The following is a 72,089-nucleotide window of genomic DNA, read 5'->3' on the forward strand; positions in this document are numbered from 1 at the left end:
GTCCCACTCCCCACAAGTGTGTCTGTCCACTCTTTGGTGATGGACAGGTTGTGTATAGTAAGATTTATCATAGTTGTTTTATCTGAAAACTGCTCCCTGCTGCTGTTGGAAAAAGAATTATGGTTGATGAGCCCAGAGATTGAAGTGTAAGATTAGTCAGTAGTCTGTGTTGTGCTGAAGTAGACAGCAAGTTGATTAGTTGACTGACAAACAAGTCATTTTAAGAATTTGTCTTTGGTTTGTTTTGTTTTATGATATGTAAGGTATGACTGACACCTTTAACATTACAGATGGTCATTTTGATTTGTTAATGCATTTATTTGTTATTTATCAGGCTTCAAAATAGCTTATGTTGTATGCTTTTCTTTTAAAGAATATTTGCCTGTATGTTCCTGTTAAAGAAAAAGAGGAGTATGCGAATATTGATGAGCAGAGCAACTTAAAATGATTTATCTGCTTCTACCACTGGCATTCCATATTAACAAAGAATGACTACATAGATGAGCAGTGTAGCACATAATCTTTATGCATCCCAAAGACCTGTGAGGTTATGATACTACAAAACTGATTAGGTAAGAGGTGATAAAGAGGAGGCTGTTCAATTTTCACTATTAGAGAGAAACTGTTTGTCAGCTAATTCACTGCCGCCTAATGACATCACACACAGACTAGTGGCAACAACGCACAGCTAGAATAAAATAAACTGGAGAGATAAAGAGCCCATAGATTTCTGTCCCTTCCTGTCCTGTCCTCTCTCAGCCTTGGGCCTGAGCGATGGCTCTCAGTAACTTATGTGACGGTGAAGTTAGCGCCGTGATTGATGGAGCCCCAAAGGAATCAATAGCATGCATGCCTTAGATGGGGGAAAATGCCTACATATTTCAGAGCCATTAACTGACCACAGTTACCATACTCAGGGCAATGTTTCTCAATTTGACCTGCCTCTTCATATCAGGAGGTAGGCTAGATATGAAAAATTAAAGAGTAAGATACAGAATGGAAAGGTGTGTGTATATACAGATTCTACTCTGCTGAAAGCAGCGGGCTGAGAGGGGGGCTGCTGGTCTGTTTCTCAGGTCAAAGGAGATTTGTTAACAGCATCTGCTAGATCTCTACTATGCCTTTTAAGTGATAGTGTTTACAGGCAGGCTAGATGATTTATGACCTTGCCTCCCACAATCGTATATCGCTCTCCATTTCTGAGATACCACATGTAAAGCAAAGTCAATTAAATGATTGGGTGACATGGTGCTTTATCAGAGGGGGCAACGTCACAAATGGAAGCACTACCTTGGTCAGTCATTCGACCTTTAATTATCTTCCTCTAAACTGGATTAGATAAAGCTTTGCACCCAATGGAAACGTGTTGTTATCTATCCTTTCAATTACCTCGGTCCCTTGATGAAGGGGAGGGGGGATTACGTATGAAAGGGGGGAAAAGCTTGTAATTTTAAGGATGAAGTCTGTTATTTTAAATGCAGCAATTATCTCAAAGGCTGCATTCATGTTTTGTCTCTAACTGATGTTTTCTGTATCCTAAAATGGTTTTTTATATATGTTGTATTGTTGAATCTGCTCATTTTCCAGATACTTACATCAGCATCCAGAGTCTGCAAGTAACACTGAGCACTAAATGCATACTATGTCATTTCTACAGCATCAGGTCTCACCATAAAAATATTAATAATTTAATGACCTTGTGTAACATGGGGTTATGGGAGTTTTCATTGCCACCATTGCAGTCAACTTCTCCTAGCTAGGATTCCTTCAATGTCAGTCATTCAGGGGCTTTTCTACTCCTCTCCAAAACAAATGTACCAGGTGATTTAAAAACCTGTAGAAATACTGAATAAAGCAGTTTCACATTTAAAATCATCCCGGAGGAGCAGTGAGCCAAGCTGCCGCTAATGTTTGCTCAGCTCGCTTTGATAACTTAAGATCCAGACATCTGATGACTAAAATCCAGATAAAAGTTGACTAAGACCAAAAAAGTGTCTTATTTTGATATTGTCACTTGCACAATGTTGAGATATTTCACAGGATGATGATACAGAATCACAGATCTAAATAAAGGTATCACAACAAAAAAACCCAAACCTATTGTTGTTATCTTGTTTATTTACAACTGGAACATTAAGATAACTTTAGAAACTACATTAAATGATCTGACAAACAGCAGAGAATAAATGCAAAAACTTAACTAACAAGTGTGACATTTCCTGTTAAAAGGACTAATTCGATTTCATCTGATTAAAATTCTTGATGAATTAGTGTGTTGAATGAAAACTATCCATTTGTGTGGAAGCACCAACTTCCTTTCATATCTGACAGCACACGGAAGCCCCAAGAGCTATGATAGCGAAATTAATCAAAACCTTTTTTTAAGAAAGCAATGGCACTGTAAACAAAATTAACAAAGCAGGTGAGAGGGCCAATAAGGGCATGTCCCATTGACACCAAAATGATATTGTCACAACAGACACGTACAGAGCAGGATATTTCCTCCTTGGCATTGTATGTCTTTCTGAGGCCCAAGCAGCTGGGGTTCTATTAATTAACTTGGCATTAGCCACGTTTGGTTTTTGTTCAGCACTGAGTGCACAAGGGTGTTTTAGGACTGTTAAATTAGGGCTTGGGAACAGGGGAATGCTTGCACCAGATTTAGGGAAAATTACAGCCAGTCAAACCACAGGGGAAGAAGCCTCTTCTGGAAGCTCTCTGTAATTTAACATGGCTGTCAATCACTGTTTCTAAAGGGCTCCTAAATCCCTTGTCTGTAGTAGGGATAAAACAACAACGCCAGAGATTGGCGACAGCTCTGTTTCTCAGTAAATATTCTCCAAAACTCTGAAAGCAGATGTCCAGCATTCAAATTCTAAATTAATGTTAATGGGTAAAAGTTTTTTTTCTTTAATGAAAAGCCAATGCACCATTGTTCAGTGTCCCAATAAAGCACATATCTGTGTGTGGAGTAGAAACATCACACTTGTATGGTACCTGCTCCAGCACCAGCAGACAGACGTGGTTAGAAACAAGCTGTTGTGGAGCATTTAGCAGCTAAAGAGCCAGATAGATATTTCCCTCAGGAGCTGGTAGACACCAAAAACAAAACAGAGCTAAATGAGAATTATTAGTAAACTTACAGGTGGCCAGACACACAACTCCAAATTAGAGATAATGTTGCTCTGTAACTGCTGGATGTGTAAATAAGCAGCACTTTTCTAAAAAGCGTGCCATATCATCTTAAAAGGTGATATGTCAATGCTGTTTCTGACTTACTCCTTGCATGACAGAGAGAGTAAGTAACAATCACTGATGAGAACTGTTACTTAACACTTGAGCAACATTTATTTTAAATACAAATACATTAATGAAGTACAAATCAATGAAGGCATTTAAGAGCATAAGAGACTAAAAACAAGCCTCAAAGTACAGCAGACCTTAATGGTTGATATGGTTGATTCCCACCTTACTGTGAGAGGAGATGTGTTGTCTTCCATATAATATCCAGTAACTGCATGCTAGTCAAAATAGAAGTGACTGGCTTTTACTCCCAGGCCAAAAAAATGAAAATCCATTCTTCTAAGCTGCACAGTAATTGACATAATTAATTTGGGCAGACAGATATAAGGGTATTATGGTAATGTGAAAAAGAAAAATCAATTTCCCTGCATATGTAATGTTGGAAGTGCTGGTTTGAGTAATATTTCAATGGAAAAAGCAAGGTTTTAGTTATACTCTTAATTCATGTGATCAGGGGTCAAGGTCCGCAGGAGAAATTCATTAGTTCATCAGCATACACTGAGATGACACATCCTCATATAATCCCTCTGGGTCACATTGGTTTTGGATACTTAAAAATTCCCTTTTCAGGAATACTCTTTATTGCAAAGTGCCATAACTCATTAACTATTAAATTCATACACACACCTATTGTCCAGCAGAGATCCAGTCTTGTTTTGACTTTTCAAAAAAAAAAAACAAAAAAACAACAACAAAAAAATCATCTACACAGGAAGTGATGCACCTGCCACACTTTTTTGATAAAAACCCTTTGTTTAACCCGTAATTGTTAATCTTATTATGACTACACACAAACAATAAGTATCAAAGTAGCAGCGGTACTTTATGATATCAGTTATTCAAATCAGTACATATATAAATGTCTACTGTAAAATGCTTTAGCAAGCACATTCATTGGATTTCCTCTTTTTTTTAGCTTTAAGGATAAAATGAAAGCAGGATATTTTTGACATCTTTAATGACAGAGGAGGATTCAACAGCGGTCTGGGCAGACAGTGCACCAGCCAGCTCACCCCTGATGAATTAACTGTGGACAACACAGTGCCAAACCCATCACTGCTTAGACAGCTTAAGTAGTGGTAGGTGTAATAAATGATTCAGTAGTCCTGAGAACTAGGGTGTCAATTTGTAATGTCCTCCAAATGCCCAACCACCTCTGCCTACAGCCACAGAGCCTACAGATTTGTCTGAAACCAGCTGTAAATTTAATTTTAATGGTGCGACACCTTTTGCTGAGTCATGCACTTTCCCCCCTTCTCTGCTTTTCCTCGCTCCTCTCTGCTTTACCCAATGCTGTCACAAAACAGTCTTTCTCTCTGCCTTGTATTATCTCTGTCAGCAGAGGGCCCATGGATCTATCAGGCCAAGCTGGGAAATACAGATAGTGACAGGGGTAATGTGGACCGGGTCACTTCACATGCCTTTACTTGTCCCTCCTTCCAGTGCTCAATCCTCTGCAAACCACAGGTTGAGAATTTATCTCTACGACTTCCACTCAGCTTTGTGTCATTTGTTTACTCTCTCTAGCTGAAGCAAAAGGTTGGATAAGAGGAACACACAGAAAAAAGACAAGAGAGACCACTCAATTTTCCAACACCGCAGCCTAAATCATAAAGTAGTGCTGCGATAAGATGCCATAGATTTATTATATTTGCCCAGAAAAAATTCTGATGTCAGTCATGGTCACAGGGAGCAGAAATCTTTGCCCTCAGAAACCAACAAATCAAAACCCTTCTCATTTCCAAAGCTGGCTCAAGGCTTATGTGTGGATCTCAATCCCTACACCGCATTGTTAGTCATCTCATTAGATCTGATTATATATCTTAAAGCATACAAACAGTACAAAACATACAAGCATTGATGACTAAGCAGCTAATGGTAATGAACAGCTCTAATCCCGGGAATATAAGGCTCAGTCACAAGTTCCTGCAACAACCGTTAGCATTCTTTGATGGTGGGAAGCCAGTGAGGGATCCTGTCCATGCTGCTGAATAAACTCCTTATGGTTGGAGAGGGCAATTAATTGCATTATTTTGTATTAATAACACAAGTTGAATTACCTTATATGAGTGCTGTGAATGAGAAGCAGGTATTCAAAGAAGTTTGTCCATTATTGCAATGGGGAAAAAATGGTTGGTTGGTTGCTACACAGAGCCAATGGTGGACTTGGCAGTGACCAGAGTCATAATGCTGAGTGAATAATAATAATAGGGTTAAGGTTTGGCTAAATATGTGTTATACTGCATTTCTGCTGACATTTGTGGGAAAATCTAAAGGCTGTCCAAATCTAAAACAATAGATCCTGACTAATACCTCTCTCTATCATCCACATTTTACAACAAACCATTTCAGCTTTATTTCCTTAATTCAGGGGCACTAACAAAATATTTAAACATATATAAACTGACTCATTCATTTTTGATGCGGGCACTGTGCAATCCCTGCACTGTGCAGCTGTGCTACAGTATGAAAGTAAGTGTAAATATTGGATTGACCTCTCTCAGCAGACACTCAGCATTAAAGAACTGAAATCAGGACTGTGGGCTAAAAACTTAATTGGGACATCCCTACTTAAGAGGCAACTGTTATTGCCAGAATGTTAATGCTATTGCTGAGGGTCATATTTTTCAGTGTTTTTTTTTGAAGATGAATCATCACTTTGGGTAAGCTGTGTGTATAAACTGACTTTGGTTGATAATGTATCACTTCACTGATGGCAGTGAAGTACTCAAGAAAGTACAATATGTCTTGTGCTGCTGTTTGGTGCCACAAAAAACAGTTGGAAAAGATTTTTAAAAGACTTAATGGTGATCTATGTTATATTCATGCTGTCTGTTTGGAATTGGAATATGCAAGGTAAAGGATACTGAAGATGCACATCAGCCACACAGTGTGAGAATAGTCTTTTGACTTCACCTTTAAGCCTGATGTCAAGATGAGGGGCTTGGCATCCCATGTCTGGAGACAAATTGTGTGTTTGTTCTTTTCTGTCAGTTCACACACACCACCCCCAACAAGTAATACTGTTGATATGAGATTCCTTGCACAGAGACAAGCCCTGACTGTTGTATTGAAAAGAGGGGGTTGTGTACTCTGGGATGGCCATGGGGGAGTTTTCGCTTTCATCAACGAGGTCAGCCTCTCAGCAAGAGCTTGTTGCTGCCTAGTAGTTTATCTGTAATACATCATCGGTGATGGATGGGTAATGGAGAAGCCATAGCCTTCTCATTCACAGCACTATATCATTTCTGATAAATCTCCAAGCCATCTGTTCATTGGGTTTCAATGATAGGCTTCCTCCATGGCAGCATACTCTAGGTATAAAGGCACACTGGTCTCTCCATATCTCACCTCTCAATTCTCCACTTTTTTTTTCCCCCTCTGGAAGAGAACTGACTGACTAATGTCTACACTGTTGAGATGTATTACTACAAAGATGGATACCAACTGTGCTGCAGATCATAATTATCATTTTTACATTTTTATTTATTTTGTTCTTTTAATGTTTTAAACTTTTTTTGTTGAATATGAATATATTACAGGAACAACAAGAGAGTGGTTGCAGTGGGAATTCATTGTCAAATGTTTATTACAGCTCGGTTTTGTTGGCCAATGAACAGCTTAACAGGGGTAGTTGTAAGTTCAGTGCCTAACCTAAGGGCACTTTGACAGCAGTTGGTGTTCTCTTTTTTTGAGCCCGTCCAGGGATTTAAACGAATAACTTTTTTTTTACTTTTGCTAACTGCAGACAGAACAATTTGCATTTCTAGTTATGACCTAAAACTTTATTAAAGCACTCTAAGCCTGCACTGCTCATGGTATCATATGAACAGATCAGTGGTTTTCAAAAGAACAGCACACTATCTGTAAGAGATTGCAAATGTGATCTGGATTTACTGAAGGGCAGACAAAGCAGCTTACCTTCCCCATCCACCTCAACAGTTGTTTTATCAATCCCACTGAATTAGCAGCCACACTGTTAAGCACTGAAGCTGCTATACGATGATAAATATCTTGAATGAAACCACTGATGACAATCGCAGTATTACTGTTGTTGTTTCCATCTGAAAACAAGGTTATCTCACCGTTTATAACGCTGCCTCTGGTATCAACTTAATTCCTCCTCATCATTAAGCCTCGGTTTGGCCATTATACAAAGCGTTATGTATAGTGTGCATTTGGGAACTGGTTATGATATTATGGAAAGTTCACATTGATTAAAACATTAACCCTGAAGAGTCTCATTAAGCCTTTTTTCTGTGCCTAGCAAGGAGAAGTGTTAATGGGGTTGTTCTTGAAATTTAGTTTCGTTCAATAAAGGATAAATAATAGTTACTGCTCAACTTCTTTAAAAAGTAAAGAAGGAAAGCAGCAGATTTTGCTTGGGACAAAGAGCTGAACATTCTCTCTGAGCAGTTTAAAAGTTCCTTTTTGTTTCGTGAACCTTTTGTCCTGGGTTTGCAGTGATAAGCATATACCGTAATAAACAGGGTATGATACTGCTGGCTCTGGCTTATATTCTAATACTGAATCTGTAGTGCAGCAATAGATAGAAGGTAGCACCAGATAGCTTGAGGTAATCTGTATGAAGTATGAGGTATATTCATCCCCTGCACCAAATAATCCTAGCTGTTTTAAATATAGAAGAGATAACTGCTGGTCTGATGGTATTCTGGGGGAAATGATAGACAGTGAAATGGAGCCAAAATGAATGGCCCTTAGTTGAACAGTCCTAAATTCATTTCACAGGCCCAGTGGAATGGAGTTATCTGAATCAACTGTCCTCCATGGCTGCCTGCGGGATATTGGAGACGGCTAAGGTCAAATTACAGGGGGTTTCAGCTTGTGTGTGTGACTGTGGAGGAACTGCCTTAAGAGTTCGCAGCAGCCTGACAGTCAGCCAATCTGCTACAGTAAGATCTACTAAGATGGAGCGCAGAATGGGGAGGGAAACACAAATCCCACTGCATATTAAAGTTGCTATTGTCAAAAATGTAAAATCAAACAAGCATGCAAGCGAAACCAAACAGGCCCTCAAAAAAGGTTATATCTCTGATTCAGGAATGAGTCACCGCTGACATGGACGTGAACTCCCTTTTCGAACAGAACGCTGGCATTAGGAAATGAAGAATGACAGTGAAAAAGGCCAAATATTACACGTGACACCTCTCCTCTTATTGGAGAGACATTTTCTGCAGACAGTCCAGACAGTCACAGAGCTAAAATGAATGTGATGCTCTCCAGACACTCCCAGGTCCTCTAATGAGACTGTGCTTAAGGTGTAAATTAGTTACACAGCCTTGCTCATCACAGACATTGGAGCAGCAAATCCACTGGGCTGCTCCAGTTCCACCAGACATGATGGAGATCCATTTCATGAACATCACTCATTAATATGCTAATGGAAGTCATTAATGGTTGATAGCAAAATTAATGGAATTACAGTACTTAGCAGGTCATGGCCAAGAAGAAAGCGGCACTGCAGCTGACAAAGAGTCATTTTCAGAAAAAAATGTATTTCTGGTGAAATGGAAAGTGTTTTTGTGAATCAAAATACAATCAAATAAAGTGGGTAGTAATTATTATGTTTTGTGTGCTGTTAAGTAAAGGGGGCACTCTTGTTAAGGCTGTTATAAATACTCTGAATCACTTACCCAATCATGCATTTGAGCAGTTCTTAATCTAAAAGTTAAACTTTGGTGGCTCCAAACAGTGCTGTAGTTATTCAGCACCATGGACAGCACCCATCCATAAGCGTATCAACAACAACCACAGAGCTGGAAGGGTTTAATATGAATGATAAATGGATTGGGATGGGAACAACACTGCAGTTTTTCTAATGTAGCATACAGATGGATGAGTACACTTAAGGAAATAGTTAAATTAATGACATTTTTCTAACAAGTTGTCACTTTTTGCGGCACTGTCCTGATCAGAATTGACAGTTATAGAATATAAAACAAAGTCTGTGTCACACCGAATCTGGCACAAATCTCAGCTTGGACGCGACATAAATCAACTTCAGAACCACGGACAGCTCCAGCACAGCACAGCATACTAAATGGACACTAAAATACGTGGGGAACTGGGTTAATTAGCACCACACTGAGGCTGCGGTGCCTGTAGAATTCCAAGACCTGATTGCTTCCACGGATTAATTTCTGCTGTTTCTAGGTAGATTTAGTTTCTTTTCAAGCAGAATCATCAGTTAACAAATGACCCACGGACACCATCCACATTGTTTTGTGTAAGGCTACAGCATGCCAACCCTTGACATTAGTTACATGTCTCAGTGTTTTATCAGCATTAATAACATGCCTCTGTTGCATGAAATGAATAATTGCAATAAATATTGCATTTTGCATTTAAATATTTCATATCTACTATTTGTACTATTTAAGAATTCACTTTGAGCCATCGTGGGCTTTAATACCTCCTTAACCAGGAGAGTGCCCACATCACTGAGAGATTCAAATTGTATTTCAGATGTAATTCAGACAAAAGACCCTCTTTTTCTCACTGCATATTAATTATCCCTGCAGAGAACTAAGAGCCAATAAAAGACAGAGCGGAATCTGCCCTCCAGACCGATTCAAATCCTCCACTCTCCGGTGCTGGTTTTGATCAATGTAATCTGAAATGAAATCAGGTGCCTGGGCATACAGTTTACCAGCGTTGATCCCTGTTGCTATAATGTGTGCTGTCATAGTCATTATGAAAATGCCAGCATCTATTCATTCACTCAGTGGCCATGGTCTCTGCTGCATGGTGATTTTAGCTGAGCTGCCCTTGCGGTGCCACTTAATGACTCATGGTTCATGCATAGGCATGCTCCACAAGACAAAACCAAAGAGGATTAGGCATTATGCTGAACAACTTCGCTCTTCTCTAACTAATGTGACACCTCAGACAGATAAGACTTGAATGTTGACGTCCTCTCTGGAGGCGCTTTTTGTGGACCAGCCAAGCAGTTTTAGGTGATAATCAATTACTTCCATTGCCCATGTCTTTATAAATAACTGCGACGTTAAAAGAACTATATTGGGACATAAAGTTAATGACGAGAGTGTCATTTCGCTTAGTGCACACCAGCGCTTTTCATTTAAAGTGAGAAGGAGACTTAACAAAACGCTTGTTATCATTCTCGCCACGTCGCCTACCTTAGTCTACCCTCCTTTGGCAGCTATTACAGAGGGCTACTTGTGTCTTAAACATGTGACTAAGTGAGAGAGGGGCACAGGGGAGAGCTGAGGCGCCCATGCCTGTTATCTGCTACTGGGGCGCCTACCTACAGTTTCTACAGGATCTGGCTCCTCCGTTCCTGCGCCCCTCCACACAGCGACGCGGAGTAGGCGGGTCAAGTAGAGAAAAACGGCGCTAGGCTGGAATTCGTAACGGGATATTTAACCATCTTCGTGGGGCGGCTGTCCGCGTCCCGGTAGCCGCATTCCGTCGCATCTGTCCGATGCTGGACCGCTCCGGTTTCTGGCTGAAACAAATGCGCAAACGCGTCTTTTTAATCTTCTAATCGACAGCCCCTTTGCGCTCCTTGAGTTTCTCTCCTCCTCTCTCTCTCTCTCTCTCTCTCTCTCTCTCTCCTCCACTCGTCCTCTTGACTACATCTCCTGCTGGATGATTTCATTTTGTAAAGTCATTATCCCAGAAAGGTCAAAGCCTCTGCTTCGAGGAACGCCGAATTACACTAGGATAACTGGGATTTCACCCCCAGCGCACCCCGGCTGCTCTCTCAAAGTTTCTCACTGGTGTAGAACCGTGCGACGGATTTGTCCGGAGCAGCCTTCCTGACCGAACACTTTCACCTCTTTTCGGATCCCTGAGTGTGTACGGGTGCTCTTGGAGTGTTGTTTTTTTCTTCTTCGCGGAGCTACCATCGAACCTTGACAAACTGTGAAATGAGTTTCTCTACAATTTCGGCAGTTGAGAATCACCGAGATTCAGCAAGAGAATGGAAAATACTGAGTTAAACTTTATCTGCAGTTCCAAACCGCGGTGAGTTCATATTTTTTTTTGTCGAAGTGGGATGTATGAATATAAAGTAGACTTCCCAACATCCAAACAACCTACCTGTAGATGTTTTCTGTTTATATTTTTGGCAAGTAACGACACACCAGCAGTGTACTTGACCTGGATAGCACTCTAAAATCTGCTGTGCTGTGACATTTGTTAAATGTTTTCTGAGGCTTGATCGAATGCAAGCAGAAACTCCCACAGAAACACAATTACACACACACCTGCACATGTATACAAACACACACAAAAACTATCTCCTGCTGCTTTCAGGAAAGCATACAGAATATTGCTTTCATGCCTTGTCAGTAAATACATGAGCACAATCAGACTCATCTCCCCCCTTTCTCACTGCTTGCCTGCTTCCTGCGCCCCAACCCCCCCACCCCTTACCCACACAACCACCCTTTATCTGCCTTTCCAACAAACATCTCTAATCTATATTCCTTAGGGTATATTGGCATTCTCGCCTGTAGAGGATCAGATCTCTAACACTGATGTGTGCAGTACACGGTTTGCCAAGCACCAGTGAGGCAGAAAACCCAGCTCGCTCGCAGCCTGGGATTTTTTAAAAAATGGCAAGAAAGGAAAAAGTCCCACTGATTTCATAATTATACATTTCACCCTCAAGCGTCACCCTCAAAGAAGGCACATGAGTCAGGGCAGCCTTATGGGATCGTCAGTGGAGGCTCTGATATTGAGCCAAATGCCCTCGAACAAAACAAATAACATTTTAAATGCAATCACATTGGCCCAAGGGCAGGCTGGCATAGGTGTAATTTGTAGTATTTTAACTTTAACTTAATATTAAACCAGTATCTTAGAGTAAAAAATCCCACCCCAGTGGCAGGAAGGTAGTTTTGTGTAGCCAAGCTTTATGGTGGAGAAAACAGTGAATCACTGCTGTAATTCTCATTGCCACTTGCCAGTGTTAGGCAGAAGTGCCACAGCCTCAGACTGTTTATAGGGCCACAACAGGGCCACTGTTCAGCAGTGTCCTCATCTATCCTGGGAGACTGGTGAACCCGACCGTGTCCAGGCCTGAAAGGCACACTGTCTCCTCATATGAAAAGAGAGATTTCTCTCCTTGTATCGGTCACCTGCCCCACGAAAAGATAGAAGGTACCAGCTCATCACATTTCCACAGATTCTACATTTACTCACTGCTAAGATATCCAGCCAGGCAACATGTTTACATCTTCTATGTGTTTGTCTCAGTGCACTTGTTAGTTGGGGCGTTGCTGACCAGACCAGCTGCCTGTGATGCACATACTTGAGAGGAGACAAATTGAGCTTGAAAAACATTTTTACATGACAACTGTGACTGAGCAGGGAGCCATAGGCTTCTAGACTAATGCCAACAGGAAGAATTAGATGCCTGAGAGGGCTCCATGTTCTTACAGTTTAGTGTTGGGTGGCTGATGGGACTGGATGAGGCATCATTCGTAGGTGTGATTGCTGAGAAGAGAATGGGAGAGGAGGGAGGAAACTGAAGGATCCCTGCAACCCTCCTCCCACAGCCACTGTAAACACACCACAAGGGGATAAAAAGACTCTGTGGAGTAAATACAGTTTCAATGCAATGCAAAATGGTTCTCCATCACAAGTTTTGAGTAGATGGGTAGGAAATTTGGGGGTGGGGGGGTGAATGCTAACAAGTGTTCGACTTAATGAATAAGGGCCCTTGCTGTGTGAAATGCCACTGCAGTATATTAGATCATGACTGCTATTTGCTGGGAAGTGGGAGGTGGGAGAGAGAAAAATAAAATAAAGTCTGAAATAAGACGAGATGGAGAGGAAAGAAAGAGACAGAAAAAAGGATGAAAAGAAGAAAAAGATTGACTGTGCAGGTTTTGGTGGTATTTCAGGGTCAGGATTTGCCAAGATCTGCTTAATATCCACAGCCCATTATTTTATGATAATGAGCAAACCAGCAAGTTTGACTTCAATCTAAAATGACGGAGAAGAGTGGCTGAAGGGAGAGAGGGGAAAAAGTAGGGGAGATGAGAAGATGAGAATGAAAGCAAAAGAGAAGAAAAAACTGTCTCATTGAGGGATTTGTGACTGACTGGGGCGTTAAAATAGAATCTCTCAGATTAAGACCGACTGGGGCATTAAACGGAAATCTCTCTCTGAGGCAAATGGTAATTGAATGTTGAGTCTGAACATATTCTGTAAAAGCACACACAATAACGGACAGACAAGAGGCTGCTCTTACTGCAAATTTGCAGTCTGTCACAAAAAAGTAATGTACTCATTTTCACATTACATTTTACAGATCAAGCGCAGACTTCTCATTAAAACAGGCAGTCACCAGACCATTGTTCAGCACATCAAAAATGAAAAATCATGCAAATTTTACCTCAATTAACTTATTCCTAATATTAACCAAATTATTGTTATTACAAATCATAGTTAAAGCAACCTTCAAATGGAACTTGTAAGGTTGTATTTTTCGACATGGGAAGTCAGGGATCAAGTGGTTCAAGTCCCAAAAACACTACTGCTATATAAGTTATAATACAGCCAGAGCTTGTTTCTTTGCAGAACATTATTCATTATTTTGTGGTTTCTATATTTAAGGGACATGCTGAGAACAAGAGAAGGATGGAAAACAAAAATAATTAATGAAAAAAAGTCCATGGCTTTCTTTAAAAAAAAAACAAAAACTAAACACCAGCATCCCTCACAACTCTTGAATGCTAATTTTTCAGAAGATTTTCACTTCTGAAGTTGTGAATACCACATCAAATCAGGTTCAAATGGTTTCATCTCATGAATAAGGCTTACACAACTGAACTTAAAGGCATTGTAATTTACAGATAGGTCAATATGTGCACATGACCACTGTATTATATCCTACAGAAAGGTACAAAAAGTTGTGCTTCAAATAAGCTGACATGAAAACTACCTTTTGAATATGCTGCATATTTTATATATCTCCTGTTCTATCAAAGTTTATCTAAGTGCAAGATCTAAATCTTTACATCTGGGGGAATTCAGGAAGCCAGTGCAGCAACTGAAGACACAAACAAAATAAATAAAAGAAAAAGGCAGAGTAAGGAGTGAGGAAGGAAACCGTCTCTTTAATTTAAGAGCAACCTTTGTCCCTGTTTGTACAAGGCCACCAGCAGAGGAGGTCTATTTGTGTTTTACAGTGATTTATAGAAGCTTCACTCTGTATGTTCTCAGGCCACTTGGTGATATGCAGCCATATAAAAATGCGCGAGTGAGAAGTTTACAGTTTACAGTCAGGGAAGCAATCATTAGGGGGACTTTTCCCCGTTTGCTTTCAACTTGTTTTTTTTTTTTTTTTTAATGTAGCTTAAAATGATTTACAACACCCTCGCAGATTAAAAATTTCACGCTCAGTTTTAAGTTGCTTAAACCTACAGGTGTACACACATAATGATAGAGACCACCAGCAGAGTAATTGATTGAATTTGTCTAAATAATTAATGTCCTGTTGCTGCCACAGCCACAAAGGACAACATACACACACTGTATACAGTCTGACACCTACACACTCACTTTCTGCCTAGACTAACATAGTTATATTGATAGTCAACACTCAAAACCAAGGTTTGCTGCTGGAACAAATGAGGGGCAACCCTTTTGGCTGATTTTTTTTTTTTTTTTGATTTGATGATGTGAGTTTTTGATGGCAGTATGTGAGGTGACTGGGCTTATTGTTTTCCATCTTCCAGAATGAATTGTCACTGTAATAAAGTAGTGGGGTTTGCTGTGTTTGTTATCAGTTTATTGCTTCCTTCAGCCAAATTTCCATCTTGCCTTTGTGAGAGGAAGGATTTGTCTGCCTGATCTGTTTCCATGCTGGCCTAAAAGATGTCTGCTTTGGGGTTCCTCTGCCTTAATAAGCTACTGTCTTATTTTGTAACAGTGGTGAAAAGATTAAATCAGATTTTACAAAGGCACAGAGTATGATGTGACGTATGCTTATGCTCCGTAAATAGAACTACACACAGTAAAGTCCCACAGTGCATTTGCAGCAATAACACTGGCCGGTTTATTGGTTTATCTGCTGTCTGGCTCCCTTGTTGATCAGCTGCTCTCACCTCATATGGAGAGCACAGAAACTTTGAACTTGTTGGAATTCTGTCTAACAGTAGCAACCACACAAACAGCACATGCCCTAGAACCACCGCTGATATGTAACCCTAATGTTTGGAGATCTCCAAAACAGCTGAAAAACATACTTAACATAGTTTTATCAGGTTCATACTCAATGACCCTCACCTAATTTTATGAGAACCATTTATAAATATCATATTGATGACAAAATGACATGTTTCAGTAATCTCCTGCAGAAAATGATGTAGGACTTCTGGTTGGGGTCTCAGAGACACACATACAGCTGTAAAACATGGTTAAATACAACAGATTTTAATGTGTTCTATATCTGCGATTGAACACTTTGCGTGTATGAGTTCAAACATAGTTATGCGTCTCTGGGGTCTAACTGACCTAAAACATAAGACATGCCATTATGTATAATCATGCACATTTCTTTGTCAACAGTTTGGCACACAAAGGGAATATACACTTGCTCCTCAATGGCTATAGCATGTAAACATGACACATTTTGTTATTTGCTGCAATAACATTATGGTTATATCTGTATTTTCTTTGTTAAATGTGCAAACCCAGCCTGTGGCAAAGAGAAGGGTTCATCACACATACAGCAGTGGGGTCTGTGGGGCCCCAAACAATGAGGAAGTAAAGCCAAATTTACTGAAGTACAAGGACTAAGAAAGCTGCAGTTTGTGTTCTTTTCCTCTTAAAATGGGTCTAAATATACCTCCATATAGTTTGAATGATTGTAGCAGCAGGCCATGTAAGTAACAAATGTAAATAAGTTTCTTTGTTGTGTGACTTCACTAAAACTCATTTACATACAAAGAGGATTATAAGAGATAAAGAATATTGCGGTTAAAATGCAAAGCATCACAGTTTAAGTCAAACTTTACAGTGATAAAAGCAGGAGTTATTAAAAAACTGAGTTAATGTGCATGAAATTATGGTTCGTAGTGTCCACTTCCTTAATCTAAATTTGGACTTGAAGACTGCAGTGCTGGATTTTTCAGAAATACGTCTTGAGTGATGGAGGGAAAGTTTTTGTTTGAGGACCTTTCATCACTAAATTGCATCCACAACATCTCCAGGAGGTTCAAAAGTAAATTTAGGAATCCACTGAACACCTACACAACAGTTTGTGCAGAAAAACACACCCTCACACACCCATACCGTATACACACTTTCATTTGACCTTCCTCACAGTAACCTAGTGCCGCTCTGAGTCTTCATGTCTGACGTTATACAGGTTCAGAGTTCTGTACATGCCTGTTTTCATGACTGTGGGTGTAATCGCTTACATACTGACATTTTTAGTCTCTGATGTTGTCTTCCCAGGACACCGTGGGAGCTCATCCTTTGTCTTTGTTTGTAAGACAGCCGGATGCGTGCAACTGGCAGTCATATTAGAATTTCACAAAGGCTGTGTTTTACCCCTGGCGCTGGTATGAGAGGTATTGTTGACAGTTGTAGGAGGGAAGATAACTGGGTTAATTAGGGCCAAAAACCTCATTAGTCAGCACGGAGGGGAAGATGTAAAGTTTATCAGTTCCTGTTTCCCTACTCTGAGGATGGTTTTAGGGTTGGCTCGCAGACAAGTTACAAAGTGGATCCTGTTGGAGAAATTCTAATGAAATGTTTTAATCAAATCCCCCCTGCAAAGCGTGTGCCTCCCCTCCGTCTCTTTTTCTACCATTGCTTTCCTTCAAATGTGTTCAAAGTGTGGGATATCACAAAAAAGAGACTCATTTCAATTTGCATACATGCAGTGCCAACAAAGAGGATCTGCTGTGGTGAGTGTTCCAATCATGGATATGGACACACACCGCAAGAAACCACACACAAACATACATCTGTGCACACACACAAAGCCCAGGTAGGTGACCGTTACAGCTCTGGCATTCTACAATAAGCGAGCAGATGTTTAGGGGCTGAATGCACCTGTTTTGTCCTCGCCTCCAATGAAAACGGCTGCTGAAATTCCTAAGAAAGATTAGGCTTGGGAGTTCCCACATCTCATCAAGCTTACTGTATCCTCCAAAAGACAGGGTGAGAGTCGAGATCCAACACTGCTGTCAGAAGCTGGGCTTAAACCACTGGAGGAAGTGTGTAATTCTGGCTGTTACACAAAGTTACAGGAAATGCTGCAGTATAGTCTGAAAGACATGCTCCAAAATTTTGTAAAGACAGATGAGCCCATTCATCACAAATGTAGCTGCTGGGAAAGGCCAATGAATGAGTTTGTTTTTGATGTTCTTTTTAGCAAAATCATTTGATATATTAACTCAAAGTGGCAACACTAGCAATTTTGTTAATTTAACTCAAGAAGTCTGTCAATCAATTGCATAATGTCAAAACAAGTGCTGAATAATGTCAAGAATATCGGCAATCACAGCTCCTATGAAATTATCTCTTTTTCTGAATGCAAAATTACAAACATTTTTTCCAGCGGCTGCTAATTTGCAAGATTTCAACCGTAGTATCTGCTGAGGATCCAACATTAAAAAAACATATTTATTTTGGTTTAAATGCTCCCTTCTTGATCATTCAGAGAGGCAGAAAAACAAAGAGAGTTGTAATTTCAGACAAAGGTTCCAAATAGCCAGAGGACATGCCAGGCCCACACTGTGCATGTCATACCTTAATGTAACTACCAGTAGTGCTTGTAATGAAAAATGCCTTTGACTCACTGTCTCATCATTTCATTGACTTTTTAGCATAATGCCTCAGGGAAGAACATTTCAAGATATGAGTAAATTCTGATCATCTTTTCCTTTTTGCTTGGCTGGTGGTCCTCTACACGGATTGCTTTTTCTTCAACCAGAGGTTATGTTTTAAGAACTGTTTCAATTTCCTGAAAGGACATATTGTGTGGAGTGCTGAGTGTTAAGCTTGTCTTGTTTCTAATTGAGATGAGGTGCTAAAACTCAGTGCCAGCTTACATACTGTAAGTCAGAAATTACAGTACAGAAATTTATTCAAAATTCATTCAAATGATTAAACTGACTAATGCAGTGCCCTTTCAAAATGTGCATGTCAGTAGGGGCTGATTGCTTGGACTGTGTGCGTTGTACATAAATTGTCAGGTGCTGCCCTGATAGTGCAGTTACTTTAGGTATGGTAGGGAATAATCAAATATTTGGGGCTTAAAGTCAAAATTTGCATTCAGAGACTGAAAACTAAAACCTTTGTGAAAAGTTCAAAACCACTTTGACAACTTCCATTTTAACATTACTTGGTGAATAAGTTCAGTTAAAAAGTGAATAGCGTGGGGAAAAACAGCAGGCATACACAGCGATCTCTGCTCAGCCATTGATCTGCTGGGCCTTTTGGTCAAGTAATAACAAGATATTAAACCTTGCATACAGTGGCAGTCATCACAGGCGACTGCAGCTCAAGTATTTGGTATTCAGTGGTGCTCAGTGAATATAGCTTGTCATTATGACGGGCAGTGGGCGTAAAAATGTTGTAGATTTTGATCCACTGTTGGCTGTACTTCATTCGAATGGCCATTTGTTTAACACTCCCCCCTTTTTCTATCGAACTGGCAGGACAAAAAAAATAAGACTCTTCAGCGGACATTTCTTCCCTGCAGAAATAAACAGGACCCTGTCATGGGCATCATTTCAAAGATAAATTGCAATCACTATGATTTCTCCCTACATTATATGTTTCTAGTGCAAATGTTTTCTCAACATATGAAAGAAAAATTATGTGTCATGTGACAAGGCTGAAGTGATTGTGCATGGAGGCACATGCTGACTGTCAATTCCAGAGAGCTCTTTCTGATCCTTGAGAGCCCCAGGTACCAGATTTTTTCAAAAGCAGGAAACATGCTTATGGAGGCTCATACCTTTTTTAATTTAACTTCAAATTATGATTACCTTAGTGCTCTGAGAATATGTCTGGCAGTGTTTTCATAATCTGGAATGAGATTCCAGAGACCAACAGTCACTCGATGAATAAAGTCAACATGAATAATTGGTAAAGGGCTGTAGTTTCTATATGATGCCTCATCTGTCCTTTCAATGATATTGTTCTTGGAATTTGCCTATTCAGAGAGTCCTCATTACACTCATGAGCGAGAAAATCTATTCCCCCATCATTTGCACTCTCCTCACAATTCCATTGAGAGGACCTCACAGGAACAAACAGAGCTTTCATTTTATACAGAGGTTCCAAACAGCCTCGGGTTATTGCTGGCCCACGTTGTGCAACATCATATTTGAGTGGATCCACTGGAGGCCTGGTGCTTGCCTACTCCTTGAATTGAAAATTCCTTCCTGTTGTATCACCCAACATTTGATTTGTTGTTTCTAGATTATGTGAGAGCTTCCTGTCTCAGGGAGGAGCATTTTTAACATTGTTTTATGAAAAGCAGTGTTTGCATAAGACTGGAAATGTGACATAATGCCCTTGTTAAGTGAAAATGGCATGTATCTGATATCATTCAGGCAGCTGATAACAAAGGCTTAGTGGGTGGCTTTGTTTGGTTGATAATGTGATTATAAGGCTAGCACGGACATGTCTGAAAACAATGAATGTTTACAGACAGGACTGTCACAGCAAGTGTGTGAAAAAATGTGGAGGCTGTGAGTCAAAAATGGGTTTTTTGAGGTATTTGAGAATGCAGAGGAGGAAGAGAATGGGTTTTGGAGAGACAAAGGAAAAAGTCAGCGGAGTGTGAGAGGAAGGAAAAGGGAGCAAGTGAGCAACAGGGAAGCGAGAGAGAGGCCAGTGTTCTCCTGCATCAGCTTTTTGGATAGCTGCCTTTTGGATGATAGGATTAAAGAGTCTTTTAATTTGACCTCTGTGCTCTATTTTGATATTAACACGCCACACACTCCCCTCTGAGCAAGGTCACGCTATACACAACATGCACCGTGTAAAGCAAGGCAGTGTTTCACCTGTAATATTTAGTCAAAGTGTTGGTAATGCAGCAACAAAACATGCACTTGTAGATGTTTTGGAGCCAGTTTTACTGCAGTATAGACACACTGTCATGCATTATCATACAGAAACTTATTGTTGACCCTGCTACTATGTGATAGTAAGCCACAACTCTGGTGTCAGACTTTGTTGAAACACACAGTATGACTCTGTGTGGCCCTCCCCTGCTGAAAGAATAGAGAGTAAGAAGGAAAAGTGCAGTGCTCGAGCTCGAACAGAGAGCATGGCAGAAGATAACAGCAAAGCTGGGAAGACAGAGGTCTCTCTGTCTCAGTGCGAATAAACTATTCAACACTGCTGAAATGAGAGCAGAAATTGCTACAGGACTCGTTCACAGTTTAACTGCATCAACAACAAAAGACGTTAAGAGGTTGGGGGGAATTTGCTCAGTTTCATTGTTGGGCAACTTTATTCTTATCCCTGTTTCAGTATTTGTTGCAGTGCTGTGCAGAATTGTATTACATTTATGCCTACATCCCATTTCATGCTATACATGAGATCAAGTGTAATGTATAAATATCAAAAGTGGAGACTGGAGCTGAGTCAGAATCAAGTCAGGGACACACATTGTGATTATAGTGCTGATTATGGTTTGGCATCATGACTGATTGGACCAAGTTGGACTGAGTCCATCACAGTCTGGGCAAAATGGTGCTGACAGTTGGGAACTACAATGATATTTTGTGTGATTTTTTTTAAGGACTATAATAACTGGCCTTCTGATCAAGGCTCTGCCTGTGGATGTGATTTTTACAAGTAGAATCAACACAAAGCAAATAAAAAGCAAGCTGAGCAAATGGTAAAGCAGTCTGGTGGTGTTATGAGCGAAAATAATTTTTTAATCCATTTCATCAGGTTTCATTGCAGAGCCACAGCTCAGCAAAGTTCAACTCATTCTCATAAAGCGCTCTCTCTTCCAGCTGTCTCTAAAAGCTGCCTATTTTCCACATTTACACATTCTCACCATCTCATCCAAATCTAGCCTTTTCCTTTGTTTCTGTGCTGTTTCATCACAAAAATGTAGCATAAATTAACAAGACAAACTGTTTTTGATGTGTGTACATTTCTTTCTTGGTACAGGAATAAGGGATCATAGGGTTTTCACAATGATCAGAGTCTAATCTTTGTATACCTGTGGTCCAAAGTGTTGTCCACTGTAACAAATTTATTAACTACATGCTCCTTTCTGCAAATGTGTGGGAATAGTTATGTTCTTTGAAGGTTTTAGTAATCTTAAGGTATGTTCCTAGTCAGAAAATTTGTATTCATTTGTACTTGATTGCTCTCAACCTTGACTTGAGACTTGAATGCATAAAGGAAGAAGCTCAAATCAAAGTAGAGAGTTAATTCACATAAAAAAGAATTATGTAAACCTTAAATGGCTTTTAAAAAAAATCTTAACTTTGTCTTAACTTGGAGTGCCAAAAGGACCTAAAAACAGCACTTGTGTACATGCATGTTTTCTCAAAAAATTAGATGCCACACAGAAATATGATTTCAGAAAGGAGTAGTTTTAAAAGACAATAAAAACTGCATGTATAAGCACTAGAATCCAGTCATCTTTCAATTAATAGCACACTTACATATAAAAATTGTATATACACATAAAAATGCACACACACTTCCACACGTACTGGGGTTAGACAGGCCGAGGCTGGGGAGTGATGACAGCGATGTCAGACTGAAATCAATTTCCAAATTGCCTACTCATCTCATCTTATTAAAATGACTAAATTAGAGTCCGCCTTCATGCTTAACTTTCATTAATTAACCCTTACGCCTGTCTCTTTCTGTGGATGAATGAATAACATTATTTAACATTAACATTTTACTGTATATCTGTTTTAGCTCTCTATTCACCTCCAGCTGTTGTGTGTTCTTCCCATGCTGTTGGCTGTGTTGGCTGAGAGTAACGATTTTTGAAATCCCACACAGATGCGCGCACACACCCACACACACAGTCATATGGCTCAGTTAACTTGACAGATTGTCATCAGAATACTGTAATGGGACTCAAACTCCCTATACCCCAACACACACAGCAAAGGAGTGTGTCACTGCAGGGGAAATGATTGACAGGGTTTGCAATGTTGATGGAGACTAATGTGAGCCCTGGACAACAGTCTGAACAGCAGGTAGTCTGATAAAACACAGCAACAGAGACTTTAGCAACAAATGTGTCTGTGGGTATGTGTGTGTTTGAGAACAATCTTCCTTGATTTGCATGTGAGTATAAATCTTAATAGATCTGCTGCAGTGTTACAGTAAAGCCACTGTTGAAGTATAATGAGTACAATTTTGAAAACAGCAGCAGTAATTATTTGCTGAGTTAAAGGGATGAATTCACAATTAGAATCATAACTTCTACCACTTTAGAAGCACTTGTCCTGTGCAAGAGTTTTATATCAGAATATCTCTTTAAATCACAATGTGAGGCTGCAAGAGAAATGGATAACATTACTAACCAAGCCTCCAAAAACTTCTAACTTTTTATCCAAATTAAGTCCTTTTGTTGAATATGAAAATTCCAACTCACAAGGGGGCAATGAATAATAACAAAAGTGAAATACTGTCTTAAAAAAGTCAGCTAAACTGTTCTCTCTCTCCAAAGGAAGATGCCTTTTTACTGCGCGAGTGGCAGCCTGTTACAGCAGCTCTCGCTCACAGTTGAGCTTTCTCCTCTAGTTTCATAGCACATCACAGTGCATTTAACTTTAAAGTGCTATGAATTTCTTTTATTTGATGACTTTTTTTCTCTACAAGCCCCTGAAAAAAAACGTTATAGTGGAAAGTGTAGTAGTAGTGTAGTTGTATACAGTGAGTGTAGGTCTTTAACTAATTTTTAGATTATTACTAATTTAAGATTATTATTTAGAATTTGTCTTTTATTTATCTTTATAAATGTTCATTAATATATCATCAAGTTTATAAAATGTTTAAAATTTGTGAAACCTGTCCATTCTCAGAGCTCATTCAGTAATAACTCTATAACACCGATGGTACTTTCCCCTTTTGCTGAAGATCTATAATTTCAGAATTTGACCAAGGGGTTACTGTTGTTTGGATTACATGAAGTTGATGGTGGAAAACAGATATAAAAAAATTATTGTTAGAGTCAGCTTAATAGTAGTTTTTCTTAAATTATTTGTGCAGCATCACAGGTATGTAGGGAAGCTTCCCTGGGGCATCAAACTCATTAACACATGCTCTTGCCTTGTTACTGGTGTTATTCTCATCATATTCTACAATGTTCCCCCTCTTCCACTTTTACCATATGATTGGTCTCATTTTGTGGTGATAAATGGAAATGATGTTGTACATAAGTGATTATGTTCTTCCCAATTACAGCACTTTTCCTGTCCACATAATGACGTTTTTAAGCTAACCCTAACCCAGTACCAAAAAATATTTATTAACAATGTAATACAACAGAAAAGCAGCAAATCCTCACATTTGATAAGCTGCAGCACGTGAATGTTTGGCATTTTTCCCTAATAAATGATCAATTCATTATCACAGTTTCCTGTTGATAGAGGATTAATGAATGGATGAATAATTCCAACACAAAAGTGTGTTGCTTACTGATCATGTCACATCATTCCTGTGCAATGAAATCCCTATAAACAACTGACAATATAATCATCTATATCATTCTGCTACATGGAGCTGTTAAAGTTTGCAATATTGTAAGGTTTTTATTTATTGAACGTTTTTCTTTAGGTTTGTATTCATGGTTGCTTATTGTCCACACTGGATGTGGATGTTTGTTTGTATCCTTAGCTGTGCATTTGTGTTTTTCTGTAGGTGTTCGGGGGGCATTCAGGTGATGCAGGTCCCCCGGTCAGCCCAGTGGAGGAGCCAGCTAATGACTAGTGGCTTTGGCCGCTGAACGCCCCCCCACCAACACCACCCGCATCCCTCCTTCGCTCCCTCCATCTCTGATGGCTCTATGGGGCGTCGTCAGCCTCAGCCTTCACTGCTGGGTGTGTTTACGGTCCACAGTAACTGCAGCAGCAGCAGCAACATCCAGCCTCCCCAATGAAAAGCCTGGAGGCCCCCTGGACTGGCTCCTGTCTGATAAGGGGCCTTTCCACCACTCCCCAGAGTACATTGACTTTGTGGAGAAGAACCGGCAAGGCTTCTCCACCAGATACAAGATATATAGGTAAGTCATGACTGCAGGATGAAGAGGCACTTTACACTGAATTTACTACTGCTATATGATTACTTTCATTATATGCATAACAAATCTCCCAGCAGCCACATCAAACACTCTCCATAGTCGTCCTGAAAAAGATCAGCTGTGTGTAAATAAAGACCACATACTTAATACGATTATGTTCATGTGTTTACATATTATTAGATTAGATTAGTATAACTCACTAAGTCTGTGTTTTGTCCTTAAACACAGTCACGCTCAAAAGCACTGAGAACAGTCCTGTAAGATTCAGCTTATTTAACATGAACAGTTATTATTATTATTACTGTTGACTTTAAGCATTAGGAAAGACTCAAGTGGTCGTGTGAAGATGCCACTATAGCCACTGCTAACATTGACCTCTCCACTTTAAGTACATGAGCTGGGATGGTACTCAGATGTGTTCGAAGCCATGCTATTTCTTGCTAACACTGATACTACAAACACGACCTGATGAGATGTAACAATAGTTAAATAATGAATTCTACAGAAATGCACAGAAGTGACCCATGTCATCTTGGGAAATGTGCTAATTAATTTTCTTGCCAAGCATGAGATGAGTTGATTGATTTGTTAGCTTAGTTTGGCATAAGGACTGGAAACCACAAAACAGATGGCCTGGTTTTGTCCAAAGCTAATGCAATCCACCTATCCACCCACTCTAAAGCACACTAAAGTTATATCTTGTTTCTTTCATCCATAAAAGAAATAGTCCAGCACACAACCCCCACCCTCATAAAACCTAAATTTACTATTTTACATGTAAAGAGCTTCACAGCCATGATATTGTTAACTTTTTACAATCACAGCTCACTGAAATATCTCAATATCTACTACATTTTAATAAGCATTATTTTCACTGTGTGAGCCATATGTTGGTTTAGGGGAAAATTATATATATGAAGAAATTTTTGAGGATGAATTTGAAGAGTCAGCATGATTCTGCGATGTGTTAGGAGCCCTGCATGTTTTCATTAATACTGCACATACTACATATATAATGGATATATTTTGGGATGTGTGGTCAGAGAAGGATATAGATTTAGAGTATTCTTCATATTTAATATGATCCATGTATTTCAGCAACCTCAAGGCCCCCCAAAATTTGTACAAATCCTTACCCGACCCTTATTAAAGCACTCTAGTGAAAATTATATGACTTGCAATGAAATGTATTGCAGTTAAATCAGGTGAAGTTGAATTAAATGATAAAGATGAGGAACGAAGGGCAGTGAACTTTCATCTGCTATGGCTGAGTTAACTTGCAAGTGTACATCTGTTTTGATTTGTTGGTTGAAGAACAAATTATAGTTTAGGATAAGGTCATTCTAAGGACATTCTCTCCTAATTACATATGTGAGAAGGTTATGTGTGCACTACTGTTATGACATTGTTCACAGCTACAACTGCATATGGTTTTTGTTTCCAGTGCACTTTCCCTGCTTACTTTTTTTTATTGTAACATCACAATGATGTAAGGGAGAAAATGCAACACAGTTACATATCTGATATTAGTGCACGCAGTGGACAATGTGCTTCATGAAAAACTTATTCATTTCTGTATAGGTGGCAGGCTGCATTATTTGGCCTGTGTTGTCATGCAGAAAGGTTTCTCACAGCCAGCCTTCACAAGATATCTGGAATGTGCCTGCATAGAATCATGATGTATTACATGCAGATGTGTTGCTATCAGCTGGCTGTATCTCATGTTCTGTTGCCTTCCAAACCCTGAGGAACTCACCTGATCAGGTGGTCAGTTGATATATGTTGATTAGCACTAGGGGAAAAAAATGATGATTCGTCATGACAGCAACACAGTCTGAGGTATCGGCATGTGATCGAATTAGTGTAGACTGTGTCATGAATCATATCCGTCGTCATTTAGGAGGATGTTGTCCAGGCTTCTGGAAATAGACGGACAGGGTTCCTGACATCTATGGATCGGTGCAAGGATGCTTTATGGCTTTAGTGATCGGTAGCCGCGTTAGAGCTTTTTAATATTTCCTTCTCTGGCAAAAGGCAGTGGTCCATTGGAGCTGAGCTGCACGGGCGGCAAGATTAATAGTCTTATCATGTGGCCAAGTGATTAGTGAGCTCTTAGTACTTATTACTCTGCATTATCACAGAATCCCCTGAGAGGCCTCTGTCAGCTGCAAGGTTGTGTTTGAGGCCCTCTAGATTACCACAATGCGGCATTGATTAATAGTGATGATATTAAAAGGAAAAACTAACCTAAAAAGTAAATAGCCTGTAAATCTTCCTAAATTGAATTCACTTGGATTCAGTCCCATTTGATTTTAGAGAGGAATCTGACAGAGACGGGAGGGATGCAGCTGTGGGATAGCTTCTGTTTTTCTGTTTTGGCAAATAATAGCTTTCTTTCAGCGCTGATGCTGGTGGGATGAAATGTGATAATTTTGGGTACTCACACCTGGAGCTGGCTCATAAAAAATTCAGCGGGGTTGTTTTATTAAAGAAAGTGGGCCCACTGCAACATTCTCTCTGGGGGTCCAAACTCTGTAGCTATGCTTCTGCTGTGTGTTACTCTGTAACAGATGTCCTTAAATTTCCTAATCAAGCTCGTGCACCAACAAGAAAAGAAATGATGTCTGTGGCAGTGATTCCCAACTCTTCTGGCTTGAAAAAGTACGTCTACTTGCCACGCCTCAGGTTTTATGATTTTGCTGAAAATGATCTAGTCAAATAATACATAAACAAGACTAGAAATCTGATCAAACATTCCGTGCCAGCTTTGAATGGCTGACAGTTTCTCGCATGTAATACTGCAGAAACATTTAGTATCTAGTGCTGAAGAAATACTAAGGTTCAATTGAGGTAATAAAACAAACAGCATTTGTGTTGAAACAGTATTTCATCAGGAAAAAAAAAAAAACTAAGACCAAATACGTTAGAGGAGTGTTACATTTGAGAAACAGAAACATGAATCTCCTGCTCTGATGAGCTGCAGCTCCTGTCATCCTGCTTTACCTTTACATTACATTTATATTCATTTGAATGATTATTGTAAGCCTAAAATTAATCTAAAATAGATTAGTTTTGAATATTAATTTCTAACCAACACGAACCTGTCTGTACATCTACAGATTAAACATGTCATGTTCAGTCTCCTAATGTATTTACTGTATAGACCTTAATGATTGAATGATTGACTGATGAATATTCAGTGAGTTTCTAGATAAAATTGGCAGGCATATCTAATGTTATTTACTGACTTTTATAAGACCGCTCTATTATTGCCAAATACGTGGATTAATAAACAAAGAATCTCTGCAGCTGATGATCTTGAAACTAATTTGCGTATAATGAGGATTATGAAATAATAAATGTCCTGCTAAACTTTGAAAATCTGAGGCAAACATTCAAAATAATAGAACTGTTACTCAGATATAAGTATACTTTTTAAAGCATTTTTTAAAATAGAAATGTACAAAGTGTTGTACAGAAAGGGGATGTAGTAAAATTATCAAAGTGATACAATTTAAAGACCTGGGTGTTCAGTACAGTACAGTACAGATAGTGTCAATGTGTTGGTTAGCATCACTGTGCGTCAACAAATAGTGAATTAAAACAACAGGACTCTAATAATTATCTTAATAAATTATCTATAATTAATTTATTCTGCAAACCAGAGCACAAAGAATCTGTCCACCCTTTGAGTTTAACCTAATCAAAAGAAAGCAGCTTAGTGTTTGATATAAGAGCCACTTCAAATACAATGAGCAACAGCAGATTTCTCTAAACCACAGGGGAGTCTGCAGGTACTCTGAAGAGGGTTGAGGTGAGTGTTTTAGAGCAGACTCCCTCAGCGCTGCTTCTCAACATCCCACTGCTAGATTCTTACTGATGTTCTCTGTCTTGTCTCCTCTCCTGAAATTCCCTCAGAGGTTTCAGCAACTCCAGGTTGCTCTGTGTGGTAAATAGGCTGGTGAAAGAACAGTAATAAATGGTAGTTTTTCACTTTAAGACACTCCTTCCTCAGTCGTGATATCAAATATCAGAAAAAGTATTGGTCTCTTTGCACTTCCTTATTTTGGAAGTCACCAGAGACACACCATTAGACATTCTACCCTAAGCCAGCCCAATTAATTGCTCAGTTTTTTACTTTAGTTCTCACTTTTATTCAATTTGTTAGCGCTGCAGGCAACTCTCTAGTTGAGCTGTCTCGCTAAAGTTTGATTCAATAAAGATTATAAAAGTGTAAAACAAGGGGGGGATGATTCCACTGTAAATGGAGGAAAGCCTCATTATGGTTTCCCTCCCTATCCTCATTTCAGGTTTTTAGCCACACTTTAGCAGCATGGATAGAGGGCCGTGTTAGTCTATCAGTGGCTCTGTCCACCACTGTGGTCTAGACTGAAATATCTAAACAACTACTGGACGGATTGCCATGAAATTTTTTACAGTCATCTATGGTCCCTCAGAGAATAAGTCCTACTGACTCTGGAAACAGCAACACTTGCTAACGTGTCATTGTCTCAGCAGTTTCTGTGCTGAATACAATGAGTTGCATTTCTGATAATGTGAGGAGCTTACATCAGTGTCAATGGCCCCTGAGCAAATCCAACAGTAGTAACATGGACAAATACAGCTTGAGCTTGTGTTTGTTGTAAATGATAATTTTTGACAGTCCATTTTGCGCTGAGAGGCACATCACTTGTGTGGAATACAGGGCAGAGGTGATTGAAAGTGACAGTATTATTTTCTGGTCTGGTCTTCCTCATGTGCAGTCCAGATCTCTGCCAAATCCTAGTAAATGCTCAATGACAGGGGAAGATGAATTACTAGAATTGGTTCTTTGAGTTACAGTGTTTGAGCAACCTCAGCAATGATAGCGTAATGAATCCACACCACGTTTCCCCTCTACTCAATTTCCCACCTTTCTTACTGATTGAATTTGAAAGAATTTTTAACAAGTCCTCTGAAGGAAATGAAAGAGGGTTTGTGTTTTTGTATGTGTGTATGAGTGTGTGTCTTTTGGGGATTTACTGGATAGCATACCCATTGCTTCCAATACAAACACAATGTGGGCCTGCCGCCTTAGCCACCTGTCCACAGCAGTCATTGCCAAGGGAAAGCTGCCATATTCACCAGGGTGAAAGCAGGAGTGTTGACATGTATTTGGCCATGTTCTCAACATATTGCACTTGGATAATGCTTGTTATTTTTTTATGAGACAAGGTTTCATTCTAAATATCATTTAACTATGGAAAAATCACTATGCTCATTAAATATTATTAAACTGCTTAAACATTAGGAAGCACACCAGTGAATAAATGTGGATACAAGAAATATTAAAGGCACAGTTCAGTTAGGTATGGTCAAGTGGTTCCCAACCAAGGGGTTGGACACCCTCTAAAGGGTCACAAGATAAACCTGGGAGATGGGGAAGGGAAGAAAGACAAAACAAAGTTCTGTTACACAGATTTCAGATTTTGGATTTTTCTCAAGCCTTTGCTCACGTTTGTGAAATATTAGATAATTTTACTGGTTTGGACCTTAAAAGTTACAGCATTTATATGTGACCGTCTTAGATGGGGAACACCTTCATGACAAGTGTCTTAAATTTGTGCTTAAGTGCAGCATTGGAGTTAATAGACTTAGTTATTTTTCTACTAATGCAAATGCAAATATGAGGAACCAGCTAAGAAAAAAGGCACCTCTCTGAATTTGGAAAAAAATCCACAACTCTAACAACTTAGTTATGGTAGCAATGAAAAGTTAAACTGATGAAACTGATGTACCTTCGCAAAAGGGTGCAATGAAATCGATAATAATAATGACTTAGCTGGTTGTAGGGAGGATTGCAGCCCCTAAAATCAACTCAGTGGTGAAACCCATTTCATTTCCTCCTCTCCCTGCAGGATATACCATTTGGTCTATCGGGGGTTTAAGATAAGACAGGGCTAGCTTATCACAGTCAACGATAACTGAAGAAACGAACGACAGCGGGGATTTGCGAATACTCTTTCTATACCTGTTCTCTGCACCCTCTCCCTCATTCCCTCCCGCCCTTCCTGAGTATTCCTCCTCTTTTTCAACAGAACGTGCTGTGGCTTTGAAATAGTGCTTTCACGCTGCAGAGTGGAGCTCAAGAGACACAGTGTCCCATTTGAAGAGGTCATTTATTTGTATGGCATGAAATGAGGTGAAGATTAATAGCTACACTAGATATATCTGAGCAAGAGATTAGTCAAAGGCTTTGTCTGAATACTACAGTGTCAGCAAAAAGGTCAATGGGTAACACATATCCATTTAACATTATTATGTTTACTTCCCACACTCTGCCTACAGTTTCAGCTTAATATTATGTGATTCAGTGTCTTGGTTCATGATTATATAACTGAAAATGAAATCAGTGTGTACTGCAAATCGTTGCCACCAGCTTGTTCTAATTTTTGTGTGCAGCAGTTAGAATTCTAGGCAATTTACACTTTGTATCATTCAAACATCTGGGTGTTCAAGCTTTCCTCATTACTCCTGGTTTAATGTGATATATACCCTTTCAAAAGGCCAAACTCCCCCCATCCATCATCAGTAGCCAAGGTTGTTCAACCCATTCTGATTACAGCAGTCAAGCTTTTAGTTTGGAAAGAGAAAAGTGCAAGATTTGACAGATGGGGATGCAGTTCACATAAATTCACTGAATGTTTGTTATTTCTCGATCCATAATGAAATCTGATGAAAATAATCTGTCAGTCAAGACAATCATGTTCATTTCTACATGGCTCTTTAGTGGTTTTGATGTTCAAATAGAAAGATATTTTTTTATTGCTTTCTGAAAAGCATCAGGATGAAGCCCTTCAAAAAAATTTAGAAATGAGCAGAATGCCATCTAAAGAGGCAGACAGCTCTTTGAGGAACATCTTTCCCATCCTTTCTTCTCATATACGCATGATTATGTGAGTAAATTGGGGGCAGTGCCAGGCAGATAGCAAAAATTGGCACTGCACTCCTGTAGCCTCCCTGAGAAATTTCAAAGTAATCACAACCGATCTGTTATAATTACAGCTGCGATATTTGTCTGTGACTTCATAACTGTCTCTTTATAAATTCAATGCCATGCAGATTTGTGATGGAGAGAAAGTGCTTGCAAAAATAAATACAATCTAGCCCCTGGCCTAATATCAGAGTTGTACTTTTTTAAAACATCAAAAATAGTTCTGGTCTTCAAACAGTATCTGCATTTTGCAAGTACACATTTAATTAGTTCTAGTTAAAATAGGTTATTTCTCTGTAGGTGGCTGGTCTTGCTTCATGTCTGGCTGATTTTCTCTGTCTGTCATGAATTCACATAAACATCAGAACTAGGGCTGGCCAGTATGTGAAAAAAATCATATCACAATATTATTTTTCATATTGGTCAATATCAATATATCTCTCGATATAAATCAAATCACTATTTCCGTCGAACTTAGAGGTTCCTTTTTACTCCCGAGTGAGATACCATAAGGTCAATTTTAGAGCTGCCCCTGCCGCTGCATCAGTTGGAAAGACCGTGATTCAATCACAGTCAGTGGACGAGTTGTTACACTTTTTTTTTTTTTTTAGCTGCCTCACAGTTTTCACACAGAACACTGATGGAACAACAGAGCGACAGGCTGTAAACTTTACAACCAGATCTTGTCTTACAATGTCCAAACCACAAAACTAACTGTGGAGTTAGATACTTGATGAAAACGGAGGGCAGCGCGACAGCGTGAGGCAGGCACCGTGAGTCGTTCCGATTCTCTCTGCTCCGGTGTCAGGTGAGAGCTGTATGCTAGTCGCGAGAACGGACACCAGTGTTATGACGGTGATATGACGAGTTGAAAACGGCTGAGAGAACTGAGCTGTGACCAAGACGCCAACTTTATGCCTGCAGTGTCCCCGCCGCGGGACAGTTACTGCATGACTGCTGCATTATTATATGTTTGCAAAATACTCGAGCCAAAAGCCAAAAGGGAGAGGGAGAAAGAAGAGACAAAGAGAGCAAATGGTAGAATGAGCTAGCTAACAATAAGCCAGGTTTATATTTGTATTTTGTATTTTCTGGTGGCACAAATCGCAAAATTTTATCAGCTGTGTGTATATCGGCTCTGTGTACCTGTCAGTCCTCTGTCTTTCGGGGCTGTGTCCGTTGAGGCATCTTCTTCGGTGACGCTGTCGCTCGAGTTTTCGTTAACATTCTCCGTCGTCATTTTCTCTTTTATATCGCTCCTACTCCTGGCGTACAGGTGTGCACAGCTGCAGTATCCAAAGCATCACCAGGTGTGTTTACTCATTTGCTCTGTGCTGTGCATGGACGTATTATTAGAGCTGGACATCGGATCGAAAATGGCGCCAATTCAGTCCTATCAGAGTTGCTCGCCTGGCGCATACGCCGAAAAGGTTTCTGGCTTCCGGGATTACTTCCGTGTTATGGGGCCCACTGAATATGCACGGTAGGGCTACTCCCATCATGTCTGTGGGCTATGTGGACGAGCAAGTCGCATTCTGGATTTGGCGCGATCAGGCGCGGCTCGTTTATGGGTGCTATGCTAGCAGAATTCATGGATGTATAATAAGACTTAAACAGCACTAGCCTGGCTTCAAACCATGGATGTATTTATGCATATGGCAACAGCAACGAACATTGAAGGTAATGTTCCAAAAAGTAAGACAGTATTAAACACTGAAATCGTTAATATTGTGGTTAATTCGTGTGGAGCATTAATTTAGCTGAGAAGTTATGTGGAAAATGAGTCGCCATTCAGTTGGAAGATTAATAATAGACTAAAATCACGGCAGTTTAAACTGTGTTTTGGGCATATTTTTAAATGAGAAAGAGATACTGTATGTGACATAACTATGACTTGTCAGGTAAAGTTATTACTAAGACTATTATATAAGCATATTCATATGGCATCTGCATATGTGCAATGCTAGTTAGTTCCCCGTGTTATTACTTATCAGTACACTGTTCTCTACAGTTACATTCAGGATAAATAAATTAAATATCATTCATCTATGTATTTATTTTTTAATACACATTTAAATAGCAAATTGTATATGTATCTATGTATGTAATTGTAAATAACTAGCAAGAAACTAGCATTAAAAATTTCAAGGTAAAATTCCTTTATTTGTGACTATTTTCTAACAAATTAGAAATACACAAAATGAGCGTTGAAGTCCCCCAACAGAACTAAAGGGTCCCCAGGCAATGCCCTTTCCACAACCTCATCCAGAGACTCCAAGGCTGAATACTCTGGTGTATTGGCACAAACAACAGTAAAAGCCTTCCTCTCAGTGACTTTCAGTCACATGGAGCCAACCCTCTCATTCTCCAGGGAGTCTCCAGCACAGCTGTTCTCATCTGGGGTTTGTAAACACATTATACATATTAGCATCATCGTAAACGAAAGCCTTCAGCAATTACTGATTGGCTGTCATTGTCAGATTTGACAGAGGTGTTTCCCAGGAAACATAAGCAAATAACCTAATAACGAAAATGCTTCCAAGGTTATTTTCAGTGTCATTTAAGTTTCCTCAATACTTGTTTAAAAGTTGAGATTTTTGACATTGAAATAATCTCATAAGATGAAAAAAATGCTTGAAATTTAATAGCTGATTTACTCTGATCTGCATATTGTAAATTCTTATAAGTCAGTCACTGGAATGTGACATCATCTTTTTCCAATAAGTCAATCAGCTCAGAGAGAGGAGCACATACAACATACAGATAAAGAAATCTGTAATGTGAAATAACTTAAACTGTTCTAATTTTGGCAAGAAGTGTGTCTGAGTAGGATTACATAACTTTGAGTAAAAAAGCTGATTCAGAAAATATATGTTTTAGGCCCTTAAACCCAAGGTAGAGGTACAGATTTGGAATTCTGAGCTTAGTGCTCAGCTCTGAGAACATATTTTCTGTAAGCTGTTTTGACCTTGCATTTTTGATCCTGTGCTACCTTAGTCATATGGAGTTTGGCTGTTGGTTCTTTTATCCAATTTATTATGACAGCAGGTTAGCAGTGGTCAGAGTACAACTTGTAGCCTCTCTTGCTCGGGGCAAATGGCAGCACTTTCATCAAAATTAGTTGAATTCTTTGGGGGGAGGTACTGAACTACACAACCTGGCATTGCAGCTCACTAAGTGTATGTGCTGGCAACTACTGGCAACTGAGTGTGTTACGGGAGTCGCTTTTTCAGTTTTATCTTTATTTCTTTGGTGGTTAATTTTTTTATGAGGCTTCTTCAGAGCTTTTCAGTGATTAGTGTCTTGGATCAAAACTGAAATGATAAAATTACATTGCTCACATTTGCTGAACTTTAAAGTTTGCAGACAATATTTTGTATTCCCGTTGGAGCTATCATGAATGCAATATTATGTTGACCAGAAAGACATAAATAGTGGTTGACCATATACATTTCTTCTATATTACAGTGACACATGAGCAGGTAGATTGTTTCATTTTAGCAACTTGAAATGACTATATTGTAATTCCAACATCTCAGCTCACCTCTCTCCTCAGTGACTTATTTGACTTTGCAGAGCTATTCAAATGAGGGGTGCCATGCTCACATCTCTTCTGAAAAGTTTATATTCCCAGCTTAAAATTTGTACTGTTTTGCCAACTGCCAGACAAACAAAGCACGAGGAAGGCTAATTTGGATTCATAGTGTGCTTTCTCTGTTAAGCTGAGTGTGGAACTGCAGAAGGAAGAGTGCACAAATGTTTCTTTAAAGGACACTTCACATGGAAATCTTCCACTAAACACCTTGGACATTCTGGTTATATGAGTCAAAGCACTGCCAAATGCAATATCAGCTCAAAGAACTGTGGTTTGTGCAAATATTCTGCAAACATATTTGGAAGAATACATGCAGGATGCCAGCTTGGTCTTTATTGATTGAACATCTCCTTTGGTTCCTCAAGTTTTGCTGCAGTTCATCTAACTGTGTTGCTTTTGACATATCTGTTTGTTCCTCTTATAATGCATGTGCAAGGCTTTTACAAGAAAGTAGAAAAGCATAGCAGCTTAAAAGCTGTGTGAGGGAGATAGGGAGGAAGAAAAGTCTTCTTCTGTTATTCAGTATTCAGTAGCTTTATTAAAGTTCTTCATCTCTGTTCCCTTCCTGCTGCCTGGACTGGCATTGTCTTATCATCTTAAAGCTGTCAGATGAAATCACACATGAACATGTCCAGACCTATTATAATCAACGAAGCAGTAGGGATTCATATAAATACAGCATGTAAGCTGAACTCTTGGTTGAGGTCAGGCATATTAGTTGTCAGAAGGAAACAAAAGGCAACAAAGGCTGACAGAGTCTTTTGTTCACACTGCCTTTACCATTTTTATGACATTTTTTTGCTCCCACTTTGCTTTGTCTCTCATTATGAAACACATTCTCTATTTGAGCAATGGAGTTATTTCTTGTACCACCTTGTACTTTATTCATTTCAATGTATAAGTCTGTCATGATGGGGCTATTAAGGAAAACATCTGTCAGCTGTGTAGCAGGAGCACATTTCCGTCCCAGGTGACAATCATGGTTTCAAATGATGCCAGGTTTTTGTCTGAATGTTTTCACGCTAGCTCTCTCTCTTTTTCTCATTCCCCGTTTCTCCATCAATTCACTTTCACTTCAGTTCAGACTGTGTCAGCATGGTCGAGAGATCCCTTACATTGCAAGCACAGAGTGACATGAAGAATTAAATTTCTCTCTCTCTCTCTCTCTCTCTCTTCTCTCATTCTTTGTCCCTCTCCTCTAGTCATTTATTCCACTTTTTGAGCTTTAGGCAAATAATGTACCAATATGGTGTCGCTACATAAGGTGCAGAAGGTGTGATTGACTAATTAATTGACTTATTATTCAGCTCTCCTTAAGAGACACTTATTAGCTAACTGCACTGTTATTATAATGCCACTTCTGAAGTTCTTGGGGTATTTTTGCTCTTGTGTTTATGTGCAGGGAGTTTGGGAGATGGAAGGTGAACAACTTGGCTGTGGAAAGGAGAGATTTCTTGGAGTCTCCGTTACCTCTGACACCTGAGTTCATCAGGAACATCCGTCTCCTGGGCCGCAGGCCCACCACCCAGATGATCACTGACAACCTGATCAGGAAGTATGGGACTCACTTCCTGTTGTCAGCTACACTGGGAGGTAAACAAGGAAACAAATGTTATTTTATTATATGTAGGCTGATTACTTTGTTTTGTTATGTTCATGGTGACATACATTAACACCTATTTATTTACTAACTGAACTCCTTGGAATAAATTGGTCACCTGCCACCAGCAACTAGGATTTTATTTGTTCACCAAGCCCTACACACCTTTTTCATTTCAATATTTTCTTTCTACCTTAGCATGTGTCCAGTTTACAATAACAAATGTTGGTAGATTTTAGATTTCAGATTTAACAGATTCACGATTTCACACAGATGTAGACGAAAGCAGTCTTTTTTTTTCTTTTTTTTTTTAGCAAGTTTTGCCATTTGAAATGATAACTGTTGCTGGCAGATTTTATCAGCTGTAGCCAGTTGTATGATTAAGATGAATTCTGTGAGTCGGATACAAACCCTGTCTTTGGTTGATTTTTAGTTGTTATAACTAACTTGACTGAAAATGGGAGCCCTGAAAAAAGGTCCACATAGATAATAACCATGCTACCTCAATATAGCAATGATGCGATAAAGAATAAAGTGATAGCTTGTAGGCTCAAGTCAGCAGTATTATTAGCTGATGATCTATGTAGAATACATTGAAATTAAGAAGCAGTATAGTTCTCGTATGCTACTGTAGTAACTGCTGGTTAGCCCTGAGTATTATAGTACTGTATATATTCAGTATGAGGAAAATGTGCCTTTAAGAAGTGCTTCTCTCCCTGATTATGTAGGCTTTAGTGAAGTATACAATTTGATAAAAGCTTTTAGAATTTGCTCTCCCAGGCATTGCATACTGGAAAACATATGCAATAGTAAACCGGTCATAATAAGTAACTGAATAACAGACCGATAGCAGAATAATGCCACTGGCAGCCTAGGAATCTCTTCAGAGATGTATGAATACATGTGCCTGTGTACTGTAAACCTGCCACTCCCACTCCCAGTCATGGTCACCCAGTTTCTGGTTTTCTGCACTGTGATGAATGGACAAGCATTAATGGTCCTCTGATTGAAGAAAAAAGAAAGGAAGACAAACTAATTCAAGATGCCAGAAAGTTCCAGGCAAGTCTTGCAAGGCAGATTTGCTTTTACAGAGCAACACTTGTCAATTACTTTAGACCTGACTCCCAGCTTAGAAAAGGTCGCTGTTGTGAGTGGCTGCCTATAATGCAACCCCACCAGCTGTCTGAGCTGATGCAGCCCCACACTCTGGCTCTCTGCCAGTACTTAGTGGTATGAAGAGAGGAGAATGAGGAGTTTGCCTTGGATTGTTGCCAGAGATATGCCTCTGTGGTTCTGAATGGATTGCCTCTGTGTTCAGAAACATATGGACTTAATGAAATTAATAAATAGATTGTGATATTAAGAGGGTGCCCTTCAGCAGCTGAGGAAGAACGGCGGTGGGCAGAAAAAATGGCCCTGAAGCATTAACACTGCATTATGATGAGAAATATGATGTGCAGTGTCTCAGAAACTCTCAAGGCAGAGAGAGTGCTGCACCATGGCCCCTAGACTTATGAGGTGCTGATTGCTATGATCAGTGGTTACTGATACAGGGTGATGTAGCTTATCCTAATTATTGAGGTCAACTATCTTTGTGCTTCAGAGGCTCTGGTATCGCTGCACTCTTTCCAGTTGGAATTCACCTCTTTTGGAGCAGAGCAGGTGGCAGGTTTTAAAATTATGGCAAAGTGTTAAACTGTAAATTAATTAGGATGAATTCAAAACAAATAAAGGCATCGTGAGCAATGTGCCGTTATAAAAACTGTGCCAAATGCAGACACTCAGGCTTCATTAACAGAAAATCTAAGTGAAAAGATCTGACATGAGTTGGCACACTTTTTGACTGACAAGTGATTTGTGGGAAGTGCAGTGTATAAACACCTCAGGAATGAGTGCTTAGCACCAAAGATAGTGACAAACACCAAAAATCACTTAAACACTTAAGATATTAACACTTTGATTTTATGTCAGAGAAGGACAGCTCAGCCTTCAAAAGTGAGACTTGGAAGCCCTTAATGGCAGTAGATAATGTGTCCGCACTTCACCTTTTCAAACTGTACTTGTAAACTTTGTAAACAATTAAACGTAATGTTTCTGTACAGGAGAAGAGGCCTTAACGATATTTGTGGACAAGAGAAAACTGAGTAAGAAAGCAGAGGTGAGCGATTACTCGGGTAACTCCTCCGCTGTGACTCTGGAAGCTCTGCACCAGCTGGCTGCCTCCTATTTCATCGACAGGGAGAGCACCCTGCGTAAGCTGCACCACATCCAGATCGCCTCCACTGCCATCAAGGTACCACCTTTGTATCTCTATTGTTGAGCTCTTGGGGCACATTCACAGACCAATGCACTGATTATTAAAATTTCTATCTACTTTAATCTTCCACGAGTCATCAATCAAGTCAAACTCATTACATCATGACAATAAAGTGAAAACCTTATATTAAATGGCTTAAAGCTAGAAGGCTGGTGGTCTCTCCTGCTTCTTTGGCAGCCATCTTTTACTTTTGTTGCCATCTTCATTTGTACAAAACGCCTAAAACTGTTTTCTTGTACTGTTAAACTTACCATGCAAAGTATATTGTTTAGCTAATACCAAGCCAAATTCATATCATTACAGTCAGATAAATCTACAGTAACCACTGGGGACAAATTGGCAGTTTCCTTTCTATTTTTTCAATTTTTTCAAAATATCTTCTCCTCCAAGAGTGCAAACCTTGTGCTCCTGTCTCTTTTTTTTTCCTTTGCGTCTTATTGGCTTTGATTGTAAACATAAGCGTGCACACAATAATGGAACATGATTTCTGGCTTTTAGGATTTAGGATTTACCTCTCAGTGCCATCTGGAAATGCTCACATGGGAATCTGCCCAGAGAAGCTTCTTATGAAACCCTTCTTTGAATGAAAGGAAACCACAATTACTGTAGCTAGAAGTGATATGATATTCTGTCCTATTCTATTTGTAATGAGAAACATTGAAATACATGATTCCTTTGGCACTGTCAACATTTGTTAATAGAGTGCAGAATACATCTGTAACCATGAAGATTCAAGATCCAAGACAGCTTAATTGTCATCTTCTGATGACATTGCAGTAATTATTGTAGTAACAAATCCAAGCAGGTGCCCAGGAATCATTATCAAGAAATAATAAAAATGTCAAATATAATAATAGATACAAGCAATGAAATCTATGAGAAAAAAGCTGATACATCAAGATATTCTAGAATATTATAAGAACAAAATTATAGCAAAAATGAAAATGTGTAATTATTGTTTAACCTCTATGTATATAACACTCTCTTCATAAGAAACATTCAATTTTTCAATTTTTGTTCAATTTTAATTTCAGCTTCAAAGTTTAAATTTGTTTGCTGCTTCCAGGTGTCATTTGCAGGGTAGAAAACTGCCTCTCTAAAAGCCATATATGCAGTTTTGGGTATTATTACCATTGTCAACAAGTTCCTTGTTGTAATACAATGATAACAGCAATGAAAATAAAGTGTAAGATGATTCATTTTATCAGCCTGCTTGTGATGAGATATGATCTTCAGCTGCCATAAGCACATTGGGTCTAGAGGAAGCGCCGTGATGAGCACATATGGCGAGGGGAAGATAAATGAATCTTGTGAAACACAGCTCGTGACAGGTTTCTACCTCCGGTTGTCACCTTCAGGTAGCATGGGGTTAATAGGGTGACAGAGGGGAGGATGACCCTCCTTTCTGCCTTTTTCTTTTCTCGGAACACAGTGGTAGCTGGCTTGTGAAGAGTGGCTTTCTTTCCTGTAGCAGAACATGAATCAGACTCCCTGTACTTATATCAAAGCTCCGTCCTCTCACTACATTGTGTTCAGGGATGGGTATTTCTTTTGCAACTAAGGTGGGCACATCTGAGGTGCAGAGGCAGATGCTTTTGTCTGTTTCATTTCTTGGGAATTAGGGTTTTTTTTGTAGCTACAGAGAGGAAGAGAAAAAGAGAGAGTATGCTTTCATGCTTCAGAGGTAGTCATCTGGCGTAACTGACAGGTGGGAAGAGGAAAGAGGAGAGATTCACCTCCATCACTGGTAGACAGTGAGTCAAAGGAGCCACAGATTCCTCCACACTTGTGCATCATTCCCAGAGGGTGTTGACCCACACAGTAGCGGAACAGATACAACTAAGCACTGCTCTGCATGAATTTGAAATCGAACAAGTTGAGGTATGAATGAGAGAGGGCTGGCGAGGCAAAGACCCCCCTGCTGTCTCCATGCAAAGGGGAAATTGAAGCTCATTTTGGAGGAAAAGCCTGTTACTGTTGTGGTGTGCTGGGGATTGGCTGTAGAAATCTGGGCTCTCTTAAAGAAGTCACGGCACAGAGCAAAGTCTGTTATCGGACCAGCTTGTTTGTACAATGAGTAATGACACCGGTTGTTCGATAGCAGCGGGGATCATTTTTGTTACGATTCGAGAATTTCCTTGACTGAATCGATGGCAATATCCCCACCTGACTTGGGTCATATTTGCCAATGTGTCTGCACACACTGATGAACAAGGCGGCAGATCTGAGCGAGGAAACGGCAGGAATCTCTGGTTTCATATTTTCCTTTCATGGACAGCGTCTCGATTGTGTTGCATTCTCATTATTGCAGAGAAATATGTTTTTGTGTTCCCAGTCTCAATCAACTGTTGTCTGGACCATTGTTGAGCAGATAGACAGCTAACTTGATCATCCATGATCACACTCAAACCTTTATTTTTACAGTGTGCTTCTGGCAGAAGAACATTTCAGCTGTTAGATTAGTCATCTGCTGTATGTGGCAATGATCAAAATTGTCTGCTTCCTGTGCCTCTCTTGCACCCACTTTAAATAAGTCAGTGAAATACTTTTAGCACTGTAGCACCTGGAGTAAAAGTTCACATCATGTGGGAAAAAAAAGAAATACCAAATGAAGACACAAATCTGCCATGGAGCTCCAGCCTCTGCTTCATTCCCTCATACAGCCATGTGCCAAGATACAGGTGGCCAATAATGTCCTATTAAGTATTTTTCATATACCAGAATGTATCTACAGTGAATAGCAGCTGCTAAGCAAAGCGGAAATTGAATGCTCTGCTCATCAGTCAATATTTTGCCATATGGCATATCATATGGCATATCAAATAATTCCTTATATTGATTCAGTATTCATGTGGTCTGAAACTGAGGGTTGTATCTCATTTCCTCACATTCATATCAGCATTAAAATCCCTCATGAGGGAAACAAGGGATATAATGTGATATAAATATTATAGTGGAAGAATTGCACTCAAATTATCTTCATTTTCCTTTTCCCATTCACAAAGGATATTTATTCTTCCCCTCACAAACCCCTTTCCCCTGGATTAGGCTTTTGATTAAAGAGCCCCATACTGAGTTTTCACTTCTCTGCAGCACCAGCCTCATATGAGTTCCCAAGCCCTTCAGCCCTCTATGACTGTGTTACTGATCGACTGACCCTCATTGTCTCGCCTCATCCATCTGTCACTTTACACCAACTGTCCTCTGACAAGCCTGACCAGGACAAATCGCTGAACAAAATATGGTGTCCCGCGACCACAAAGAGAGAAAAATGAGAATGCTCCCTGCCGTGTCACAGCAAGAAAACGGAAAGCACTGAAATAAGATCTCCTCTTGCAAATGAAGTGAAAAAAGATGCTTTGCTGGGGCTGCTTTGTAGCAAAGGTCAATTGAAATGTCGTCAATCAGTGACTAGACAAAAGAGAAACGTTGTGTAGCACTTCAGCAGAAAAATGAGTGCAGCAAAGCACTCTTACAGCAATTTAGAGGAATCTAAATTAGCTTACTCTAGTTTTCTGTTTCTTTTACATTCACAAGTACAATTGATTATGTAGAAACTACTTCATTTACACAAAATAGAGAAAGCAGTTTGTGTCACGCAAGGCACATTTTCTTTGGCTCCCCTCAAGCCAATTTTGAATCAAGTTTAGTTTAAAATATACTTTTGTGTTAAGAAATGTAATTTAAGCACACATTTGTTACAAATTGGTTGCTGTGGAGAATTTATAAATGAGCTTTTTATTTGTTGTTGCCCAGGTGACAGAGACCCGCACAGGTCCTCTTGGATGCAGTAACTATGACAACCTTGACTCTGTTAGCTCTGTGCTGGTTCAGAGCCCTGAAAATAAAGTCCAGCTACAAGGTTCGTCTGACATCTTACTTTTATTGTGATCTTCATGACATGTTTTTAAAGATACACATTGAATAAACATCAGTAACATACAAATATTGATTTATAGATTTTATTAGGTAAGTTATAAGCTCAGCCAGTACTATATTACCACTACACCTCTCACTGTCACTCCCCAAGTTCACAGTTTGATGATGGTACTAAACCCAGCCTGGTTTTACAGGCTTGCAAGTGATCCTTCCAGACTACCTGAGAGAAAGTTTTGTGCAGGCTGCTCTTAGCTACATAGCCTGCAATGGAGAGGGCGAATTTGTCTGCAAGGACAATGACTGCTGGTGCAACTGTGACCCCAAGTTCCCAGAGTGCAATTGCCCCTATATGGATATCCAAGCCATGGAGGAGAGCCTGGAGAGGATCACAGAGACATGGGGGATGCTCTATAAAGAATTTGAGGAATCAGGTAGGAAAACTCTCTTGAAAATAATGGATTCTTGCTTCTCTTCACATTGCATGTCTCATCCTAAATGCAAGAATATCAAACTTTTAAATCATTCATATGAGATGGAGTGGGGATGAATGCAAGTGTTTTACGTCCACTGTTGGGTGGGTGAGGATCCTATATGTATATTCCTCCTTAGTCTCTGATTTATTGGTAAACTACCATAGCTGTTTGTGAATCCTGGGTCCTGGCACACTATCTGCATGTAGCAAATTAACGAAGCGACAGAACCGGATTAAAAAAATCAGCAGCTTTCGGCTCAGGTAGTTTACAATATGTCTGGAGCAGACTAATCAGCTATAAAACCCAATTATTGCCAGTTCGGCTTTTCATATCACCAGGGAAACAGTTTGAATGGAAGCTCTCAGCATAATGTTTGGTTATTATTGCTGTGCTCGGTCACCCTGCCTTGGTGGTTATTACTCAGGTGAAATCAAAATAGATGTCTTTTTTCCACTCTTCAGATTTGGCTGAAATATCACTAAGTGCAATTACTTTCAAAGTTTATGTTTTAATAGCTGGGTGTGAAATGAGGGCAGGAGTGTGCCCAGAATGCAGATATCTGCAAGTGTCTTAAATGTGTCCTTCAGCGTGAGATATCACAGATTTCAACCTCGCTGCTTTATCAGCAGTAAAACATGCCAATAAAAGCTCTAACTACTGACTCAAAAGGAGATCAAGGATAGTGGCTTCTATGTTATTGTTAACCTTGAACCAAATGGAAATAACACAAAAGGAATTAATAAAGTCAGAAATTCATTTCCCATCAATATGCATGCCTGACCTCTTGTTAAGTTGATTGCCAAACTTTACATACTCCTGTCCATATACATGCATATATGTGCATTCAACATATCGTGCTTACTACACTTGATGTGCAATATAAACGATGATGATAAAGTTAGTACCAGTAATGACGGTGAAAATGAATGTAGCAAAAGTTGTCATCATCTTTAAAATTCAAGCTCAAACAGAAATATCTCCAAAGCACAATGGTGTAATGTAGAAGTAGAAAAATGAAAATAACTCATTGTTACTCAGTACATAGAGGCTGTTCACCTTTATATAAAGTATATAAAGTATAAGTATAACTTTTAACTCTTCCCCACAATCTACTTATATAGTATAGCTTACTCTTGGCATAGTTTATTCTGTCTTTTAGTGGCTCTGTCTTTAAGTGCTAGTTTCCATAAAACATTTTGCTTCCCACAACAAAGTGCACCCTCTGTCATCTCTTATCCTCCTAAGTCTCATTCTGGATGCTTTTGGTTTCCTTTTTGCTTTACTGAATATGATCAAAATGTTAGAAGTGACTTTTCAAAGCACCACTTGCCAGATGTTGTGTCCCAATTCAGGTACTCCAAAGTCCAAATATCTAGCCCAGGTATAACAGGCTGCCAAGGTCTGTCAAATTTCAAAGGCTCCTTCAAATGCAACTGAGAAATGCCTTCTGTTCCTCTCTTTGGAGGACACAACTGCTGCATCATCTGGGTTCTATAGCAACCTGCAATCCAATGTGCACCTGTCAGTTCCTTAATGGAACATTGAGATGATCCTTGTCAGGGTATTCAATTCCAGGTATCATTGACTGGTAAATATATTGTAGGATGTTAGGCCATAGAGACAGAACTACTATTAACACGGTAGACTACTTGGAATATATCCATATTGTATTGAGGTAAAATGTCATAACTCATAATGTACATCTGGCTATCATTAGATTTGTCCCAATTTTCTGCTGCTGGCATTTAAACCCGGTCAATAGGAGTGGTGTAATTATACACACATTACGTGTTGATGCAAGGCTACTGGTAGACAACATCGATGAAAACACTCGCACATTGACTCCAATCCGCACATATAATTAAACAGTGTTTCAATCCCTGTTGGATCTTTTCAGGTCAAAAATGTTTAAGAATTTGATTATTAATCATTTGAAGACGTTTATCATTATGGGCAGGTTGAATGATTAACCACAACTCTAATCATGGAGCCCATCAACCTATTGGTATAAATATAGATGATATAACCAACATTTGTCAGGTAGTATCCAATGTTGCATGCAGTGAAGAGGATGGTAGATGCTAACGGTCCTCTTGAAAATTAGCACAGTAATTGTAACTGATATTAAAATGATAAGATACGGTATCTCCTTTAATGTGTCTTTTCTTTTGTAACAGATGAGTTCAAGGCATTCTATGCGAGGCTGCCCCAGAACTATTTCCTTAACGTGTCAACCATCCAACACTTGTGGTCCCTGGATAGCTTGTTCCAGTGGCGATATGAGCAGCTCGAGAACAGCATGCGGGTCCTCTCCAGACGAGCCCAGAGGGTCATCTTCAAGCTCTTCAGTCTCAGTAAAAGATGTCACCGACAGCCCCAAGTCCGCCTACCAAGAGAACAGTGAGTACAACTCTTGAACTCTCCTCATTTGAATCTACACATATCTGATACTTTTTTCCCAACAATTTGATAGTTTTGAAATGTTTTAGTCAAGGATAACTTTGTTTCTGAGTAAATCAACTGTAGCTAAAATTTTGATATCAAAGATTTTTAAACATACTTCCCTTCTTTTAGTAAATTCTCCCCTTTCTTATCAATGTATACCCCCATAAAAGATGTAAGGTTCTCATAAGGGATTTGCCCAAAGTTACTGTACATCAAGTCACAGTTCTCTCAATTCTCTCCATAGACTAATCTAGGGACGTAGGTGGAAGTAAATAAGCTGCCATTGCCACAGTGGTATTTCACTTGTGTAGCCTCACAATACTAGTTAGTGTATGCTTTTAATCTCTTTTGTACAAATATGTGCATCCGCTTAAATGCTGGAATGCGGTCATTGAAATGCCAGTAAAACAAGCTCGGCATCTGCTGTAACATACACACAACTTTTTACTTGCAGATCAACATTTTTGTGGCTTTTCTGGCTTTTTTGCTGCTACAATGGTAAACTTCAGCTTCAGAATCCACAGATCTTTGAACCATTAAATCTTTATGAAGTTTCATGAAATTTTCACATAATCATGAAATCTTAATTTAATTTCATTGGACTTCATGAAATTGTCTGGAATCTCTCTGAAAACAAATTCTCTGCATTGGTTTTATGGCTTTTACAATTTTATATCTTTCAGAGCCTCAGAGTTTTATCAAATTATGTATCAGGTGAAATTTGGAAATAGGGATGGAACATATGTTGATTTGTAGCCTAATTATAAGGTAATACAGTACATCGTGTTCACCCCAGTTCCGTCAAGCTTAATCAAAAGTCTTACATTAGTTTTTTTTTCTCCTTTTATCTATGTCATAACCAATTTCAAACTAGTGTTTAAAGACTGAATAACATTCCTTCACACACCTAAATACATGTTTGTGGGTATTTCCCAAACGGGCCAATGTGACATTTTAAAGCTGACTACAGTGACCTCTGTGGCCACAAGTGGTAATTACAGGATGCTGGTACATTCAGTTCTGTTGTGTGTACTGGAATGGAGAGGAAAGGAAACTTCAGGTTAGTTAAAAAGATGGAAAACATTGAACCTTCACCAGTTCTGTGCTAAAATGTAATTGCTAGAATCTAGGTTTACACTGATTGAGTGGCTAGCAATAGGGAAGGGTCTTCCCTCAAGCATGACAACCCAAGCCACAGCAACAGGCAGTTAGGATAATATGTTTCATTAACATTACAATCCATATCATCTTTGCATACTGTGGAAAAGTCTATTGGCTGCTAGTCTGTAGCTCAGCACTGTTGATAACACCCAAAGTTACAAATTCCAATTCGAACCATGCAGCTTTGCTCTGCTGATGACCAGCTAGATTATGAGTACAGTTTGAGGGCTGGTTGTCTGTAATTTAGCTGTGCTGATAACAAGATAGGTTACATATTGACAAGAGAAAGAGCTAATGAGCCACCAAATTGCATAATTCATAGAGAGGGCTGATAAATGAAAGAGAACAATTGGGATACATCTGGCAATAAATGTGGTTATCATTAATTGTAAAATTAAAGCTAAAATAAACCCAGTCATGCTAGACTATGAAGTAGTACTTTATGTAACACAGAATTAGGTATATGTCTTATATCAGTCTACGTACTTTATTATCATCCACCCTCCTAACATTAGGATATTGAGTCATGGTCACAAACAGCAATGACAAAAAATGCAGTTGCCCAGAAATGCAATTCTCGACACCAAACTTCCACTTCAACACAGTAACCAAGGCACTGTAGAGGCCATTGTTACACATTATAAGTGAAGAAGATTCTATCTGCCAGTTGTTTCAGAAAAACAGCTGTTGTTTTGCTTCTTTCCTTCATGTTATTAACAGACCAAGGGTTATTTGCCATTTGTCACTTTCTTTTTTGACCTGTTGACCATCTGCTGATCTTACTATTTTCCTCTTCCTTGTAATGCTCCGCGCTCTGGTTGTGGTTCTTCTCCCTACATGTTTGTTTGTTGTTGTTTTATTTTTTTTTTAAATGGTGGTTGACAAATTATCACATGTCACACTACTGCCACTGTGTCAGTGGTGTCTTTGCTTTCATGTTGGAGCCTGTGTTCGCACCTTGTTGCTAGGGGACACACAACAGAATCTCTCAGCTGGCACATCCAGAGAGGAGTCTCACTTGACCATTTTAGATAGTAGGATTTAATGGACACAACCGAAGTAATTGATCTAGTGTATTTGGTACATTATTTTTATTGCTTTGAAATCTTTGAAATTCACTTTTTGTATGTTTAAAGACTACATAGTCTTGCTTTAAGTGTCTGACCAATATTGTTTTCTGGTGGATTAGTGTTTTAAAACGGAATAAAATCCACATTTGCGTAGGATCTCTTCAACTGTCAAAGAAGGCGACTGCTGAAGGTGATGAATCCAACCGTCACTGTCAGTCACACTGCGGTCAGTTTGACTGAGCTACCTCAGTGCTGGTGGTGATGGTACAGAGCACAACACATAAATCAACTGGCAGATTAATCTATACAGTGCTCTCTGTTCAGTGTCCAGGCCCCCTCCCTGCTTCTCTTTCTTTTCTCTGTCTCAGTGTACCCCCTCCTTAATCTGTCTCGTTCTCTCCACCACATCGCCAAAACACACATTAATCACTGATTCTTGCAGCTGATATTCCCACCCACTTGCCTGGAAAAGGAGTAGGAGCGTCATCGCCCTCATCCAGGCAGTGTTTATCTATGTTATTACCGCTGCGTCAACTGTGAAGCTTTCTTTTCTTTTCTCTCTTCATAGAAATATTCGTACTCTGTAGAAAGAGACTGAGAATGGGATGTTTGTCAGTTTGTCAGAGAGAAAAAGAGAGGCTCTCCAAAATCCCCTCACTCTCTCTTTAACATCCTGTTCGTGGTTCTTGAGATAGATGAGAGATATGTGATTGATTTTGCTTCCTGGGGGCTACTTTTCCCCTGTGCTGACAATTATGAGGGAATAAGACAGTCGAAGCAGCAGTCAACTTGGCTTTTATTAGGTGGGTAATGATAAAACTGCACAGCACACTTTGTGCTCAAACTTTTGCCATTAGCCATAATGATACACATTGTCATTCAAGAGATGTTTTCAGTACTTCGACTTTAATCAGCTCAGAAAATAAGTGCCTTTCTTATGCATAGGCTTCTCCTAAAAAAGGTGTCATGTTTTTTCATGTACATCAAGGTCTTGAATGCTTCACAGAAGGAGTCCTCTCATCTTTGTTTGAATACTAAGAAAGTGCAATTAAGATTTGACTCTTAAAATGTTGAATAGGTTTTTAATGAACTTGTCAAGGCATTCAGACCAACTTAATCTTTACAGCCTTGCACTGTTTCAGTCACATTAATTCTTACAAAGGAAAGATGGCCAGAAGGCGTGATTATTGCACATTGTGATACAGGCCTTTTCTTCCTTTACATTCTTCATAATGATTACTTTGGCTTGCTTGCTTTAGTATTGATTGACTAATTAACAGGTTTGACATGTTTCTATTAATAGCATATATTAATGTATATGGCACCTCTGACAGAAGATACATAATAAGAAAGTTCTGGAAAAGAACACAGTTATACTGCCTTGAGGAGCCTCTGTTGCTGATCTGACAATAAGAATATTTGTAGTGAAATAGTATAAAAGATTGCATGATGAGTTGATGTAATAAGTCAAGTTAATTCATTCTTTTTTGCATGTGCACCATCAGAGGCACAACACAAATGCAATAAAATGGAGAAAAGATCAAAGATGAAGACAAAGTCAGAAAATATGTAAATATTTTATTTAAAAAATATATCTAAAAAGAAAAAAAGGAACATTATGATGTAATAATATATCATATATTATACGATATATATAATAATATATTATAAAATATCTATCTAACAACCTTGAAATAAACAGGAACACTAATTGCAAGCCAGGGCTGATCGCCAAATCGGTGCCTCACCTCATTAATGCTCCTGGCTGTATGGGAGCAGTTCTCCTCAGCTAAGTTTCACATTCCTGTAGAAAGCTTCAGAGGATTGTGGGCTATTATAATGGCAGATTAATGCCGATGGATTGACATGACATGTTCAAAAATGACATTAGTGCAATGTTTGGGTGTCCAAATTCTTTTTTTCATGTAGTATACGTGACTTCAATCAAAGCTAATTATAAGCTGATACTGCTTATGTGTTGTATCCATAGCTTCTTTGTGTTTCACAGTGTTTCCTGCTCCTTTCACACAGAAGTTAGAAGACAGTGTGATTTACAGCAGTGCGTTGGAAGAGGACTTGGAAGGAGCAGGAAGGTTGTACATAATCACACCAGGGAACTAACAGTCTTGTCTTGGCGACTGCTTTGCCCTGCAGAAGCTGTCGGAGGTGAAATGCTGTGCCCACAGGTAGCGAGTGATGGAAAGGAAGAGCCCTTTTGGTTCATTTCCCATGACCCCTTTTTACATTGCAGGGTATTGATATTCAAATCGGTGATTTTCTGAACTCAGACTTGATTCCCACTGCCAAGCACACAATAAGATCAGGATATAGAGGAAGGATGCCCCAAATGTAATCCACCAAACATTTTCAGATTAGCATAAAGTTTACTACAATACAGCTTCATCAAAGAAAAAGCTTTTTTTTCTGAAAGGAAAGCCAGCGGTATGTACTGTGCATTTCTTCTCTTCAGCAAGTAAAGAGGATAAGAGGCATAAAGGGATCACAGTCAAGAAAGTGCTACAGACGGGAATCAAACTCCAGCCCACATGGGGGAATTATATGTGTGTCTGAGAGTAAGTTACCCTACGGCTGCAGCGCACTTCTAATATTTATGTCACAAACTGATCAAAGACAACTTCCTCCCTCTCTCCTGTCTCCCACTTTCTCTTCCTTTTCAAACACCAGTGTTTGTGCCCATACTCTTTGCATGTGTAACCTACACTTATCAGGCACTTAAGGACAACAAATACTTGAACACGGGAAAGACTCAGGCAAGGCTAACTCAATAACATGAAGATGTTCCTGCAAATACTTCCAAATGATTATTAAAGATGTCCTGAAAGATTTACCTATTTAGGATAAAACTGCAAACGCTGTAATGACTACATATGCTACATCCCAGAGGAACAATAATTTTGAGATGCTTAAACCATTGTGTCTGTCAACAGCAATCATACTGTATTTAGTTACTTATAACACACATCTTCCAGTCAAACAGCATTGATTTGGTTATTTAGTCAGAAATTAGAGGTTTAGGTTTAAACTAAGCTAAATTTGTTTGAGTTTGATTGTAGAATATTTTCCAGAAGCATTAACCACATCTTATGACCTTCATTGGTGGATGGAGTTTGCTCAGTTGTAATAGAGAGAACTCAATTATCATTTGTCCAAATAATTTGGTGAAAAGTGTTTTTGACATCTGTGTTTTAACCCCTTAACGCCAATTGTCGCGAATTCGCATCATACCGTTTGCATTCAAACTGCAGCCGAGATAGCGTCAGCTTGAAAGCAAATACATAAATAATTATTTTTTTTTATACAATTGTAAATACATTCAGGCATCAAGGGGTTAAACAGTATTTTGCTGTGTAGCACTGCAACGAACTGAATGTCTGAAATGTTGTTTAAATGATGGTTATGTAACTTACAAAAAGAGAGGTTTCACAGAGGTTTCTTGACCTGTATATTACCTAAACCATGCTTACAAGAATCCTCTCAGGCCTGATTGTATGCTTTATATTATGCTAATTATACCTTATATTTTTAACAAGCAAGCTGTCTGCATACCCAGACAGGTGCCCTGGACCTAATAAAGTTTCTGTCTATTAAACCAGTTCAAACTCTAACTCCACTCTCTCTCCCTGCTTCTCTGCTTCTCTGCTTCTCTCTCTCTTTTTCCTCCTTCCCTGGATCAGGCCTCAGTCCTACTGGCTCAGTCATTTCCAGTCTCTCCTGTACTGCTCAGAGAATAACCAGCTTGGTGCATTCTCTGAGGAGCTTCACAGCTGCAGCTGCCGATATGAACACAGCCCCTGTCAGCTGCCTCCACCCTGCGCTGTTGGAGAAGGCTCGGCCTGCGCAGCATGCGCACCAGACAACCACACCCGCTGTGGGAGCTGCAACCCGGGCTTCGCCCTGATGCAGGGGGTCTGCAGGCCCATGGTGGCAGACTCTACAGAGAACTACCTGGGATTTGAGACGGACCTCCAAGATTTGGAGCTAGGCTACCTACTGCAGAGAGCTGACCGCAGGCTAGAGGTATTTTTCTTTTAGCCTTTGTTTAATCATGTCAGGCTGACTGAGAGCTGAGCTGTCTTTCACAGCAGTAGCCTCAGGAAGATACATTTACTCATGGGAGCCACTCAGCATTACAAAGCCTTGCCCTTCTGGCTACTGAGGAACTTTATAGTTCCCCATGTTTTTCCTTGTATTTGTTTGTACCATGTTTTGATGTTCTATCCATCTCAGGCAGTTTGTGGTTCTTTGATTAGAATACAGAATAGTATTACACAAAATCAATTCTGTTTTGTGTAGATTTGACATGTTGCTGATACAGGTATTGTTATATTTTATAAAACCTGGTTCAGCAGTGTAATATACAATACCAGAAGTGACCCAGAGCAAAACCAGAGGTAAGCTTGAAGGGTCATTCTTGACCATGGAAAACCCTTGTTCCAAGATAATACCCCGATAATTTCAACGAAAGGTGCTCACTGGGTGTCAAAAAAAGTTCTTATTGGGTCCATAGCAGATGAGCATTAGAATATTTGTTTTATTCTTCATTGTCTAATAGCTGTTTCTTTAAAAATCACTGCACATGAGAAAAAAAAACACATTTTGTTTGGGGCCCAAACATGTCACATGGCCTGAAATGTTGATTAGATGTGGCATAAGACATGGGCCTCCTAACCATAATGTGCCAGTTTTGTGCTTGAACCAGGTGCCTTTTGTTGCATGTCATCCCTCCTGAAAAGAAGCCAAAAAGATACACCTTGCAGCTAATAATTCAAACTCAAAAGTTGTGATCTTGCATTTATGTTTTTTTTGCACTGCACATATGAATTTGATGTTTTCATGCTTGTTTTTTTGTTAGGTCCATGCCATCTTCATCAGCAATGACATGCGACTCAACAGCTGGTTTGACCCATCATGGAGAAAGAGGATGTTACTGACACTGAAGAGCAACAAGTACAAGTCCAACATGGTCCACATGCTGCTAGGAATATCCCTCCAGATCTGCCTTACAAAGAACAGCACCCTGGAGCCTGTCCTCACTCTCTACATTAATCCCTTTGGAGGGAGCCATTCAGAGAGCTGGTACATCCCTGTCAATGAGAACAGTTTTCCAGACTGGCAGGCCACCAAGCTGGACCTACCCTTTGAGTGCTATAACTGGACCCTGACACTGGGCAACAAGTGGAAGACGTTCTTTGAAACCATTCATATCTACCTTCGGAGCAGGATAAAGACTCAAGATGGAGTGAATGACAGTGTTTATTACGAGCCTTTGGAGATGACAGATCCTGCTCGGAACCTGGGCTACATGAAGATCAACAGCATCCAGGTCTTTGGCTACAGCATGCACTTTGACCCGGAAGCGATCCGTGACTTGATTCTGCAGCTGGACTACCCATATACCCAAGGTTCCCAGGACACAGCCATGCTTCAGCTCCTGGAGATACGAGACAGGGTGAACCGGCTGTCCCCTCCAGGTCAACAGAGGTTGGATCTGTTTGCCTGTCTTCTCCGGCACCGACTCAAACTGACTGCCAGTGAGGTGGTTCGCATTCATGCCTCCTTACAGGCCTTCAGCTCACGTCTGCCCAATTCAATGGATTACGAGACCACCAAACTGTGCAGTTAACAGCTGCTTGAAGGGAGATCTGGACTGTAAATGGCCTCGAAGAGAATTCCTGGACAAAAGAATTGTGCCCGTTGTGGCTTAAAGTCGTGCTCTGTCTCTATGGATTACCAAACTGTTTGGTTAATCAGGAGAGGACCAGCTGTGGACAGCTGAAGAATGTACTCATCTGGTTGTTATGGTTTTTGTTTTGTGGCGACTAACTTCAGTGCTATATTATAAAAAAAAAATGAGGTGGATCAGAAAGAAAATGCACAACTGTTTCTCAAGAACAAACTCTTTAACAAAAGAATTCTACAGTAGAAATCCAGATACCACTACATAAAGTTGAACCATCCTGTTTCAATATGATTCTGCTCATTTATACTGTAAGTACCAATGCCAAATCAATGGACATTTTATGGTAAAAATGGTACAGTCTGTTTGTTTGTAATTTTTATATGTTCCTTTGCTTCAGTGACAGTGCACTTTCCATGAAGACAGAATACAGTGGTGTCAGTAAAGATTTTGTAGATAAATTGATATTAAAAACATCATGTTATAACAGATTCCAGCTGTTTGTACATTTTTCATGATACTTTTAATACCTTTAAAAAGTCTTGACAGATCAGGGTCATTGTAAATTAACTGGATCCAAGTGATCATAACAGCCACACAGGTTTGTTCAGATTATTTTGTTTCTGCAATTACTTCTATGTGTCTCAACATTTTCTGATCACTTAACAGAAATTCACCTTAGAAACTTTGTATAAGCTTGAACAATCCAAAAATCAAATCATTCACACCAACAACTCAAACAAACAAGTTAAAAAGATGCTACACAAAGTTTTTTGTGTTTTTGTTTGTGTTTTTTTGTTTGTTTGTTTTTTCAATCTCTTAAACTCCCACTCCTCTTCATAGAGTTATTCTAAAAAATGAGAATTAATTTTTACAACAATTCAAATGGAAACTTATTGTTTGTCATGCTCTTTAAGAACAAACAACAGCCCTTGTTAAAGTTAAACACTGTATGTAATCCAATCAGGTAAGCTAGTGTGAAATTGAAACTATGTTATGTTTGAACAGTGAAAAAAAGTACATTCACCATTTTAATTACAGCTTTACTGAAATATGCTGTGAAGCTATCAAGTTCATTTTCTGCTGAGTCTTATTTAGTGGTGCACAAACAACATGCAGTATGCAGCAAGTTAAGGGCAGAGGCCTGCTATACTACATGTACTGAGTCCAGGTGTCAGTGTTGTTGAATGCTATTTTCAGGCCATGTTTATTGTATGAATTGTGGGAAATAGGTTTGCTGCTTTCATGATATCTTCATGATTGTTTGAGCCACATGCCCACTCTTTCCAGGCTTCTGTTTGATGGATGAATAGATACATTGCATTTTAACCATTGCAGCTGGCTACAACAGCTGTGTACTTGGCTTGTGCCTCACTCACACTTTACATGCGTAACTGTGATCTGAAGCCTTTGTCACCACTTTCACTCTTGCTTATCACTTACACAAACAGATATGCTTGTGTACTGGGCTGTGAGGTCTTGAGTACACAGTGGTACTTTGGCTGAACGGATCCAGTGTAGACACTGACAGAGGACATCAGCTGCTGCTATTGTGGTGCTGATGTACTGCTTCTGCTGCATGGCCAGTTTAGGCAAGGTGATGGCAGAAATACCAATTAAACTAAGAAGTACACATCACTTCCTGTCCAGTGTAAGGGTATAGCAGCTCAACAAACTATTGAGTACAGTTTTGAGTATATGTTACTCTGGCAAGCGATGGAAGCATAAAGTAAAACTGGGTTGGGTAATAGGTGGAGAGAATGCAATCAGCCACCTTCAGATGTGTAGGTTCTGTTTCAGTCATTGGTAGGTTCAGACTCAGATTCACAAATATATGGACTTTTAGTTCAGTGACTGATAAAACACTGTTGTGCTTCTGGACTGTAGATGAACGATTTGTTCTGAATTATTAATGTCAAGTATAAGTTGCCACCTCTAATCTGTGAACATATACATGCCTTAGTGACACCAAAGGGAAGTCAAGCACCTGTGAAGGTTAACAGTCATCACCTCAATTTGTCTGCTCCTCCTATCAGCTCCAACTCATGTCACAAGCTGCGTTGGACGAGAGCTGTACATGGCTGAGTGGTGTTTGATGGGATGTGTGAGTGGTGGAATGTATTACTGAACGTCAGCATGTCTTTTCCTGGATACAGCCATGTCAATTACATTGAGGAAATGAGTGCTTCAACACGGCATAAAAGGAGCAGCTCTGACAGAATGAGAGACAGCACCTCTGGTTGTGTTTGTGAGTCCGTGGTGACTTTGTTTCAACTCTGAGGTCACAAATTCACAAATTCACAAAAATGGTCCCTCACAGCTAGATGACAAACCCTTAGGTAGTCAAACCCTTTTATAATCCTGTGCACGGGAGGGAAAGGGATCACAAAACGGGAAACTGCAAAGGAAAAACACTAATACATTTTACTCATCTTCACCAAAAAATTAATTACACATCCACAATCTGAGTAATTAGGGATATGGATGGTGTTTTCAAAGAAAAATGGAAATGGAGGACTGAAAAATAATTCTTCCCTCCTTACGTGTTCCTACTCCAGCAAAATAAAAAGATCCCAAGGTAGTATACCTATAATTATGATGTTTAACAGCACTCTGCTTATTGTGCAATTACCAGACTAGTTCTAAAAACCTGTCCTGCAGAGGCAGCTAGTCATAATTCATTACTGCGAGCTTGTAAATAGCTCAGGTTTTTATTCCATCGGTGACTCCAAGTAGCCTCCCTTATGACAGTGAGAGTGGGTGGCAAGAGGAGAGCTTTGATTAGAGAAGCTCTGACCTTTTAGAAGTCTGTCAATCAAAGATAACAGAGGGAAGAAAAGCCCATGTGATTCACTGTAAATCTGCTTGATTAAATTCTCTGTTTATGATTTACAGACGATGATTTCTCTTACTTTGGTTCTTCATTCTGCTTTGACTGAACCTGAGGGAAATTTTTTACCAAAAGGCAGATTATTGGTACTGATGATGACCTTGGACAGCTTAAATCAACCTTTAGGAAAATGATCAAGCTGGAAATCAGATATGAAAGCAAGTTCATTTGTTCATACAGCTGACTGAGAAGAAAAACTGAGAAGGAAAAGCTAAGAAAATAAACTCACTCATGTTTGAATTAAAAGTAACTGCAAACAGATGTGTTCAAAGCACCTTTACCTTATTTATATTTAATTCTGATTCTGTCAACAACCAAGAGACCAGTACCATCTGTCCTGAGAGGACTGCTGTGTTATATATGATATTGCTGCAGAACATCTGAAATGTAGGATGGTCCTAAAAACCTTTTAGTGATTTATAAATGAGTAGTTGTATTTGTATTTGTTTTGTTTTGTTTTTTTTTTGTTTTTTTTCACAGACTGAAACCAGACAGAGATCTGAGAACTGGAGTGATGTGACCTTGGTTAGGGACACAGGATTCTGCATGAGCAATTGCTGTCGTACACTTTACTTATTTATTTATATTTATTTTCTGGCCAGCCCTATAAACATGAATGTCAGTGACTGACTTGCTTTAAGCATGAATGATGATAAATTAAGGTTGGGGTTAAAATAATGGATTGCTTGTTATGGCACAACACCATTGTCAGGGGTTTACAGAATTTTGTCTGCCTGTGGAGAACTGCCTGTCTCTAAAGCTATAGTGTTGCATGGTAGGATTATAATTAAAATTACTCAAAACTTGCACAGGGTGCTTTTAACACCAGGGGTGCTTATTACAGCAGGAGAGACACTGCAGTGCGGTAGGATTTCATAATATTGCATGCCCATATACAGTCTTTTGTTGGAATATTAAAAATGCCATCTTAATATGGGAAGCAAGAGCATACAAATTGTATTTAAGGTGAACTTTCCTTTCATAATTACAGCAGACAGTGCCACCCTGTACTGTTTGTGTTGGTGCAAGTGATATCACAGCTTCCAGGCCAGGTTTTGCTTATGTTTCTCTGTGTTCTCCCTTCTATCTCCCTTCATGTCTCCTCCCCCTTTGTCTGTGCGTGTGTGTGTGTGTGTGTGTGCGTGTGTGTGTTGAGGGTGTGGCCAACTCATCAAGCGCCTGACTTGTCACCACACCTGTGTCTCATTTGCCAATCAGCACCTGTACAAAGACCCCAGCTCTTCTCTCACTCTTTTCCAGATTGTTCTGCCTCGCATGTGGTTTACAGACTCTTTGCTGCTCAGTATTATTTTTGCTCTGAGTTTTTTCTCCAGTGTATTTCCTGTGCTTTGCTAAACATTTCATGTCTCTTGTGCCTCAGAAAACCTCCCATGTTCATACTGCTCCCCTGTTACCCCCATGATCACCACTTCAGCCAGATTGTCAGCCAGATCTCCATTTACCCACAACCTCCCACCAGTCTCTGCTACCTCCCACCCCCCACTCCCCTGCCCACCCCTGCCCACCCCTGCCTTCATTGTTCCTTCATTCTATTACCTTGTCCATTAAATTCCTTTACCTTTTTACAACCCTGTCTGTATCTTCTTGTGAGCCATAACATATCTAGCTGTGTCAGGGTGCTTCTGCTCTCACATCTGCAACTTTGTTTTCCTGCATTTATTCCTGTTCACATTGACACAATTATGGCTGCTCCCACTTTTTATGACAACTTGAGGAGATCATTTATTCCTGAGTGGAGATCAGTAGTGGAGATCAAAAATCAACAAACATATTTGTACACAATGATAAAGCCCCAGTCCTGACCAATACCCAGTCCAAAAAAAATCCTTGTCTACATCAATATCTCTTGCATTGTATTTTCACAGGGAGCTTAAATCTTAATGTCAGTATGGATGTGTATTGTATTGTAGCAAAGTGTAGGGCTCCAGCTTCCGTACAGACCAAACTTTTCCTCCCTGGGGGCCCGACAGTAGAACGAAACAGAGAACAGGAGGAGGAGGCAAAAGGTAACTGTTGCCCGCCAATAAATCAATATGCTGCTTTATTACTTCAGAGAACAAAAGGCTCTGCACCGAGATCGATTGCACCGCTGAGGAGCCTCCGATAAGAAAAAAATATAAATAAATAAAATTCTCCTGGCATTTGGCTGCTCTGTCCCCATGACCAGATCAGCATCAATTTATTACAGATGTGATGGTTTCTGCCTGATGTATTTTTGTATAAGCACAAATCAATCCTGAGTTTATTAGCCGCTTTGATGCATTATAAAATGACATTATTCAGGGTGCCAGATGAATGCCATTCATTAGGAAGCGAGGCGGCATCGACTGTGGATGTGCCGAGACTAAAAGGGAGAGAGTGAAAGACATATTGGAAGAAAAGTGTGTTGGTGTTTGGGGTGAACTTGTGTTTAATTGATTATGTTTTTCAGTATTAATTACAAGATAGATTACTAGATATAGCAATTATGGTATTCCTATAAAGGCAAATAGGTATTAAGCAAGCATCAATTTTAGACATGTAAAAGCCCTGCATTCAGAATTTTACTAAAAGTATACTGCCCTTTTCAAAATGTTTTGTTGTTATATTTGTATTATTGAACTATCAATGCTTACTTGTCAATGCTTTTAATTAAAGTGCAGGTAACCTGATTTGCAGGTAACTGATGACTATTCAAGTATTGAGGCTACTGATTAAAAATAATCACCAGTTATAAATCTAGAGCACCTTTCAAAATAAGTTCCTTCTCTGTTCAGTTCTATTTATTTGTGTATTTTTTCTGAAGTTTGCAGAAGCTGTGTCTCAGAAAACAGCAGAATAAGGTGTCCTTGTAAGTCAAGCCACACGGAGTGGAGGAAACAGCATGAAATCATCAGCATGGAGGATGAGAGACTGACTTGGACACTGCTTCTACTTTCATTATGGAAATATTCTCTCAAACGTCACAGACAGCACTGCAGGAATAACACTGTTCAGACACCTCAACCAACAAAACACAGATGTACCATGCTTCAGGAGAAATGTTGCTCACAAGTAATCAAAGCTACATTGTGAGTCCATTTTAGAACGCCATTATAATTATCAGATAACTACAGTATATGTTACATACAATACTGTGTGCAAGGGCCACTGGGTTTAGTACTGCTGGGCAGCTGCATGGTAATCTAACACAACACTGTGTTTATAATGTATTATATGGGGTTTATATGTAGTATATGACGTGTAATCTGTGAACATTACACAGTAACATTGCAGTGTGTGCTAATATTAGCCCCGTAATGCTTATACAGTAAAGCTCATGCAGTACCACAGAATACACTAATATGCTTTGAAAAATTATAGGGATGCATACAAGACAGATGTATTTCTGTTCTTTTCTCTGTGTCTGTTATGAGGAGGGGGAGTCAACAGATCTGATTAGACTCGATGAACCCTGTTGGATCAAGGAGTAAGTGGAACACCAGGACATTTGCATTGAGTCCCCAGAGTCCACATGGCAGTGAATACAGAAAATAAAACAAGGAGGATGAGAGAGGAGGGGAGAGGGGAAGAGAGCAGAAAAAAGAAGATATTTTTCCTCACCATATTCATCCCCATGAATTATATAGTGCATTCAATACTCTGGAATAAACTCCAGCAGCTTGTTTGTGTTTGTTTTCTCTGCTGTTCATCAGTGCAAGTGATGGTCAATGATCAGGCTTTAATATTAATGTGCAGACCCTTCTGGAGTGCAAACACGCATTTAGAGATGAGATGAGAGACACACACAGGACACACAACAATGTGATCTGGCGTAATGGGATAATTGGATGTGATGTCATTCCACCTGGTGAGTGACTGTTTGTGAGAGGGGAGCGGCTAGACAGCAACGAAAAACCAACCTAATAAGCCTGGCCCGCTGAGAGCCATTTTATGCTGCAACATCAATTACAAAAGAATTGCTTTAGGGATCCTCTGGCCAGGCTTTCCAATGCATCACTTATTAGACAATCCTTTGCTGTGACATGTACTCATCAGAGGACTGAGGCACCGGTGCTAGACAAGGTCATTTATGAATTATTTGGATTTGTGTCACATTTTTTACAAATACACCGCTCCACAGTCAATGTCTCAGTCTGCTGGTGTGTCTGGGGAGTGGAGTGTGAAATCAACACTGTCTTCTCAGGATAACTGAGGCCATGCAGTGCTGCGATGCTTAAATAAAGCATTTTGTCCAAATGTGACCATTTAATGGGGCTCATTATGTAATATTTCATGAAGTTAATCTAAGTGGAGAGGGATGTTAATACTGTGTTCAAAAGGGAAAATTGGCTTTGAATAGAGTTTGTTGAAAATTAAACAGTTATTCAGTTTTTGTAGACTATTTGTAGGTATGTATTTTAACACAAAGCTATTACTGTATGATGGCAGTCATTTTGTCATTCTGGTAGCGCTGGGAGAAAAGTTCACATCTGTTACTCGAGTAAAACTTGGAATATCAGAGTTGGATTAACCAGCTATTGGGCCCTCAGGCAAAACTGAGCTGTGGGCGCATATTCAAGCCCCATCCACTCTTACCACTGTGAGCAATAACGACAGTGTAAGACAGAGAAAAGCTGTACATTCACAATTTCCAGGTGAAGGTCCATGATTATTACAAATTTACCTATCAAAAGTAAATGTTCTGATTGTGGGTTAACATTTGAGAATGTTAACTGTTATTTATATTACAATATTGCACTATTACTGATGCAAGTAATTAGCCATTAATGCTTGGCTGATGTGGTGCTAATTTTAACAATTTTATGTTCTGTTAGATAGTTTAATATGCTATAATTCATATTTATGATTTGCCAAAACGGTCTCACCACAGGGTTTTTATTCTGTTCTATTGCAGCTTTCAAATATGGGCTTTCTCAGCAGAAAGAGCTGACTTAGTTGTGATGAACCTCTGCTGTCTTGGCAGTAAAAATTTAAAGTTTATTCTCGATTTTGAAAATAGCAAAACATCTCACCAAAAAGTATATATGAGCCAAAAATGGCAATGCTGTAGCTCAAAATTTTAATTCAGGATACAATTAAAAGTTGCCTCATGGAGTTTTCTTGAAACCACAATAAACGTAACATGAAGGACAACAAACAAAATATGGACTTGCCAAAAAAAGCATTCTTCCATAGTTCAAATAGTGATCAAAAACTCATCAGGGTGCCTTTTAAAGTACTTAGATGCTGTACAAACAGGAACCTGAAAACCTGTTCTAAAGCTTTCATGTCTTCAAAGCTTCAGTATTAAAAGCTGCTGTATTAGGGAGTTTGTATTATAATTCATATGCTATTTTCCTTATGACAAGGTTTATATGTTGATTATGAAATTATAAGATAGCAGTTTCTATCTATCTACATACAGATCTGAGGATAATAATTTGAAAACTATAATAGATATAAATCAAACAATTAAATACTTCAATACATCAAAGTTAAAGTATACCAAATTTTTGTCTAAGCATTTGTGTGTGCCTGTGAATGAGCAGAGATACTTGTTATTTAAATCAAAGATAGAAAAGAGGTAATTCAATCACTTCATAGCCAAACACATCTTAACATCCTTAAGAATGATGATTTAGGAATAGCCAAGTTCATGAAAAAGCAATACTTGTGTGTGTTGAAAAAGCTTCTATTTCAGTGACACACACACTCCAAATCAAATCCTGAGCAGCCTGGAGTGTTGGGAAATGATCATTAGGAGCCTCAGTGGCACTTGAGACGTTGCTGTTGATGCGCACAGGATGCTGCTCCTCACAACCTCATGGTAATATGCGTCAGTAGTCAGAGGGAGAAGATGCGTTCCAAACAGCCAGGATAATTACAGTTGAACCAACAAACATAATCAACGCCCAATCAGGATGCATTGTGGCAAATCACTCTGCCTGAAGAAGCCTGTGTTAATTTTCTGTGTCCTTGTAAAGTGGTTGGTGGTGAGAATATAAGTTGCCTGCATTTGAATGAAAATTTTGCGCAGAGGAAACCTTATACATGACTGTTTAGAGCTGTGTCCCAATTCCATAGTGCGTACATATTAATTCTGGGCAGGTTTTGTGTACATTGTGTGTTCACACCTCAAATGTGACAAAATTAAGTACAATCAGAAAGTCATACATATATTAATCTCCATATTCTGTTGATGAACATTTTTGTCCCACAATGCAATGCATGAATGAAATGGAGGTGTTGCTCTATGCTACAAAACATGATAACCACCACCTGTTGCCCCATCAGTAACCCAATACTTGTTATCATGTGACAACAACCACCTGTTATCATGTGACCTAAGCTCTGTGCTTGGGTTATGTGATGACAGCTGAGCTATCTCCATGACAACTAAGCAAAGTTGTGGGAGGTGAAAGCTCTGGTGAAGTGGATCTGCTTGTGATTTTTGAGAGTACTTGTTATGGTTAGGCTATTCCACAGTCCTTCCCATTTTGTTTCATCCTATTTTCTCCTTCATGTGAATTGTTTGTCCACGTTTGTTCTCTCTCTTTCTGTGTCCTGCTGGGTGTGGCCTCCTGGTTCCTGCTCCTACCAATTCTCCTGCACACCTGCTGCTCATCACCTCATCAATAACTCAACCTGCTGCAGCATTTAAACCCTACGTCAGTCCTCCACTCTTGCCAGTTCATTCAGTCAACTCTAGTGTTAATGCTACAGCCAGGCTCTCTGTTTTTGCTCCTGCCTGATTTTGTTTTTGTGCTTGCCTATACCTTATCCCTTGTGCTTAAGTTACTGTCCACCAGCTGAATCTGTTGTTTGCCACAACTTTCGAGCCTGTCTTTCAGATTGTTCCTTTCACCATCACCAAGCCTCCTTATCAGATCTGCCCAGCCCAACCCAGCCCAGCTAGATGAGGCAGTTCCATCATCACCACTACCTCCTTTATCAGACTAAAGTCTCTGGCTTCCAATAAGAGTCTTAAACTGCTTTATGTCCAGTTTTGAATTGAATGCTACAGTACTGTTGATTGTCCCACAATATAATGGGCAAAGCATGGATGAGTTATTAACAGATTTAAAAAAGTAAATTGCAATGATTTAGGAATTGTGGTGAAACAGGTCAATAAAGATCTTGGAGAAGTAACTCAAAAAGTAACCAAAAATGGTATATATGTCAAGTAGTATGGAATTGGTATGGTAGTACACAATTTACCATGTTACTGGTGCGTAGAATGGGACTGGGATGTAGAAATTGTATCTGGAATCGTCACGAAGGTCCAAAGAAGAATTTGGTGTGTGTAAATTTGGAAAATTTCAAAAGGGCTTACAAACAGAGCTATTTTAAGACACATTGTAAGTCTGTAGGTCAAGGCAACGATAAGCAAAATCGGATAATCTGATGAAGCTGAGTCCTCGCTGCCCAAGACTTCACATGCCTGCCAAAGGGTGTGTTAAATTACCTGACAGACTTCTATATATCATCTCATAGAATGTGCTGTCCCCTCCCAACCCTGCACTGATGAAAAAGTCAGTACAACTAAGAGAAAAATACAGACCTGTGGATTAGACAACACATTTGTCTCTGGCATCAAAATGAATCCAACTAGTACAGCGGAATTTAAGTACAAACATTTTGATGCAAAGAAGTGAGTTCAAACAAGGAGTTTCCTCCTACTCCTAATCTTTCTTTTCTTTTAGCTTAATTACTTTTTTTTCTCTTGTAGAGGCATGAAATTCAGTAAAATAACGATGAGGCAGGGAAGCCTCAGCTTTAATTAAGGAATGCTATCATTGTAATCATTTTTATTCATAAACAAGAGTTAAAAGCTGTAAAAGATGCTTTAGAGAGAGGGATATATTATTGATTGAAGGGAGAGATTAGAAATTAATGACCCATGTGTCCCAGATTGAATAATCAATTTCAATTAATATCAATTTCACAGTGCAGCTGCTCTGTAACAGTTTCTCAGATCGGCTTTGGCGCCGTTCATTTTTCAACCTCTCGGGGAGAACACACCCATAGAGCAAGTGCAGGGACCATGCAGGGTGGAATCAGAACCTCCCAGGGGCAGAAGCCATGGTTGTATATATCTTTGATACTGTTCCCCCACAGGTAGTTAATGTGAGCTCCACTGACCCCTAACTCAAACCACCAGTTGTTTTATCTTCGGTTGAGGGAAATGCATATTGACGCCACATTTGCCACTCCTCCTGGCAGAGCAAAGAGCAAAAAATTGGAGGAGCTGGGCGAGAGAACTCAGTGTTCCTATTTAGCTTTGAATACGTCGGAAAACCATCCATCATTTAAGTCTTGTTCGAGATGACAATGATAAGGTGCTCCAATATGTGTGTATACGTGCATCTGTGCATGTACCTACATGCTGTGGTGAGGTAACAATCTCCCCAGAGAAGTGCAAATGATATTTTGAATCCAAATTGAATGGATGGGGTGATTGCTCTGCAAGAACAGAATAGTGACATCTCAATAGGCATGTCCTTATCAGGAAAATAATAAGGCTATTTTCATGACCAAAATTAGACGCGCAGACTGTCAGATGAGAGAAAAAAGGTCCAAACCAATTGAACCAAAGAAGATGCTTATTAGAGGGGTTCAATTTGCATATATTGCATGTCAGACATATTGGCAAAAATGTCAAAAACTAAATCAAAAAAGCCCTTCTAGTGTATCTGCTGAAATTGCTCCTTGATCAGAGTGAATGAATTTGACAGAACGGTGACGTTATGGGTATCTGGCGGAAATAAATCATTGCTGAGACATTTATCAGACGTAGCAAGTTTCTCTCCCAGATTGGTGGGACCACGAGTGAAAAAGGTTGCACTTCAATGCAATTTGCATCAATTTCTATTTTCTTAAAACTAGTTCTGACATATAAAAATCTAGAAATGATATGGTGCAGGAAGTATGCAGAGTTGGATAATTTTAGATCTGTAAGAGACATAAGAACGAGCTTTACACAGAATCAATTCTAGTGCTTCTCTGCCTCCTGCTATCCTCCATCCCACCACTTAACTGGCTTTGGATAAATTGCTAAATGGGCCAAAGCCCATCATGCTGCAGTACTCAGTGAATAATCTGCTCATCTTCTCATTCCAGCATGCTGCAGCCTGGCAACTTTCTTCCTCTTATAGCTTTGGTTGAGGTTTGGTCTCAGACCTCAGCTCAAGTTTCCCAGAAGCCGTCTTGGTGGTTAACTTTCAAAGTACATGAAGAGGAGACTTCTGACGGATATGTGCTGTCTCAGATGGCTCCAAATCGCCTGGCAGATCCCTGTCAGCCTCTCTTTGAGATGCGAGCCAGAGGGCCCATAATGTCAAGTGCCTTTGACACTTAAGACAAATGACAGTCTGAGCCCACGTTCGAGAATATTAGAAAGCTGCAGATGGATGTATGGCAGACTGGTGCCTGCACAGACACACAGGAATTTAAATAGAGCTGTTATCATCATCACCATCATCATCATCACGTTCACGTCCAGTGATTCCAAAAAGCGAGTGTGGGGCAGTTAGAGCACCTTATCGTTCGTGCAGGCACCAGCGCTTTTCAAAACTTACAAGCATTAATTAAGAATCCATTATGAGCCCAAATCCATCAGAAATGTGGACATTATGCAGAGTGACACCCCATTATTTGAGCCTACGTTGTGTTTTGTATGCATGAGTTGTAACAATTTCTTGTGGGTTTATGTAAAAAGAGCAGCAAAGCCATCTGTTCATTGTGGTTCAGGATGCAGAGTGAATATTGATAAGGATGCCAATGTTCTCGGTAATGTGGCAGCTCGCAGCTCCATCAGATAAGCCAGAACAGCAGGATATCATGTTACTTACGTTATAACTATCAATCTGATACAAACAGGTACAGCATTTGTCTCTCTGCTGCGAATCCTACAGATCCTGACATGACAAAACCAGGTAGTTTACACTCTGTTTTACTCTAAAGAGAAACATTTTCACAGGCATTTAAGGCTTTCAGTCGTTGGAATTTCCATGCAAGGGTACTGCTGGTCTCACAATGCAACATTCACAGACTATTGATTTCTTTATACCTGTGTGGGCATAGCATTCACATTCAGGTGTCAACTAGTGAGAGATGCGAGTCGAAATGTGAACTCAAGCTTCAAATATCCATTCACAGACCAATCCTTTTTTTTTTTTATTATTATTATTTTAACAGGGTGAATCACTGGCTTGACTCCAGCTTTGACTCTTTATATAATGAAGTCTGGTCTTCTCAAAAGAGCAAGGTTATTTTGAATGTGTGTGTGATTATAGTGAGTAGCAAATTTGGATTTTGTTCAGGTTTTTTAATGTGAAGTTTTCATTTCAAGGTGACATCATTGTCAAAGAGGCCATTTGGATCATGTTGAATACAGAACCACTAAGATGTGTAAGAAGCAAGAAAGAATTTTGTCACCAAAGGACAAGTTAATTAGATAAATAGATACATCACCTTTTGAATCAGAATAGTTGCTGGTCAGATTGAGTCATAAATAAATCAGCCAAGAGGTCAAATGAAAGGCATACAGCTCAGAGATAGTCCCAACACACCCTTTTAAGGTTGCACAGCTCTCTCTAATCTCCATCTTCAGCTTTCATACCAAAATCAAACAAGGAGCAGAAAAGGACAGAGGAACAAGATTCATCTCAAATCCCTCTAAGCCTTTATTGAATAAATGCTCACTCACAATGAACCCGGCACACTGGAACAGATGTAAACAAGGACTTCACACACACACACACAAAAAAACACAGCCCTGCAGATGTTTATGGCTACATACAGAATTACAGTTCATTATAGGGCTGCAAATAATGATCATTTCCATTTGTCAAATTATTAATTTATTTTCAGATTATCTGATTATTAAATGTGCCATCTTTAAAGATGTAAGACCAAAGCTCAATTTCGAGAAGTTGAATCAGCAAGATTTTGTTTCACATTAGAAAATAAAATAATGAAAAAAATGGAACCAGCTATTATCATCTTTCAGTGAAGAAGACAGTTAAGAAACTGACAAAAACTCAGTGAAACACAGAACATGAGCTTTTTACCCATTACTGCTCACTTTCAGTTACATCAAATTCTTCTACAATATCTATGCATGGCAACAACAGTGTGTTTAAAATTAATTGGCTACAGCTCAGCATTATATGTGGTTAAGTTGTGGTAAGTTTAGGCATTTAGATGTGCAGAATCATCCAATTTATTTCCTTAGATACTGGGCTGAAAGGTCCATCCTTTTTTAAAGACTGTGTTTGGAAAATCCCTGCCAGAACTCCCCCAAGTGTAATACATTGGTTAATTCCCCTTCCAAATAAATGACTTACATGATTAATCAGTTATCAAATTTGTTTTTGATCATCTAATCAAATCAATCAGTGGTTTCAGTGCTTGTTGTTCTGCCTTGAACTATCATTTGAAACAGTTAAAAAGTTAAATGACTGTTTGCAAATAAAGAATCACTGGACATTTGCTTCTAGTGGCTCTAGTGGATTATCATGGAAAACAGACATGTATCGGTAGTCAAAGAAACACGCTTGGTGCCAAGTCTACATTTTAATGTCAAAGTATCCAGAGTATTGTGATTGCTTTTGGAATTACTGACCCAGTTGAAGCCTGATTAAAGTTAATTGCTCCCCAGCGTACTGTGACCAAGCATGACAGATTGCATGGCTACGTACATTCACATTTACGCCCACATAGCCAAGTGTGAATGAATACCTCTGTGGGTGCTGCCAAGAGGGATTGCAGACAAGGGCTAATGTGAAACCTATCCATCATGTTTTGATCACTATATTCTTGTGAGTTACTTAGTGGGAACTGATGATAAACTGCTGAAAACCCACATAATCTCCTCTTGAACCAGAGAGCATTAGTTTTTTTCTTGATGGGAGAGAGATCATTTAATGTTAGAAAGTAATGACCTAAAAATAACATGTTACAAGTTATAATTGATTTTTTTCTTGTTTTCATCCACATCTCACACACAAAAAATCCAATTACTTCTTAGATGATGCAAAACATTCTCAGCTTGGCACTGAGGATTCAGATCCCCTTTCTTGCATGACAGAAGTGCATTATGCGTAAACGGTGTGAATAAAAACAAGTGCAAGTCTTATCTTCTGATTTGGCTGGGGTAATGTAATGATCATTAAATATTCAGAGACTGTGTCCTCAATTCTCAGCTCTAAATTCATGTGAAAATTTAAATTATTCTTTCTTGGAGGTGAATAATGTTACATTTGAAAATTAAACACCTCCCTCTGATGTAGCATTCATAAACAACAAAGACCACACATTCTCACAACTTGCAAAGAATTAGGGAAAAACAAAGACATGCAGTCGGAGGTAAATGGTTCCTCAAGGGGAACAAAACCCAGCTGCAGTGACGCCTTTGCTGGCTTTAAAAGATAATGAAGAATACAGCTGCATTGCTCACAAGCTGCTCAGAGATTTCTTTCTTTTTTTTTTTTTTTTAATTATTCTTTCCTCTTATCTGTCATTGTCCCTAAAAACACAATTTTCTCCTGCTTGACATAAATGTTTTGATCAAGGGCTTACTGGTTACTTATTGACAATATCTGTCATAGCAGCGACATGGAAAGCTAAAGCAAGATTCTTACGTAGAAATTGTAAAACTTTACATGAGGTGGTTTCACCTTTCCATTTGAAAGTTAATTCTCCAGGAAGTCCCTACCAGTTTTCAAAGACAGCCTCAAACTGAACGTGATACTGCACTATCAGCAGCTTAAGTTAATACTGTATGACTTTGAATTACAAATTTCCTGACACACTTTACAGGCTGAACAATAGTAATGTCAGGTCTATTCTTGCACAGTCAGACCTAACTAACACACCACAAAGAGAAATGTCCATAATGTCCAAATAACCATTTATGAGTCAACAAAGGCAGAGCTTGGTATGTATGTTAGCTACAGTATGTGGCATACTTAGGAGTAATTATAAGTACATGTCAGACTGTTAAACTGAGCTTGGTAACCTTTTACATTTAAAGTGAAGTACTTGTTACAAGAATTATGAACAAGAATAATAATCGTATGATGGATTAAAAATTTTTGTTTTCAGATATTTTATAACTCAATCTGTCCTCTTTTCAAAGTTAAGAGACTCTTCACACACTTGAATTTACACAATTAACATTTTGAGGCCGTCTGATGTTCTGATTAAGGTCTTGCAGTCTGAAAGCTGGGTCTAACAAATGTAAATTGCATCAGTCTCCACTGAGTGAGTGATAGTTACTGTGAATTTAACTGATTCCCCTGCACCTAGCCTCCGTACTCTCAGCTGGATGAGTGCTACACGCTTTAATTACAGATGGGAGAGAAATGGCTAAATGTGTGTTCATGATGAACTCCTCAGCAATTCAGTTTCACCAAACAATGTCATCACGCTTTGAATATTAATGACACAAAGTCATTTCTTTTTCTCTGTCTGACCTTTTTAGTGTCTTTGTTCATGCACATCTCAAGTGTGGGGCATCAGAGTCTTGTAGTGAGCAGAGAAACTCTATTTCAACTGTACAGGACCTTGAAATATCCTCAAACAACAGTGACTCTCTATATCAGCTCCTGGGTGACCTTGACCTCTTGCTGCCATGTGGAAGGAGACAAGAAAAAGGAGAATTTCGCTGCAAGGAGCAACACTTTATCCCATCCCACTTCATGCAGCCTTTCCACCAGTTCATATTTGGCCATTTTAGAATATTACCTTCTGCCAACATTTTAAATCAACAAGGATATAGAATGAGGTGTTTTGGTGCCAAAATTATAAATGCAATTACAGCTAAAGGGAAAAAAATAAATCCTTTATTTCCCCTGCAAAATACAATTTTCAGTTAAAAATTATGTGGTAAGAATTACAGTAGGTGAACATTTTGAATGTGTCTGACCTTCTGTCTGTGCATAGTGTTTGTCTGCATCTACACGATGGCATTAATTTTCTGTATAACCCTGTTTATTAAACTGCATTGCATCACAGTGAGAAGTGTAAGATACAATGCACATAGACTTTACTGCAGCAGTGTTTGATATACAATCTCTAATGCCCAAAATGCACCTCGGTTTGCTGAATCTCTGACACAGCTCTAATGAATGCATCAATGAGCAATTAATGCTGTTCAAGTGAAACATTCAGATGCTGTGGAAGAAAGTAGTAATCTATCTTAATTTTCTTTAATATGTATGCTGCCATTTTATTTAAGCTATAGTGGTTTTTGCTATATTATTCCAGGCAGACACATTTTCTAGTCAATGTGGAATCGACGTTTCTTCCCATCATGACAGGTTGTCTACCTTGAGTGGTTCTGAGATGCTTCTTGACCTTGTTGTGAGATGTCCCAGATGCTAAAGCAGTTTTCAAAGGTGATTGCATTTATGGTAACGAAAAACAAGATATAGGTGTAACTGGAGTACCATGGAATGTAAATGTTAATGAAAACTAGAGGAGGGTAGTGGACACACACACAAAATGACCGCCTGTGTGATTTTGTTGAATATTGTGATCAATTGCACCATTTGTGGATCTTTCCAACTGGGATAATCTTCTAATCAGCACACCTTTGACTGTGTAGGTAGTGCAACTTCACATCCCCATGACAATAATCTAGGAGCATTACAGCATTTCTGAGAATCTGAAAGTCTTGTAGTTTGTGCAACTTTCCATCTTAAAGTCATTACTATGGTGTTTCTGAACCTTCAATGTAGGTTCAGTCACTATGTAAAATTCTGTGGTATCCTTTTCCTTCAATTTCTTGAGCTAAGATACCATGCATACAACTAAGACTGCCCTCTTGCAGTCTTGAGAAAAACAATAGCATTGATCACTTACTTTGACATCAGAGATCATGGTTTGCGTCTTATCTTAACAGCAAACATTTTCTAACCATTTAATCCAAAGAAGGACCATGATTTAATTACCATTACAGTAAGGTTCTGTTGTTTCTTTATCATACCAGTGTGGTCACCAGATAAGCAGAACACTGATTATTCCTTCTTTTATAGAACCAAGCAGGTACCAGGAGTAACATTTTTCATCATTAGTAAAACCTAACCTCAAACTACTAATTTGCATTCAAGAGTTATTAATTTCCATGCATGACTAATTCATTTGGGGGGCACAAATTAGTAATACATACCCTCTAATATGTAATTTATGCCTACAAATTGATTAATTTGTTCCCTCAAATGAATAGCACCAAGATATAATAGCAGTAGGAAGTGACTGTTGTTATGACTATGACTATGAGAAATTCTTTGGTGACAAGTCTCAGTTACTGCGGTGTCACTTTGGCAAGTGTTAATCTGCCAGTCAAACTGTGTGAATAATTCTGTAAGACCTGTTAACTTTAAAGTTCTTGGATTCTATATTGCAGTGTAATTGTCTAACATACATACATACATGATGTGTGAT

The 72,089-nt window shown here is 39.3% G+C and overlaps 1 protein-coding gene across 1 annotated transcript; it reads left to right on the forward strand.

Annotated features, from left to right (window-relative positions):
- The first annotated feature begins 10,886 nt into the window (after positions 1-10,886).
- On the forward strand, positions 10,887-54,258 carry brinp3a.2 (bone morphogenetic protein/retinoic acid inducible neural-specific 3a, tandem duplicate 2). The gene is made up of 9 exons (XM_018670912.2): positions 10,887-11,313; positions 24,178-24,538; positions 36,527-36,717; positions 38,827-39,017; positions 42,798-42,903; positions 43,115-43,351; positions 45,571-45,793; positions 51,765-52,107; positions 52,943-54,258. The coding sequence occupies exons 2-9, from the start codon at positions 24,315-24,317 to the stop codon at positions 53,711-53,713; spliced, it is 2,286 nt and encodes a 761-aa protein (XP_018526428.1). The 5' UTR covers positions 10,887-11,313; positions 24,178-24,314; the 3' UTR covers positions 53,714-54,258.
- Positions 54,259-72,089: the final 17,831 nt, after the last annotated feature.

This window comes from Lates calcarifer, linkage group LG17, assembly GCF_001640805.2.
Source record: "Lates calcarifer isolate ASB-BC8 linkage group LG17, TLL_Latcal_v3, whole genome shotgun sequence".
Taxonomy (NCBI): Eukaryota; Metazoa; Chordata; class Actinopteri; family Centropomidae; genus Lates; species Lates calcarifer.

Bases quoted from the DNA above. Each gene is read 5' to 3' on its own strand.
- brinp3a.2 (XM_018670912.2), top strand. From the start codon at position 24,315: ATGGCTCTATGGGGCGTCGTCAGCCTCAGCCTTCACTGCTGGGTGTGT. The intron at 39,018-42,797 runs GTACCACCTTTG...GTTGTTGCCCAG, and splicing joins TCGCCTCCACTGCCATCAAG to GTGACAGAGACCCGCACAGG. The intron at 45,794-51,764 runs GTGAGTACAACT...TCCCTGGATCAG, and splicing joins GTCCGCCTACCAAGAGAACA to GCCTCAGTCCTACTGGCTCA.